General features: G+C 38.5%; 4 protein-coding genes, 1 long non-coding RNA gene and 1 pseudogene across 5 annotated transcripts; 3 read left to right on the top strand and 3 right to left on the bottom strand.

The window, feature by feature from the left end:
• Positions 1-2,786: 2,786 nt before the first annotated feature.
• On the top strand, positions 2,787-8,978 carry LOC137749517 (ubiquitin carboxyl-terminal hydrolase 6). The gene is made up of 18 exons (XM_068489620.2): positions 2,787-2,945; positions 4,018-4,163; positions 4,272-4,307; positions 4,467-4,574; positions 5,196-5,296; positions 5,389-5,515; positions 5,726-5,785; positions 5,882-5,949; positions 6,131-6,181; positions 6,503-6,611; positions 6,727-6,815; positions 7,411-7,480; positions 7,696-7,776; positions 7,886-7,981; positions 8,077-8,125; positions 8,224-8,322; positions 8,408-8,482; positions 8,725-8,978. The coding sequence occupies exons 1-18, from the start codon at positions 2,936-2,938 to the stop codon at positions 8,778-8,780; spliced, it is 1,431 nt and encodes a 476-aa protein (XP_068345721.2). The 5' UTR covers positions 2,787-2,935; the 3' UTR covers positions 8,781-8,978.
• Positions 8,979-21,004: 12,026 nt separating this feature from the next.
• On the bottom strand, positions 21,005-27,387 carry LOC148689557 (uncharacterized). Its single transcript, XM_088688849.1, has 2 exons — positions 26,675-27,387; positions 21,005-21,105 (listed from the first exon to the last, which is right to left on the bottom strand). The coding sequence occupies exons 1-2, from the start codon at positions 27,385-27,387 to the stop codon at positions 21,024-21,026; spliced, it is 795 nt and encodes a 264-aa protein (XP_088544975.1). The 3' UTR covers positions 21,005-21,023.
• A 3,716-nt stretch (positions 27,388-31,103) lies between these two features.
• On the bottom strand, positions 31,104-46,857 carry LOC148689556 (uncharacterized). The gene is made up of 3 exons (XR_015958233.1): positions 46,709-46,857; positions 31,641-31,729; positions 31,104-31,511 (listed from the first exon to the last, which is right to left on the bottom strand). It is a non-coding gene; the product is annotated as an uncharacterized LOC148689556 (long non-coding RNA).
• A 5,842-nt stretch (positions 46,858-52,699) lies between these two features.
• Positions 52,700-55,169, bottom strand: LOC137708998 ((-)-alpha-pinene synthase-like; annotated as a pseudogene).
• Positions 55,170-57,765: 2,596 nt separating this feature from the next.
• LOC137708999 (uncharacterized) lies at positions 57,766-58,326 on the top strand. Its single transcript, XM_068448146.2, has one exon. It carries the CDS (start codon positions 57,766-57,768, stop codon positions 58,324-58,326), a length of 561 nt encoding a protein of 186 aa, XP_068304247.2.
• LOC148689555 (uncharacterized) lies at positions 58,323-59,475 on the top strand. The gene is made up of 3 exons (XM_088688498.1): positions 58,323-58,655; positions 58,707-59,039; positions 59,209-59,475. The coding sequence occupies exons 1-3, from the start codon at positions 58,323-58,325 to the stop codon at positions 59,473-59,475; spliced, it is 933 nt and encodes a 310-aa protein (XP_088544624.1).
• The last annotated feature ends 12,614 nt before the right edge of the window (positions 59,476-72,089 follow it).

The raw sequence follows: 72,089 nt of genomic DNA, 5'->3' as shown, positions 1-72,089 counted from the left end.
CAATGCTCATTTAATGAATTTTTCAAATGGTAAGTGTACCTCCACATGTTTTACAAAATTACAATTTTTGCCTCTATATTATTGTCTTTAACAAATATTATATCACATTAAATACTATATTTTTTTAGTCATTTAACATATTCAAAGCAATTTATATAGAAGTTTACCAAACTAGCCCTAACTAGTCATTTAAAATGTTATATCACATTAAATACTATATTCTTTTAGACATTGGTTTTTTTTTTTTTTTTTAAAAATTTATTAAAAGCACTTTTACAAAGAAACAGATTTATCAAACACTTAACAACTTTAATTTATAGTTGTTTATTCTCCAAGCACAACAGAAGTTGTTTTTTATTTATTTTTTATTTTTTTTAAAGCACAGCAATACCAAACTAGCCCTAACTCGTCGTGCTTTTTCTTTGAAGGTTGAACATGTAACCTCTTTTTTTATTATTATTTTTTTTACCTTTTTAATTGATTTTTCACTACAGAAACATAATGTATCTACTTCTTAGTTAGATTTTTTTTAAAATTTTTTAATACAATTTTTTGTAGTATGATTTTTTACCAATTTGTCCTCATTTTTTTATTTTTTTGAATTTTAATTGTGAAGGAAATTAAGGGGTTTTCTTGACATTTTGAAATGCTTCACCTATATAGCCTTCTGGCTTTATATACACTAGCCTTCATGCATGCACTCACGCTTGTGCAGAAGACATTTTTTGAATCACGGCGTGCTACTCGTGACTTACACGTTTTAATATATTTATATGCATGAATTGACAAAGGGAAAGTCAAATATTTGAAGTACATGAATAATCTTAGATCATGCTAGAAAAAAGCCCTTACAAATCAACCAAAGCAACTGAATTCACATAATAAAATTGGTTTTTCAATTTCCATCTACAATCTATTGAATTTACATTAAGAATAGAGAAAATAATATTTAATATGTAACATCTCACATCGACCAACAGAGAGGGGGTGATGTGCCTTATATGTACATGCTCACCTCCTATAACACGAGGCCTTTTGGGAGCTTACTGGCTTTGAGTTCCATCGAAACTCCGAAGTTAAGCGAGTTCGAACTAGAGCATTCCCAAAATGGGTGACCCACTAGGAAGTTCTCGTATGAGTTCATAGAAACAAAACTATGAGGGCGTGATCAGAGCCCAAAGGGGACAATATCATGCTTCGGCGAAGTGACATAATAAACAACTGATTGAATTATATTATTACTAGCTCATTGTGAGGCTAAGCCCACCTCCTTCCTCTTAGTGTAGATAATCGTTTGTTCAAAAAACAAAAAATCATTTGACAACTAATTTAATCACATTATTATACGCGTGCAAAAAAACCTTTTTTTTTATTTTTTTTATTTTTTTTATTTTTTTATTTTTATAACCGGCATTACAAGTCTCTTAAGATGTTTTGAACGTGTTTAAAAATAGAAAAAATAATATTTAATGAACAACTGATTGAATCATATTATTACTAGCCTATTATGGGATACTAATTAAAAAAAAACTGTATAAAAAGAATTAATTATTAAAAAACACTCTTAAAATGATGAAAATACCCTACGTTATTTGGTGCATTATTTTGGATTGCTTTTGAATTTTTTTTGTTTTGGGGGCATTTTTGTCCAAAAGTTTTTGGTGAAACTTGTGACTCCAAAATAGGTTGTTGGCTTTATATATTATGATGATTGAAGATATAATTCTAAGTTAGATTGAAACTCCAACTGATATGCCAATTCTATGTGGATTGACATATCTATTGTGTGATGCCAATTTCGACATATGAAAAAATTCTGACGTCAAATTATTTTTATATATTTTGTTGTATGAATCTTAATGCACCAATCACAGATCATAAGAATTAATCTTTATTTATTTATTTTAAACAGTGGGCTTCATAAATATTTATTAAATAAAAAAACATATGAGTTTGAGCAGAAGGAAAATTCGAGATTACCACATAAGCTTTTAAATTTACATTTACCTATTTTTATGACATCTCCAATGATCTTTGTTGTTTTTATGGATACGAACACGAAGGGGGTGTATTCAATTGAGAATTTGAGAGACTTTAATGAATTTATAAATTCATGGATTTTTATGGAGTTTAATTGATTTGTAAAGATTTTATATTAAATTTTGATTCAATTCCCTCAAAATCTCATGGGAAGATGTGAGATTTGTGGATGCTTAAAATACAATACGAAATGTGACATCCCACATCACCCAGGGGAGTGATCCTTATATGTATATTCTCATCCCTACCTAGCATGAGGCCTTTTGGGAGCTCACTGGCTTCGGGTTCCATGAGAATTCCGAAGTTAAGCGAGAAGGGGGCTAGAGCACTCCCAGGATGGGTGACCCACTAGGAAGTTGCTCGTGAGTTCCCAAAAACAAAACCGTGAGGGCGTGGTCGGGGCCCAAAGCGGACAATATCGTGCTACGGTGGTGGAGTAGGCCCGGGAAGTGATCCGCCCCGGGCTGGGATGTGACACGAAATCTCTCCAATTCCCTCTAATTCCTCAATTTTCTCAAATTCTTTAAAATCAATTTCTAATTGAATACACTTGGAATGTTATAAACTTCTTTAATATCCTAATTGAATACACTTGGATTTTTAGGATTTTAATAATTTTTTTTTAAATTCTAATTGAATACACTTTAAATTTTAAAGAATCACTGAAAATCCCGATTGAATATCCTTAAATTCATTAAAATAATTAAATTTTCTCAAAATTCCAATTAAATACACCACGCGAAAACTCGGGTCCGGACTCGCTCTCTATAAAACGAAAGCCAGAAAGCGTAGAACATTGAAGCACATTTGTCTTTGCCTGTTGTACAAGCTAGACTCTGATAAAACCCCAGCCTCCGTCGCTCACCGATCTTCGAAGCTCCAAACCATTTCCGCGATGCTTAACGGTAAGAGCGCCTCTCGAGTTTAATTTCTCATCCAAGTTATACTGTTTATTGATTTTATTTGTATTCCAAATTGTTGTTCGTACTAAATTCTTTCTAATTTCGAGCATTTCTGGCGCTTAATATTTCACTTGGCGCATTTAGGGGTTTTCTTTCAGTTTTTCAATCTGGGTTACCGGAGTTTGTGGTATTTGACGCGACTAAGCAGTTTGTTCGTCCGTTTTTTTTTTTTTTTTTTAGAGTAATTTGAGCTGGATTTGTGGGTTGTAATTCGAAATTAGGATCTGGGTCTTTGCAATTTCGGGATTTCTGATGTGGGTTTTCGTATTTAAGCGGAGTGGTTCGGTTACATATCATTTTGGTTTCTTTTTGCTGTATTCATCTTATGCAACAATGTTGCATAGCAAACTAACGAAGAATCTAAGGTGTTACTGAAATCTCAGTTTTACAGGACTTCAGACTTTTATTAGAAATGAATTAACTAAGTTTACTTTTAGAGGAATTTCGGATTTTTGATGTGGGTTTTTCGTATTAAGTTGCACATGTAATTTCTCAGTCAATTTAGTTTATTTTTGCTGTATTCATCTTGTGCAACAATTTTGCATAGTGTAATATCGAATAATCTAAGGTGTTGCTGAAATCTCAGTTTTACAAGACTCCAGACTCTTATTAAATGAATGAACTAGTTTTACTTTTAGCCGAATTTGGGATTTCTAATGTGGGTTTTCATATTTAAAGTGGAGCGGTTCTGTTGCACGTATAAAGTTCTTAGTCAATTTAGGTTTCTTTTTGCTGTATTCATCTTATGCAACAATGTTTCATAGCATACTATCGAACAATCTAAGGTGTTGCTGAAAACTCAGTTTTACAAGACTCCAGACACTTGTTGGATTCGATTGCATTAGTTTTAGCTCGGTAACAAATTTTCTCTCTTTCCAGATGCTATTATTACCTTAATCTGAGGACAGTATAAATGGGTTCTTCATAAGTTCATATGTTGTTCTGTAGATTTGTAACTTTTAACTTGGTTTGTAGATTACATTATTGACAATAGTGATTTATTACTCATTTGTAGTGAGTGTAAAATGGCAAAAGGAGCTGTTGAAAGCTGTGGAAATTGATACTACTCAGCCACCTTATGTATTCAAATGCCAACTGTACGACTTAACAGGGGTACCTCCTGAAAGACAGAAGATAATGGTTAAAGGTGGTTTATTGAAGGTAAATAGATTGCTCAGGCTTAGTGAAAGTGTTCATATATACATTATATATGTCTTGTTTAATTGTCAAGTAAATCCTTCTTTTATGTTTGTATGTTTTTAAATGTAGGATGATGCAGACTGGTCGACTCTAGGAGTAAAAGAGGTGGGTTTTTTTTTTTTTTTTTTTTTTTTTTTTTTTTCTTTGAAGTGAATCACAATTAGTATTATATTTATCTGCTTCTTATTTATTGTTGCTTTAATCACAAATCTATAACCTTTCCTACAAGAAAACGAAATGATCGATAATATATACGTTTTGTAGGGTCAAAAATTGATGATGATGGGGACAGCAGATGAGGTTGTCAAGGCTCCAGAGAAGGCTATTGTATTTGCAGAAGATCTCCCAGAAGAAGAACAAGCGCTTAACTTGGTAAGTACTTTGTACTTGTGTTCTGCAGATTTAAATAGCTGAACAAGCTCTTAACGTGTTAAGTACTAAGTACTTGTTATGCAGATTTTAAAAGCTGTTATTTCTTCTTAGTGGACCTTGGGCTGTTATTATGACGCACTTGTGATATTTATCCGCAAACTTCTCCCATCTCTTTCATTTAGAGTTTTGCAAACTTCTCTTATATAAATTCGACCTCGTGATGTTATTATGATGATATGCTAGTGGCTCTGTAACATTTTGAGTTTTTCTTACTTTTTCTGTAAATATGATATTAGTTAGGATTTTGTGCTGTACTGTTCTGGCACGTTCCTTGTTGACTAGTAGTACCGATACATTATTTTATTCTCATTTGCATGTGAATCATTATCAGAAATAATGGCTTCAGAGCATTCTCAATTATGCCACCTTTACATATTTGAAGGTTCAGTCATAAAATGAACTTTTGCGTCTTTTTCTTTTTTTTTTTTTGGGAGTAATTTTAACTTGTTAGACTTTTATGCGTTTCTGAATTCCATGATTTTGTTTTGGGTTTCAATATTTTTTCCTTTTCTTTTTGCGTTGTGTATAAATTATTTCAACCTATGTTACTTTTATTTACAGGGTTATGGTGCTGGTCTATTTAACCTGGGAAACACCTGTTATATGAACTCCACCATACAGTGTCTGCATTCTGTTCCAGAGTTGAAATCAGCTTTGATCAAGTAAGTTAGCTTCTTCAGTTGAAGAATGTATTTCAATTTACTTAAAAATTTGTTCCTATCAGACTAGTGCTGACAGTATATTATTTCTTCAGGTATTCACATTCTGGAAGAAGCAATGATGTGGATCAGACTTCTCATATGTTGACTATTGCAACTCGTGATTTATTTAGTGAATTGGATAAAAGTGTCAAGGCTGTGGCACCCATGCAATTTTGGATGGTTTGTTCTTTATTCACTGTTTTAATTAATTTCTTGAACACATTTCATCTTTCAATGAAGCTTACGAAACTTGTACAGTATATTCTTAATTCTTGTATTCTACTTTTGCATAGAAGCTTTGTCATGGAGCCTGATATCATTAGTGTATAGGTAGTTTCTTACTAGTACAGGCGGAAAGATAAACAAGTTGGTTTGTTGTTATATCTGCAGGTATTACGCAAAAAGTATCCTCAATTTGGTCAGCAGCATAATAGTACTTTCATGCAGCAGGTTTTCAATTTGGTTTTTATCCTATTGTAATGCTGCATTTTTTCAGTCTAGTTACTTTGGTAGTTTGTTGAATTTTTTGTTCTTAATGTGTGACAGGATGCTGAAGAATGTTGGTCACAGCTTTTATACACCCTTTCTCAATCTCTAAGATTGACAGGTTCTAGGTGGGTTATTTTATTTTTTCTGGGTTTAGATGTGTGTAGGAACTGAAAGTGGTTTAATGACCTTAAACTAATGATCTATGGAAACTTTCTTTTAGGTTCAGTAGCAATTTTTGTGTTCTGGTTTCCAGTCTGCTTTCTGCCATATATATTGGAAATTATACTGAATAATGTCCTCTTGCAGTGAAAGTCCAGACTCTGTTAAAGCCCTTTTCGGCATTGAACTTGTTAGCAGGTTAGACATCTGCAACTTATCAACTTACCGTATACTAATTAGATATTGACTAACACTCAATAGCAGTCTGAGATTACGTAACAGTTTTCTTTGTTGTGATTATGAAATTGACATATATACTTTAGTTTTCTGGATGATTGGTTTAAAGAAAATTTAACAGCTGACGTTTGAATAATTTGTTCAGTTTCCTCTTGCTGGCACGATATATGACTGGCTTGTTGAAGTTCATATTTCATGTATGAGTTATAAGTTAAAGAGTTATTAAATGACGCTGCAATGTTTCTACCATTTCTTGTATTTATTGATGTGGTGGAATGCTAGGGTGCACTGCGTAGAAAGTGGGGAAGAAAGCTCAGAAACAGAGTCAGTTTATTCTCTGAAGTGCCACATATCACATGAGGTGAACCATTTGCATGAAGGGTTAAAACATGTAAGTATAATCTTCTTCATTTCATTTTGTGTGTGCGTGCTAGAATATGTGGTGATATAATCAAGATACTCGATAGTAATTACAGGGTCCTCATATATTACACTGCTTCACGCAGGGTTTAAAATCAGAATTGGAAAAAAACTCACCTTCCTTAGGGCGTAGTGCAATCTACGTCAAGGAGTCTCTTATCAATGGCCTTCCGAGGTACAAAATGACTATATGTATACTATTCTTAATGCATTATTCTTGATTGTAACCTTTTAGTCACCAACATGTAATAAGTTACACTATCACGTAGTCAGTTTAGTATCTTGTGCCCTTATTTAAGGGTCTCATTAATAAATCATTTTCTTTTTAATTTTGAGTTTTCATTTATTTTTTGTGCTACGGAGAGAGGAAAAGTATGTAGGAGAAAGGTGGAATAGAGAGAGGTAAAGGAAGGATGGTGGAAGAAATGCAAAAGGAATGTGTATGGAGTGACAGACAAAATGAAAACTAAAAAACAAAACTGGAAACAATATTGTTTTCACTTTCATATTTTTGTTTGCATATAATTTTCTTCATTTCTCTATCCTCCTTCCCACCACCTCCGTTCATCCCTCTCCGTTCCTCACTTCTCCCATATACTTTCCCTCTATTCTAGCACAAAAATTTAAAACATAAACTAAAACTGAAATGGTTATCAAACGGCCCCAAGTTTGTGGATGGGTGGCTAAATTGTGTGTGGTCTGCCCTTTTGACTTTAACCCAAAAAAATATTACAAAAGTGAAATCTTAACAGAAATTTTTTTCCCTCAAGGTACTTGACCATTCAGTTTGTACGCTTTTTCTGGAAAAGGGAATCAAATCAGAAGGCCAAGATTTTGCGGGTAATGCCTATTTTCTTCTTCTGATATACAAATTATCATTTGTCTCTTTCCATATCGTTTTAGGTGGAAAAAGAAAGTATTCCTAAGAAAATTTCTGTGTATGTGTTGAGTATGCTTGACAGTTTTTTTTGCAACTTTAGTGCACTGATATCTTATTGTGAAAATGTTGATAGAAACACTGCCTATTAAATTTAAACTGTTTTCACTTATCTCAGAAAGTCGATTACCCTTTGCAATTGGATATTTTTGATCTGTGTTCAGATGATCTTCGCAAAACGTTGGAAGCTCCTCGTCAGGTATATACTTCTATTTGATTTTGACGAACTTATGTTAACATTTGGTAAAGAATATTGACTTTTTTTTTTTTTTGTACTGGTCCAATTTATTTCCAACCTCAACTTTCAGAGACTGAGGGATGAGGAAGGTAAAAAACTTGGTTTGAAACCCAGTGAAAAGAGCTCTGATTCAAAAGACAAAGATATCAAGATGTCTGATGCGGAGGTGATTATACAACCTAGATATACACTTTCACACAGAAACCTCATGAACTGCCTATTTGATTACTTATAAAGCATCACCCTCTTTTCTGCGTGCAGGGATCTTCAAATGGAAGTGGAGAATCATCTAATCCTACACCAGATGAAGGTTAAAGTCAATCAACCTTGTGATTTTTCTTCTTCTGTGTTTCACTCTGGTTCTTCGAGTCCTTAGTTTGCACTTATTTCGCTGTCCCATTGCTGCAGGTGCTATGACTGGAATTTATGATTTGGTTGCTGTGCTGACACACAAGGGTCGTAGTGCAGACTCTGGCCATTATGTTGCCTGGGTCAAGCAAGAAAGTGGTCAGTTTTCTGGAATAACTGCTAGTTTGGTTGCATGTGATTAATACAAACCTTTCAACTCATGGAATTCTTTTGTTGGTTCAAGGGAAATGGATCCAATATGACGATGACAATCCCTACCCACAGGAGGAGGAAGGCATCACCAAACTCTCCGGAGGAGGTAAGATTGCTGGAATTTCTTTTCTTGGTAACCTCCTGTATGGTAGCATGAATTTCACTAAGGACTGCTCTATGGTTCTCTGGCGCATATATAACAGCAGAGCGGCGCACTCGTTAACTTGTCAATTAACAATGCCTAAACCTACTTACCCATGTTTTGGGCAGCGCTCGTGTCCCGCTTTGGCATTTATCTTGGTCACCTTAAAATTGTCCGTCACTCAAATAGTTTTTGCTTGTTTGCAGGTGATTGGCATATGGCCTATATCTGCATGTACAAGGCCCGTACCATCCGCATGTGATATTTCCTTTACCTCAATTGAAATTGAAATATCCTTCCAGTTTATATTTCTCAGGATTAGATTCTACACCAACTGTATCGTGTGCAATTGAAATTTGTCCCAAATGTGCGTTAGAACCAAAAATTCTGATATTTTAGATGCGTTTTAATTATGTAAGCAAATTTTTTGGTTTACATTGAAGTTTGTCCTAATTGTGTGATAGAACGAAGACTCTGTTGCCATTTAGATGTGTCTTTAATTTGCAGAGTATTACATATTCGCCGTAATGCTTGATTTCCGCTAACAGTTAGCGCGCTGATGACAGTCGAGTCGAGGACTTGAGTGAAGTTGAAGGGGAAAATCTCCACTATAAACTTGGTGTAACTTTCCACATCCTTGACACCAGGAGGAAGAATTCTAACAACCTTGCACGTATACTGAGCATTAAGCTGCACGACATGTTTTCTTTCCTTATCGCAGACGAATCCAAAGCTTATCAGAGCGCGTATGATTGGACACTTAGATAAGGATCCGAGATGAGAGTATGCCACTGCGTGCACACACTTGCATTGAAAAACGAATCTACTGCTCGGAAGCCGAGAAAGTATTTCTGCCAACAAATCGTTTGGGATTGAATGCTTGTTGGCACTTGCATCTGTTAACTAAAGAGAGATTTTTTTCGCACGCTATTTTTATCCTTGTTCGTAACAAACAACCAGTGTCTTCTGTGTTGTCTTCTACGACTTACTATTAGCTTTAACCTACACAATTTACTATTAGCTTTGTACAACGAACATTGAGCTGAGATCATGAACTTTGTTCTATTACCCTTCATGATATCCAGACGACAAAGGAGGAAGATTCTCTCTCCTTTTAATCTCTCTTCCCTTCTTTTCCCTCCTATGTGAACGGTTACAGTTAAGCCACGTCAACATCTTATATTAATTTTTTTTATAGAGACAGTAAGACAAAAAACAATATGAGAAAACTCTACTCCGACGACAAAGGTTCAAAACAATTTCTTCTCGTCTTCTTCTTCGAGCCTTCTGTTTCTTTTCTTTTTGTTTGTTTTCAACATGACAATAAGTGCCATGGTTCCTTCCTTCTTGATGACAAGGGCAACAAAACGATAAGGCGAATGAATCCCTCATACGTTGAATGGATACAAACTAATCAGATGGTTCTCTCCAGGATCACTAGTTCGCTACCCCTAAAGTTCTTTCTACCATCGTCAACAAAACGGATCCTGCTTCTACATGGTCTTGTTTAAAAGAACGATATGCCTCTACCTCTCAAAATCGAATTATCTAGATGCATACTGAATTAATGAATACTGCTCGTGGTGACCTTTCTATTGCTGATTACCTAGACAAAATCAACGTTCTTGATGACAACCTTGCTCCTTCTGGAGCTCCCGTCTCTGAATCTGATTAGTCGCGGTTGTTATGAGCGAAGTCGGTCCTCAATATGAGAACGATGTTGCTTCTGCCGAAGCACGTGACACCCTAATGACCTACAACGCCTTGGAAGTGCTATTGTTGAGTGCTGAGCAGCGTCATAATGCATTCTCTCTTCCTTCTGATGTCGACACATTTGCTTTTGGTGGTTCCATAGGTCGTCATGGTGGTTCCTCACGTGGCTCCAATTTCTCAGATTCTGCTTCTGGAGGGGTTGCTACCTTTCCTTCCTCAGGAAGCTCGCGTGGTAATTCTTCAGCTAATTTCACAGGCTTACTCGGCCCTGCTCCTGGCCCAACTCAAGGCTTTTCTAATGGTTTTCTTCTTCTGGGCGTTTTGAATGCCAAGTTTGTCAACGGTTTGGTCACTCGGGTATTGTTTCAATCATCTCGACGTGTTATATGTATTGCCGTGAGTCTTTGGAAAATAGGAATGTAAATATTGTGTAAATATTAGAATTATTTATTAGGAAGGATATCTCTTTGTGTCCTTTTTTGTTTCCTTGGAGAACAAGAATTGTATATACTTACCAAATTATGCAATACATGAAAATTAAGCCGTAAAATTCTATTTGGCATCAGAGCCTGGTGTATTCTGCTGCCAAGAAAAAGAATGAAAAAGAAAAAGAAAAATCTGCAGATAAAAGTGCATCATGTGAGTTAAAAGATAAAAAGATAAATTCAAAAATTATTTTAATTTTAAAAAATAGAGTTGACTATTGGTCAAAGCACTTTAATCAAATTTTAAAAAGGCACAGATGTTTAATCTAAATGATATAGAAAAACTGTAGGGGATTCTAATTTTCCCATATTTTTAACGAAGGATCTTGGGCCATTAAATTATTTGTACTGCCATCGGCCTTCATTTTACTCAGATAAAGTACATTATGGATCTTCTAAAGCGCACAACCATGTTGGAATCTAAACCTATTTCTACGACTGCCATTAGTGGTCGTTGTCTCACTCTGCATGATGGTGAACATGACATAGCGAAAGTTATAACAAAAAGAGATCACGAACTGTCACCTTTGGATGGAAGTCTGGAATACCAAAGGTTGTGAGAGAAACTCTCATTTTCAAAAATTTTATTGAATGAAAGATGCTCAATACAAGGCCTATGAACATATTATAAAGGATTGCTCAAGAGAACTAAAAGATAAGCAATAAAACCCTTGAAACCTCAAAAGACAAATAATAAAGAACATAAAACCCTTGAAACCCCAAAAGACAAACACTAAAGAACCCCATTATTAGTAGGCTGCAGTTTTGATGGATTTTTGCAAAAGATGGCTCAAGCCACTTTTGTGGGAGAAAGGAACACCTTTTTTACAACTTGAAAAGTACAAAACATCCACTTTCGAGATATGGCAGCAACAAATAATATTTTAACCACTCCAATCACTTTTCTTAGTTAAATGATGCTTTCTTCTTTTATTTCTCCTGCGTCTAAAATAACACCAACTCCATCCTCGACTTTGAGTTCTCTTCGAATAGAAGTTCATCTTGAAGAAACATTTTATCTTGTGTGCTATGGGCATAAACTTTACCATAGCTAGAAAGAAAATAACTTGACCTTGAATTCTCTGTGAACAAAAATTGATCACCCATGAAAATCAAATCTTGTACCTTTGTGTCATGGAACCAATTATACTTGCATTTTGGCGGTATGATCTTGAATGCAACTCCATAAATAAGTTTGACATTAGCATCTCGGTACCCATTTTCTAACTTGGTTGAAATTTCATGGCTTTGGAACTTGCTTTCTTGAGCTACCATATGATATTGGTCCATTTGATCTGAAATTGGCTCCATAAAATTTATTTTGTCCCTCACAATGATGTCAACTTCTTCTGTTTGAGCAGACATATTTTGACCTTTGAAGAGGACTACTTGTAAGTCATCAACCTTCTCGTCAACAAGAAGACCAACAAGCTACTCGTCCTCCATATTAGATTTTAATAACAATTCTTCTCCCTCAATACCTTTAGGGTGCACTATGACATCTACAAGCCGTTGAGGTTCTTCAACTAGAGCTCGCACTTCAGATTCTTTTAAATTTGTGTTTGGAGCTTGACGTGGTAAAAACTAACACACAAATTAAACCCTATAAATTATGCAATCGTAGTACAAGTAAGTAGGGATCGTTCTATTCCGGGGATCAGAAGGGATGCTAATCAACACAAATTAAACTTATAAACCTGAAAACTAAGTTAAACTAAAAACAAAACAATGACTGGGGGGATTTTGGATGAATTTGATTAAAACAAAAGTAAAGTGCAGCAAGTAAATTATGTTGTGAATGAAATATGGATGAAAGGATAGCTAAAGGATTCTTCTCCACACATGGAACATATGCATACAAATTGATTTCTAGTTATTCTTCCTATAAACCATGAATGACAATGCCCCAAATTAATTGTAAACAAGAGTAATTAACTCTCAGATTTTCCTAAGTTCATTGAATTAAATTCATTCATGCAACCAAATTATTCTTCTCAAGTTCCCTAACTATGAAAAGCATGATAGAAATACATCTCAAAGCATTAAGTTTTGTGAAAATCATAATCATTGACAAAGCATTCGTAACTATGAAAAGCATGATACTCCTACCAAGAATTTACTTAACTCAATCATGACTAGTGACTTTTACTACTTGCAAATATAAGTTCATAACGATTAGGTGAAATTCCCTTATATTCTAGCATCAAATCCCTACATGCAAACTAAGTATGCATCCTTAATAAACATACAAGAATAAGTTTTCTATAAAGCAGATAAGTAAATTGCATTCATGTTTTATGAAACAATAACTGAATGTAATCAATTTAAATAAAACATATGATCATGGCTTCGAATTCACCTTTAGCTAAAAAGAAACTTAGTTACAGATGTTCATCATAACTAAAAAACAATCTAAAATAAACATTGAAACTTAAAACAAAGATAGAAGGAACTCTGAAAATTCCAGCAACTTCAATGGAAGATAGAAAGAAGCCTTAATCCCAATCAAAGAAGGTGCTGCACCAAATCTGCAAGGGAGCACATTCCTTTTCCTATTTTCCTTGCCGCAAAGCACATTCCCTTTTGTCCCCTTTCTGCTGCATATCCCTTTCCCTTTTCCCCTTTGATTCTGACTTTAATTCTCCTTTTTCCTTGTAGATTTGGGGATAAAAACTTGTTTACCAAAATTAATTAGGGCTGTTTTTTTTCCTTTCCCTTTAAATATAACCCTTTGATGCACATGCCAGGGGGATCACCCATTCAGCCATCATTCTTCCCTTCCACATCCACACCACCTACCATACATCCACCACAACCCAATTTCACACCCATTCACCCTTGTGCCGTAGCAAAGAAGAAGGAGAGAAGACCCCTTGGAGCCGTGCTTGCCATTCAAGATTGTTGGATTGTTGGAGTGTTTCTAGGTGTATTGAATCTTTGTTTTCAATGTTTAATTTATATTTTCTTTGTTTTGTTGTGAACATGAAAGGCTAAACTCGTTTTAGCTAGAGGATACTTTGAAACCATGATTATATTTGCAATATGAATTGATTAACTCCAGTTGTGATTTCATAAATCGTGAATGCAATTTGCTTAACTGTTGGATTAAGAACTTATTCTTGTATGTTGATTAAGGGTGCACACTTAGTTTGCATGCATGAATTTGATGCTAGAATATAAGGGAGTTTCACATAATCGTTATGAACTTATATTCACAAGTAGTGAAGGTCACGATCGTGTTAAGTTGAATTTCTGGCATGAGTATCATGATGTCATAGTTACGAATGCCTTGTCATTGCTTATGATTTTCACAAAGCTTAATGATCTTTGATTGTATCTCTATTATGCTGTTCATGTAGGGAACTATTGAAGAATAATTTGGTTGCCAATGTGTATTCCATCCAATTCAATGACATAAGGAAAATTTGAGGGTTAATTAGTGATGTCACGGTTAATCTGGGCTATTGAGGTTCATGGTTTATTGAAAAAGCAACTGGAAATCAATTTGTATGCAGGTATGTCATGTGTGGAGAATGACCCTCTAGCTAGCTAATCACCCATCAATTCACCCAAATTCGTATTCCTTTACTTAGTTTCTGCAATTTACTTGTTTTTACTTCAAATTCGTCAAAAACCCAATCCCCTTTACTTTGTTGTGTCAAACTGGTTAGAATCTATCCTAATTTGTGTTTTTAAGTGTTTTGAGTCAAAACCAATTCAATTTTCGTCCAAAGTAAGTCCTAGAGTCTGTTTGAGTCTATTTGATTGTTTTGTGTTGTTTTGAGTCTTTTTAGTTTGTTTTGAGTTCTTTGAGTCTAGTTAAGTGTTTTTAAGCCTAGTTTTGTGTTTTTATGTTAGTTTAGAATAGATTAGCAGTCCCTCCTAATCCCCATCCTAGAACGATCCCTACTTACATCTTTACTACAATTATCAATAAGAGGGTTTAATTTGAGTGCTATTATATATCACATCAATAAGCACCTATACTTGCTGATCTAGAAGATTGTTCGTCCTCTTCTTCACGGTTAATTTGAGCACTAGTTGATAGAAAGTTCTCAAAAGTATTGCTCTTTATACGTTCAAGTGTTTGGCCTATATCAACAAGTTTGTCGGACATATACTACCTGAGAAATAGAAAGAACATAAATGAAATTTAGAAATCTAAACTGAAAATGAAAATAAATAGGGTTTGAAGAACAAGCAATTATAGGGGGCTGAAATCAATCCCCAGCAACGGCGCCATAATTTTGTTGTGTTCCTTCCGAGTGCAATATATGGTTAGTATAATGGCACAAGTAAGGGTGTTGAACCACAGGGACTGATTAAACCTCTACAAATTACTAGCCTTGAAAGAACCCTAACTAAACAATGAAAATAACAAATTAAATGTAGATTGTGTGCTGTTAATGAGAATAACTAAAAATGCAAGAAAAATGTAACAACGAATGATATGTTGATTAAGAAACGATGAGGATGGGTCCAGGGATTTCGAGTTCACCATTACAAAACCAATTCCATGTTTATGAAGTTAAACCGTATTCAATTACCAACCTGTTTCCAAAGTCTGTTTTACATATATATGATCAGCCATATGATGTGTGGCTTTGATCAAATTCTCCTAATCTATAACCTAATTGGGATGTTCAACTTCGGTTCCAAATTAAGAGTCTTTAGCATGCAAGAAAACATTAAAGAACCAAAGAAAATACATGGCAGGATGTTTGCATAGCATTATTTTCATTCATTCACATGTCTACCAAGATTAACCATGATGTTTACTATAATCTTGATCAAATGATCTGTAAGAAATCCTAATGGTGATCAATCATTAAAATTAACAAACAAATTTAACAAAAGATTCAGTGAATGAAACAAGAGAAAGATTGATGAATTGAATATTTTAACATAAAAACATGGATCAATTGTGCAAGACTACATCGAAATCCCTAGCTATGAATTTAGTTACACATCATGTTCACAGAGATGAAATTGGAAATACACAACATGAGTGAAAATAAATCAAAGAGAGAGGAAACCCTTGAAGCAATTCTGATGTTGAACTTCTCCAAGAACAGGCTGTCGGGATGAGTCTTCGATGATGTTGGAGAGTATAGAACGAGTGGAGATTTGAGTGTGGATGAAAAGAGAGAAAAATAGTGTCTGGAGTTGTGAAATTCGCTTAGAATGAAAGGTGTATGTAAAAGTGGCTAAAAGGCTAGGTTTTATGGTGTTAAAGAGCTGTTATAGATTGCCAATACATTCCAGTAATTGGGCATTTAATTCCCACATTTTTTTGTTGTTATTGATCTTATAAAGAATCATATTCATCACCATATTCAGTTTCCACTTTTAATTCTTTGTCTACATCAACATCCTTATTTAATTCTCCACTTTTAGCACCATTTTGCCTTCTTTGTCCTCAACTGAGCTCCAAAATTCGATTAGTTGCACACTAACACAAAAGAGGGTAAAATGTAACTAGTTTAACTCAAAAATATCACAAAGGGACTAGGAATGGATGGTATAAATGTATGAAATATATGAGTTATCACTTGACTAATCAGTGAACGCGATGTCTTGAACTGCTTAGCTGTTTGTGTAAACCAAGATAATAGTAATCACACAATACCCTTCCAAACACCCTGTGGTTGCTTGGTTATATTTATTTTGGCCCTGAACAATTCTTGGTTTCTCATGAGTGCTTTTAGAGAACTAAGCCCTTCAAAAAATTCTCACAAGAACAGCCCCATTCTTCACTCAAGATAGGTGACTTCCCATTAAGAGTATCTTGCAATACCCCACTTGGTATTTCCAAGTATAGGAATCATTAAAAGCAGAGTTTACCTAAATACGCTGCAAATAACACTGTTTCATCATAGGACATGGGTAGGAGATTATCTCCACAGTGCTTCTATTGAATCATCCACAATTCAGCTGTCACTTTGAACCTAGATCTTGAGATCTCCAATCAGCTAGGTTAGGTTGCCATTATGGCGATTCTTAAAGATGTAGGCTTTTAACCCATTCCCCTCAATGACACAACTTATTCTCTGGTCAAACCTTTAATTAATTGGATCCACTAGGTTGATGACTATCACTTATGGTGCGCACTTCCATTTATGAAATTATATTTCATTCGAGAGTAGTTGTTTCCCAATGTAATTCCTCCAAATATGTGTTCAGATTTGATAAGTAATTTACTAACACTTGGGTAAATTCCCCCACATTTAAGGTATTTGCTAGAAGATCTCCAACCTTTCAATACCTTAAAACTTCAGTTATAAGAGATAATCGTTATCTCTTTCTAGAAACAAATTACTTTTACATTCTTTTTAAGTTTATTCCATTTCTCAAAAATAGCTAAGCTAGCCCCACAATTCCCTCACATTGTGGTTGCTTTTTACTGCTATCAATTACTCATTCATCATACTTAAGAAGTAGGTGCCAATGAAGGTACTGTTTCGTTATCTATCTTTACTATTAGGCTTTCAAGCCTCACAAGTCCTTTCTAAGGAGATGCACTTGTCTCCTCAATTAGGCTTCTAATTATCAAACCCAACATGATTTGAAGTTTCTTCCCTTTGTGGGAATACTTCTTTTGCCTTCACATATATTTGCAACGTTAATATACTCATCAAGCAAATATACATATCAAGGCACCTTTCACCAATAGATGCTAAACAGAGTGTTTCCATTCTCCAACCAAACCTACCATGACTCTGCCATTTGCTTTCATAAAATGAAAGCATCTGTATTTGCATGCAGAAGACTAATCATTGTGTAGGGCTTGGTTTTTCCAGGCAGGGAATGTTACTTTCCTAATAGAAAGATTTGCTTCGTCTTAGTTTTGTTATCAGGCGATAATCGTTACTTTTCAAAATTGAAACCGTTTCTTCTTGTTTGCGCCATATCACCTTTTCATGAAGGGTCGCAACTCTTCATGGAGGTTTGCAGAAAATTTAACAACTTTCTTAGACAAACTACAAATTCTTTATAACAAAAAGAAAATCACATCTCATATGCATTCACGAGAATTATTATACTTTTGAACCAATATAAGTAGAGAAGATGTCTTATTACAATAATGGTTGCACCAAATAACTTTTCCTTTTGAGTACTCTTAAGGAAATAACCGTTTTTCAACTAGCACAAGATTATATACATCATTGTCACTTGTATACAAGACAAAAGAAGTGTCATGCATGCTCCACTATTTCTTATTTTGAATCCAATCAAATCTTAATTAAATTCACTAACAGTATATGAAATCATGAATCACTTCATATATATGACATTAAGCATATGTAAAACCACAAAATTAACACACACACACACACACACACACACACATATATATATATATATATATATATATAGTTGGTATCTTCTTGGAAACAATACATGTATGAATAGAGAACATGTTGTCAACAACCACTTATGTAATTAATGCCAATTCGGAAGTGATGACAAAATTATAGCAACCAAACCAAAACTTTTCAATCAAAACGTAAACCCTTTCTTGCTATATTAAATCACATGAAAAATCAAGAAATAATTGATGCACTTATATGTCAAAGTAATGCATGCACATGAGTAACTAATGTTAAATGAACATGATATAATGGATTTGAAAAATCTAGAAAATACGGTCGAGGTAAGTGTTGGACACTTTGTCCTTAAGACAAGTTTACGCCCCACTACAGTGTTCATGGTTGATCGGTGCATGTATCCCAAGATACAACGATCATGTCCTTATAATAGTAGCACTCCAAATCACAAGGCTACATGAACCACGATTGTGTTGAAAACTTTCTCATATGAACTCAATGAGACTCTCTAATATTTAATGCATTATTTATGACGAAAAGTTATTTTGTGATTATAGGGGGCTTCTCTATTTATAGAATGTGAGATACCTCTTTGGAAAGTATGTGACTATTAATGAAGAGTAAAAAGTTGCAACACTTCATTTAAGTAGACATATCTTTCTACCAAAAGACTCCACTTCTAATTTTCATTGAATTAATAATTTAATGTATTAAATTTTCCAACAACAACTGCCTGAAACATGAAGAAAGCCAGAAACTCATAATAGCCATAGCAGACAAACCCAGAAAAAGACAAACAAATAAAATCATTCAGATTTTGGAAAACATACGAATATGTGCCCACCCATTATCATATCCGACATTGCAGTTGATTAATCTCACATAAAATCGCATTAAAAGAACCCATAAATTTGACTAACAATTCTCCACAACCCACAATATAAATGAAAAAACCCACACAAATTTAAACGAAAAATTCTTTAAAATCATCAAAAATTCAATAAAACCCAATTACATTAATCACAAATTTGATCATACAAATCTTCACATACAATAAGTTTAGAATGTACCTAGCTTCCTTGCAAAAATCGTATCTTTATAGGCTTTAATGTGAAAATTAACTTGACACACAAATTAAACCCTATTTGTGACGGTTGTAGTAATGAAGTAAGTAGGGATCGTTCTAACCGGGGATTAACTAGGGGTGCTAATCTAATTTGAAATGACTTAAAAACACAAAAACTAAACTTAAAGACTCTTAACAAGACTACTATGACTCAAAACAGATTTGAATGACTAAGACTCAACAAAGTATGGGGGGGATTGTGGTTGGACGAATTTAAACTAAATGGGCAGATTGTAAAGAAAACAGATTGTAAGACAAAATTGTGATGAATCAATGGATGATGGAATAGCTAAGGGATTCTTCTCCACACATGAAATATATGCAACGTAAATCAATTTCCAATTATCAATCCAATAAGTTATGAACCTCGACACTCCAAGTTAATTAGGTCCGCTTAAATTAACCTTCAGATTTCCCTAGAATCATTGAATTGGATGAATATGCATCGCAAACAAATTATTCCTAACAAATTCTCTATATGAACAGCATGATAAAGACATAAGTTAGAATCATTACGTTCTTTGGAAATCATAAGCATCGACAAGGCATTTGTAACTATGAAAAGCATGATACGCTTGCCAGGAATCTACTTAACATGATCGTGACTAGCAACCTTCACTACTTGTGAATATAAATTCATAACGATTAGGTGAAACAAACCTATATCCTAGCACCAAATTCAAGCATGCAAATTAAGCGTGCACTCTCAATCAACATACAAGAATAAGTTCTAAATCAAACGGTTAAGCAAATTGTATTCAAGACTTATGCAACGATAACTGGAAGTAATCAACTTATTTCACATATATAATCATGGTTTCGAATCACCCCCTAGCTAACTAGGGGGTTTACCCTCTCATGTTCACAGAAAGAGAAACAAAATTGAAATTAAACATAAAGAACAAAATATTGATTACACCTAAAACGCCCAACAAATCCACTTGAATTTCTGCGCGTCTAAGCTCCTCTTTCTTCTTCTCCTTGCTGCGGCAGAGATGGTGTGGGTGGTTTTTGGATGATTTTCTGGTTTGGGAATGGGTTTAGGGAAGTGTGGTGGTGCGGCAAGGTGGTAGGAAGGTGTATGGAGGTGTGGAAGGTGGCTGGAAGGGTTGGTAGTGCTGCGGCAATGGTGGGGAGTGGCTGGAATGGAAGGGGAATGCACGGATTGAATGGAAAGGATCAATGGGTGGCTGCAGCTGTTAGGTTTTGTGGTTGATGGGAGTGACGGCTTAGGGAGAGAATTCAGTGAATGGTTGCGGCTTAGGGAGGATATGTGAATGATGATGGCTGAATGAATATTGAATGAAAAGAGGATCAATGAAAAAGGCTCTAGGGTTCAATAATAGGTGTGGCTGAGATGGAATGATGAATGATGATGAATGGCTGAAAAGAAAATCCACGAAAACTCCCCCTAGGGTGGGGCTAAATGGTGGAGACCCTAGGGTTTTCAGAAATTACCACCCTAATTTATTTTGGTTAATTAAAATTAAGTTAAAAGCTTCTAGAATTAGGAAATAAAATCAGAAATTAAAAGGGATGGCTGCAAGGTGCGACTAGGGTTAGGTTAGGAGAGGGAAATAGGGTTTAAGTGAATAAAATGGGCCAAAAATGCCCTCCCTTGCATGGCAAGGGAAGGGGAAAAGGGAAAAACCACGGCAAGGTTATGTAATTGGGCTAGGGCCTCGTTTTTGTGTCCTAAAGCGCATACAAGGCCTTCAAAGTGGCTAGAAAATATGGACGTTTAGATTAGGAAAGGTTACCAAAACGGGAAACCTAGGGTTAACTTTCCTATTTCAAGTAGGAATCCTCGTTTTGGTAGGAATTCATCGTTGGAGTAGGAATTCATCGTTTCTTCAAGTCTTCAACTCATTCATTCCTCTTTTGCTCCAAAAAGCTCCAATTTGCATCTTCTTGCACACTTTGGCCTTATAATCTGAAAATACACAAAAGTGGCTTTAAACACTAAAATAACTAAGGAAACACAACACAAATGCACGAGAACAAGCTAATTAAGTCGCATGAATATGCTCTTATCAAATTCCCCCACACTTAGCTTTTGCTAGTCCTCGAGCAAAACAAAACAACTAAAATAAACAAGACGAAACAAACCAAACAAAACATAACCTAAACCTTCCAACGTTTGCCTCAGGGATTTCCAATGAAACATGACATGTCAAAGATCATTACTCACATAGCTTTTAGTCTTCCTTCCCCTCGAGCACATACTTAATCATAGTCACCATTCACTAGTTCGCATTTTAATCAATTAAAACACATTTTGAATGTAGTAACATGCCTTAGAGAATTCCCTCAATTCCTCACTAGTTACGCACTCAATTTTCATTCAGATTTTCTGACTACACACCCTACACTAGTTATATGTGAGAAGATTGATGTAAACATGAAAGACTAGTACTCATATATGTTATAACAAAGAACGCAATTTCTAGAGTAATTAAACATGTTTAGATATGATCTCATGAATGGAATGCTACTACTTAGATGCGAGAACCAGTGACACCATATGCTCATACCAAATTCAAACTCCACAAACTGAAATGCACAACACTCAAGATAGAAGTCAAGGGTTGTAACGGGGCTTGGGGGATTGGCTAACAAGGAAAGATAGGGATAAACAAAAGTTCTTTAAGCAATAGTGAGCAAAGTAATGAAATTGAGATTTAGAATTCACTTGGAATGCAGAAATCAACTTTTAGACATAAAGGGAAGATTCAAACAACTCTTAGGGCCTAATTCATTGTTTTGGACCCTTACTTCAACCAACAATACTTTGGAACTCTTTTTTTACCTCTTTTCAACTCTTTTTCACTTCTTTTATTTTATTTTTTTTTATTTTTTATTTTTTCTAAATCTAGCCGTGCCTATGGCACATAACTCACATCAATAATCCTTCCCCCACACTTATTTTCTGCAACACATTAATCAAAAGGACTTCATTCATACTTACTATGCTTCAAGAACAAGGGTACGGATGGTCCTAATCTAGGCTAGGTGGGGATGATATGAGTTAACAAAAAACATGGCTAACACGGCTCAATGGGGTTAAACTTAAAGACAAAATGAGTTAAGGGCACACGGCTATTTGGCTTTGGTGGTGGTCACTACACAACTTCTTCTTGAATATGTGTTATGCAAATCAATAACATGCTTCGAATGAAATGGGCATGAGTTCTAGCATTTGGAACTATATGATGAAACGCCTTCTAAGTAGTAACCAAGCAAAGAATAATGAGATCATGCAACGACTTTAGAAAACAATAATGCACAGATTTTAACTCTCCAAATAACGTTTAGGCTTAAGTCACACAGGGATGTAGCGTTTGTTTAAGTTCCTTCCTTCAAGCATGTTACAAAAACTAATTTTTTTCTTTGTGATTACATGTGACTTCGTAAACTATAACTACAAACAAGCATAAACCAAAGAGTATATCAAACGTCCATCCATGTTTGTAACTTCCTTTAACCATCATGCAATTAAAAACCAAATCCTCATCATTGCGTTGGAAGGTAACCTATGACACAACAAACACACAAAAAAAAAAACAACTCTTTTTGGGTTTTTCAAAACAATTTTTTTTTTCAAATTTTTATGGGATTTTTGATTTTCGGATTTTTCAAAATAACACATAAAAAGACTTCAAAACATGTTAGGTGGTAATACCCTAAGAATTTCATGCAAAAATATCTCAAAACAGAATGTTACCCCCCCACACTTAAACTAAACATTGTCCTCAATGTTTTAGACACAATTGAACACATTACACATAACATAAAGTAAGCAACAAAGGAAAGGGTTTAGGGACGCAAATCTGAGTGTGGAGCGATTCCCAAGTTCTTCCTTTGTTGATTGCATGGGTTGCCTCCCAAGTAGCGCTTTCTTTTATGTCTTGCAGCCGGACGATGCCACATTGATCAACCTTCATGGGAACCCACGGCATAGTGGGTTGTCTCCTCCACATCATGTTCTACAAAGCTCTCGTAGTAAGGCTTCAAGCGATGCCCATTCACCTTGAACTCTTGACCTGTTTTGAAACTACGAACTTGGACTGCACCATGAGGAAAAACATTAGTAATAACAAAGGGTCCAATCCAACGTGAACGTAACTTACCCGGAAATAGACGAAGACGAGAATTAAACAACAACACTTTTTGTCCAACAGAGAAGGACTTGGTGCGAATCATCTTGTCATGAAAGGCCTTTGTCTTTTCCTTGTAAAGTCGAGCATTCTCGTAAGCTTCATTCCGTATTTCCTCAAGTTCATTCAATTAAAGCTTACGATGAATTCCCGCCTCATCTACATCCATGTTGAACTTCCTCATGGCCCAATGAGCCTTGTGCTCCAATTCCACAGGTAAGTGACATGGTTTGCCATACACAAGCCGAAATGGGGACATTCCTATGGGTGTTTTGTAGGCGGTCCTATAAGCCCACAATGCATCCTTTAACCTCAAGCTCCAATCTTTTCTTGTTGGGCCAACCGTCTTCTCAAGAATCTGTTTTATCTCGCGATTCGACACCTCAGCTTGCCCGCTTGTTTGAGGATGATAGGGTGTCGAAACCCTATGTGTAACTTTGTACTTCTTGAGCAGTGCCTCGATTGTGCGATTACGAAAATGTGAACCTCCATCACTTATAAGGACTCGAGGCATTCCAAACCTAGCAAAAATGTTAGACTTCACAAAATCTGCAACCACTTTGGAATCGTTAGTACGGGTGGCTTTTGCTTCCACCCATTTGGAAACATAATCCACCGCCAACAAGATATAGAGAAAACCATGTGAGGAAGGAAAAGGACCCATAAAATCAATGCTCCACACATCAAATATTTCAACAGAAAGTATAGGGTTTTGTGGCATTTGATCCTTAACACTTATATTACCCATTCGTTGACAACGATCACATGTAAGGCAAAATGTCCTAGCATCCCTGAAAATGGTTGGCCAATAAAACCCACATTCTAAGACTTTAAGGGCAGTGCGTTGGGTGCCAAAATGTCCCCCACATGCATATGAATGACAAAATGTTAAAATAGATTGAAACTCAGATTCATTCACACAACGTCGTACAATTTGATCAGGACAAAATTTCCAAAGGTATGGGTCATCCCAAACATAAAACCTAGCATCATTTTTAAGCTTATCACGTTGATTCCTATTAAGTGTGCTAGGGGTATGTTTAGACACCAAAAAGTTCACCAAATTTGCATACCAAGGCTCACTTACCTGGATAGACATTAATTGCTCATCGGGAAAGGTTTCAGAAATTGGCGATGCTTCCTCAGGTACCATTCGACTTAGGTGGTCAGCCACCACATTCTCCACGCCTTTCTTATCCCGAATCTCAATGTCAAACTCTTGTAAAAGCAATAGCCATCGAATTAGTCTAGGCTTGGCCTCCTTTTTCGTGAGCAAATACTTGAGAGCTGCATGATCAGTAAAAATAATAACTTTAGTACCAAGTAAGTATGACCGAAACTTATCTAATGCAAATACCACAGCAAGTAATTCTTTTTCAGTGGTTGAGTAATTTAATTGAGCATCATTTAGTGTCCTAGATGCATAATAAATAACATGAGGTTGTTTGTTTTTTCGCTGCCCCAAAACAGCACCAATCGCATAGTCCGAAGCATCGCACATCAACTCGAATGGAAGGCTCCAATCTGGAGGTGTGATAATGGGAGCCGAAGTGAGAGCCTCTTTTAAGTGCTTGAATGCCGTGGAGCATGCATCATCAAACTCGAAAACCACCTCTTTTTGAAGCAATCGGCATAGTGGCTGTGCAATCTTGGAGAAATCCTTTATGAAACGCCTATAAAAACCTGCATGACCAAGAAACGAATGAACCTCTCTAACCGAAGTTGGAGAGGGTAAGTGACGAACAAGGTCTACCTTAGATTTATCCACTTCAATGCCTTTTTCAGAAATAATATGTCCTAGAACAATACCTTGCTTAACCATGAAGTGACATTTTTCCCAATTAAGCACAAGATTCGTTTCAACACAACGTTTCAAAATTAACGTTAGATTATTCAAGTAATGATCGAATGAATTACCAAACACGCTAAAATCATCCATGAATATCTCAATAATCTTCTCCACATAATCAGAAAATATACTCACCATGCATCGTTGAAATGTCGCAGGGGCATTGCACAAACCAAATGGCATACGCCTATATGCAAAGGTGCCAAAGGGGCATTGGTCCTCCGGAGCTATCACAATTTGGTTATATCCGGAATATCCATCAAGAAAGCAATAAAATTTATAACCGGCTAACCTTTCTAACATTTGGTCCAGGAATGGCAATGGAAAGTGATCCTTCCTTGTCATGGCATTTAACTTCCTGTAATCAATACAAACACGCCAACCTGTCACAACACGAGTGGGTACAAGCTCTTGTTCTTCATTCTTCACCACCGTGACTCCGGACTTCTTTGGAACAACCTGCACGGGTGACACCCAACGACTATCAGAAATAGGATATATAACACCACAATCAAGCAATTTTATAACCTCTTTTTTTACTATTTCCAACATGGGTGGATTAAGGCGACGATGAGCTTCACGAGATGGCTTCGCTCCCTCCTCCAAAAGGATGCGATGCATGCACGTGGTGGGACTAATGCCTTTGATATCCGCCAAGGTCCATCCAATGGCAGATTTGTGCTCCTTTAACACCCTTATCAACTTGTCTTCTTCTTGGGCCGTGAGTGAGCTAGATATGATGACAGGTAGTGTCTGATCTTCTCCCAAGAAAACATACTTCAAGTGACTAGGTAATGGCTTTAACTCAAGTGTAGGTGGCTGCACAATTGATGGAAGTAACTTGTTAGTCAAAACCAAATCTAAAATTGAGAGTGGAGACTTACCAGAGTGTGAGGGCAATGACTCAAGGGCCGCGACCATTTCAAACACTTCACTACAAGGGGGCACGACAATATGGTCAGATTCCATGCCGTGGCTTGCAAGGATTCCCCCACCCTCATTTCTTGCTCCTATGCCGTGCACTAAGGCTACTTCAAGTGCATCTTCGTTCCTTCGATTCAAATGTACCTGTGCCAAAGAATCAACAATGTCAATAGCAAAACAAGAATGGTCCTCAATTGGATATTTAATGGTTTCAAAAAGATTAAAACGAATAATGTCGCCATCAAATTCCATGGTTAATGTTCCCGTATACACATCTATCTTTGTTCTCGCTGTTTTCATGAATGGACGGCCTAGCAAGATTGGCAATGATGGAGCATGGCTCGAATCCTCCATTTCTAAGACATAAAAATCTGCAGGAAAGATAAGATGATTGACCTGCACTAAAACATCCTCAAGGACTCCCTTGGGATAAGCGTTAGAACGATCAGCCAATTGAATTATAACGCCATCTTGTTTTAACTCACCAAGGTTCATAGATGCATAAATGGAATATAGCATAACATTAATAGAAGCACCTAAATCTAACATGCATTGCTCAAATCTAGTGTTTCCAATTATGCATGGGATAGTAAAGCTCCCTGGATCCTTACACTTTGGTGGTAACTTTCGTTGCAAAACCGCGGATACATTTTCACTTACTTTCAAAACTTCCTTGTTTGAAATTCTTTTCCTAGTTGTGCATAACTCTTTTAAAAACTTTGCATACCTGGGCACTTGCTTAATAGCATCAAGTAAAGGAATGTTTACTTGGACTTTTCGAAAGGTATCCAAAATATCCTTTTCGCTTTCTTCCTTCTTCGATTGTGCAAATCTGCGAGGGAAAGGAACATTGGGCAGATTAGTGTTCGAAATCACAACATTTGGGACAACCTTACCTGAGGTGGATGGATGGGAGGTCTTAAATGGCTGCGGCATGGGTGGTGCCACCCTTGCCGTAGGGTAATTTTGCTCCTCTTCTTCGTTTTGTATCTTCTCATCTTCCTTGTTTCCCACTTCTTTTCCACTTCTTAGTGTGATAGCTTTTGCAGATTCGAAACCACCTTTGGGATTGACCACCGTAGTGCTTGGTAACTTACCATTTTCACGGAATTGTCCCAAAAATTCGGCCATTTGGCCCATTTGCTTCTTTAGCTCATTAACCTCCTTTGCTTGGTTCTGTATTCTCTGCGCCATTGTGGTTAGTAACTGATATGTTTTATCGTCATTCATAGACGTACCTGAGTTGGTTTGGGATGATTGTGCTTGAGGAGGTGGTTGTGGTGCCATTGGCCTTGGAAAGAAACCCGAGGGTTGTCGGAATCCACTTTGTTGGGCATATTGTGGTGCTTCTCTCCATCTGAAATTGGGGTGGTCACGCCATCCCTGATTGTATGTACTGGAGAAAGGATCACCCCTTGGTTGGTTTTGATTCCCATAGCCCACGACATTGGCAGATTCCCACCCTCCATTCTCAATTAATTGAGGGCATTGATCAGATTGGTGTCCTTGAATGGAGCATACACCACAGATTGTAGTTCCTTGTGTTTTAGGGCCTTCAACAAACTGCGATAACATAAACGTAAGGTTAGCCATTTGGGATTGTAACTCAGAAATAGAACTTACCTCATTTACATGCTGTGGCCGTGGGGTGTCTCTCTGCCCAACACCTTCATATTGTTGTGCATTGAGTGCTCGATTAGCAATGAGAGTTTTGGCATCCCTAGGTGTCTTGTCCACTAGAGCTCCTCCCGCGGATGCATCCAACATTTGCCGTTCAAGTGGTAAAAGACCTTCGTAAAAATATTGAAGAAGTAGCTCCTCCTTCATTTGGTGTTGTGGACATGAAGCAACAAGAGTTTTAAAACGTTCATAATAAGTTGGCAAAAGTTTCACCTTGGCTTTGCTGAATTCCACTAATCTTCTTGCGAAGAAGAATGACTCGTGATGTCGGAAAGAACTTCTCTAAGAAGGCTCGCTTCATACTCTCCCATGATGTGACAGTTCTGGGAGCCAACTCATACAACCAATCCTTGGCCTTCTCCAACAAAGAAAAAGGAAAAGCCTTCATCCTCAATATGTTGCTGTCCACGTTCACCGATGTCATACTTGAGCATACGACTTCGAACTCCTTTAAATGCTTATTGGGGTCCTCCATTGATAACCCATGGAACTTGGGTATATGATGTAGCAAACTGGACTTCAACTCAAATTCATCGGTCTTCTCAGGGGCTGCCCTAGGGTATTGGATGCAAAGAGGGGCTGCATTGGCCAAACCCGAGGCAGAAAGCTCCTTGATGGTTCGATTGTCCACTGCCATGGTTGGTACTTCCTCTTCAAACCTTGCAGTGGCCTCCTCTTCAACCTCAACTTCTTGCTCTTCTAATTCAGGTTCGGGACTAGGAGGATTAGACGCTTACGATTTCTTTTTCCTTCTCAAAGTCCTCTCGAAATCACCGTCAAAGTCGGAGATATGCTCACGAACAGGTTGTGAGCCACTGGTCATAAACTAGTACCTGCACACAAGAGCAAACAAGGTTAGCAATCAATCTAATAGACTCGGCACAAGTAAGGAAATAAGGTGCCACACACGGCACAAAAACAAAACACACACACACGGTGCAAAAATTAAAACAAAACAGAAACTAAACAATTTAAACAAGACTCAAGATAGGCAACAGCGCCAAAATTTAATGTGAAAATTAACTTGACACACAAATTAAACCCTATTGTGACAGTTGTAGTAATGAAGTAAGTAGGGATCGTTCTAACCGGGGATTAACTAGGGGTGCTAATCTAATTTGAAATGACTTAAAAACACGAAAACTAAACTTAAAGACTCTTAACAAGACTACTATCACTCAAAACAGATTTGAATGACTAAGACTCAATAAAGTATGGGGGGATTGTGGTTGGACGAATTTAAACTAAATGGGCAGATTGTAAAGAAAACAGATTGTAAGACAAAATTGTGATGAATCAATGGATGATGGAATAGCTAAGGGATTCTTCTCCACACATGAAATATATGCAACGTAAATCAATTTCCAATTATCAATCCAATAAGTTATGAACCTCGACACTCCAAGTTAATTAGGTCCGCTTAAATTAACCTTCAGATTTCCCTAGAATCATTGAATTGGATGAATATGCATCGCAAACAAATTATTCCTAACAAATTCTCTATATGAACAGCATGATAAAGACATAAGTTAGAATCATTACGTTCTTTGGAAATCATAAGCATCGACAAGGCATTTGTAACTATGAAAAGCATGATACGCTTGCCAGGAATCTACTTAACATGATCGTGACTAGCAACCTTCACTACTTGTGAATATAAATTCATAACGATTAGGTGAAACAAACGTATATCCTAGCACCAAATTCAAGCATGCATATTAAGCGTGCACTCTCAATCAACATACAAGAATAAGTTCTAAATCAAACGGTTAAGCAAATTGTATTCAAGACTTATGCAACGATAACTGGAAGTAATCAACTTATTTCACATATATAATCATGGTTTCGAATCACCCCCTAGCTAACTAGGGGGTTTAGCCTCTCATGTTCACAGAAAGAGAAACAAAATTGAAATTAAACATAAAGAACAAAAGATTGATTACACCTAAAACGCCCAACAAATCCACTTGAATTTCTGCGCGTCTAAGCTCCTCTTTCTTCTTCTCCTTGCTGCGGCAGAGATGGTGTGGGTGGTTTTTGGATGATTTTCTGGTTTGGGAATGGGTTTAGGGAAGTGTGGTGGTGCGGCAAGGTGGTAGGAAGGTGTATGGAGGTGTGGAAGGTGGCTGGAAGGGTTGGTAGTGCTGCGGCAATGGTGGGGAGTGGCTGGAATGGAAGGGGAATGCATGGATTGAAAGGAGAGGATCAATGGGTGGCTGCGGCTATTAGGTTTTGTGGTTGATGGGAGTGACGTCTTAGGGAGAGAATTCAGTGAATGGTTGCGGCTTAGGGAGGATATGTGAATGATGATGGCTGAATGAATATTGAATGAAAAGAGGATCAATGAAAAAGGCTCTAGGGTTCAATAATAGGTGCAGCTAAGACGGAATGATGAATGATGATGAATGGCTGAAAAGAAAATCCACGAAAACCCACCCTAGGGTGCGGCTAAATGGTGGAAACCCTAGGGTTTTCAGAAATTACCACCCTAATTTATTTTGGTTAATTAAAATTAAGTTAAAAGTTTCTAGAATTAGGAAATAAAATCAGAAATTAAAAGGGATGGCTGCAAGGTGCGGCTAGGGTTAGGTTAGGAGAGGGAAATAGGGTTTAAGTGAATAAAATGGGCCAAAAATGCCCTCCCTTGCACGGCAAGGGAAGGGGAAAAGGGAAAAACCACGGCAAGGTTATGTAATTGGGCTAGGGCCTCGTTTTTGTGTCCTAAAGCGCATACAAGGCCTTCAAAGTGGCTAGAAAATACGGACGTTTAGATTAGGAAAGGTTACCAAAACGGGAAACCTAGGGTTAACTTTCCTATTTCAAGTAGGAATCCTCGTTTTGGTAGGAATTCATCGTTGGAGTAGGAATTCATCGTTTCTTCAAGTCTTCAACTCATTCATTCCTCTTTTGCTCCAAAAAGCTCCAATTTGCATCTTCTTGCACACTTTGGCCTTATAATCTGAAAATACACAAAAGTGGCTTTAAACACTAAAATAACTAAGGAAACACAACATAAATGCACGAGAACAAGCTGATTAAGTCGCATGAATATGCTCCTATCAGCCAAGGCTCAAATTTCCTTGATGTTGCCTTCATTCCTTAAGTCCTGATTCAAGCAGTCACATACATCACACACACACACACACACATATATATATATATAAATAGGATCAAGGGACAAATACTTTTACACTCTTTTTAAGCCTTTTGATTGCATGACATTCAATGGTTCTTATTTATTCATTAAATGACATGGATGTTTATGTGGATTTTAACTAACATATTAAAGATAAAATAAAACTGAAAAAACTTAAAATCTGGAAAATTAAAAATATAATTAAAAGGGGAAGAAACCCTAGATTGATACGAAATTCCAATGGTTGCTGATCAGAGGACGACACTAGCAAAAACAACGGTGCAGGTGCAATTTAGACAATGGAGGATATATGTTATTTGCAACCATTTTTGTTGTAATGAACTTGGGCACTCTAGGAAAATCGAAAGTAGCAATGTCATTCCCAAATTCCAATTGTTGATGGTGTGAATATTGAAGGGAAGAATTCAATACATATTTATCTGAACACTTATGCACTGAGTTCAAGTAACCTCAATCAATTTGTTGCAACAGGACGTGGAAGTCAGATCTTTGGTGGATGATGGCCCATGGATCCATTTCAGATAGGCTGATATCAATGAAGGATGTGCACATTTTTTCCATCAAAAAGGGTATGCTGCAAATCAATTATGCCAGCCATTTTTAGTACGTAACTCGGGTCTGGTAGTGTTGGAGATTGTATGTAAGTAGATGTTGAATTCCATATGTCAAATCTTTAAGACGTTAATGACTAATATTATATTACCTGGAATCAACGTCAAGCACGAAGGAATTATTGGGCATGTTCATATTGATTGAATCATCCGCCATCAGAACTCTCATTTGTCCAATAACCTGATGCAACAAAACAAATCCCCAGATGAAGAAAAAAATAAGATACAGTTTACACATCTATATAACTCTGCTTTAGCTCTAGCATATATGCGCTCTCATGACAACTCAAGTTAGCAAACAATGATTCATAATTAGTTACACTCACGTCTGCAGATAATCCCTCGGCTCTATATTTGTCGTCCCAGAACATTGTTCCAATGCAATATATTTGAGGAATGTTGAGTATCTAGTAATGAAGTGAATATCTCAACATTAGTATGTCCTTAATCGATTGCTATTGGTATTAATTCATATCATAACTTATTTCTATTTGCAAAAGTTCATTTCGTATCAATCTAAGGTTTCTTCCCCTTTTAATTATATGTTTAATTTTTTCAGATTTTATGTTTTTTTTTGTAGTTATATTTTATCTTTAATATTAGTTAAAATCCACATAAGCATCCATGTCATTTAATAAATAAATAAGAACCATTGGATGTCATGTAATCAAAAGGCTTAAAAAGAGTGTAAAAATATTTGTCCCTTGATCCTATTCCATATATATCTACGAATTAATGAAACATTTTTTTGTTAATTAAAAGAGGGTGAAAAGATTACATAATCTTCTATCACACAAAAAAAAAAAAAAAATATATGGGCAATAATGTAATTTCACAAGCCCAAATTTTACTGTTTTTTATTGAAGCCTTATTTACCAAGTGATGTTAAAATACTTCTAATATTAAAAATAAAAAAAAATATGATAGGAGCATATTCATGCGACTTAAATGGCTTGTTCTCGTGCATTTACGTTATGTTTCTCTCGTTATTTTAGTCCTTTATGCTTCTTTTGTGTGTTTTTAGGTTCTAAGGGCCTAGGGAGCAAGAAAGTGCATTTTGAGGCCATTTGAAGCATTTTTGGGCATGGATTGGATAGCTTATCCATGGAGCCAAGAGGATGGACGAATTTGAGCTTATCCATGGAGCCAAGAGGATGGACGAATTTGAAGGCCTTGTATGCACTTGAAGACACAAAACAATGGCCCTAACCCAATTACATTCACCTTGCCTTGGGCTTAACACAAACACCATTCCTTGCCATGCAAGGGGGAGCAATTTGGGTCCATTTCATGTACTTAAACTCTAGCCCAATCCACAATCACTTCAAAGCCATGCAAAACCTTTCAACACCCTTTAATCATCCCCCTTTAAGTTATGATTTTATTTCCTAACCCTACATACATTATTTATTAGTATCTTTACAAGACATTATCATTGCATAACATTCCATTTCCACCTCTTTCCAACCTAATTCACATGCATATCAACCCTACAAGCATTCCCATCATAATTCCACCACCAATTCAGCCACAAAACATTATCATTGCACCACATTCAACCACTCCACATCCCTCACCAAGAAATCATTCAACACATGCATCCATAATCAGTTTTTCCAACCTTTGCCGTGCATAACCATTGATAATTCCAGCATTTCCACATGCATAATCAACCTAGTGTCACTCCCATTCATTCCCTTTAATCATTCAGCCACCATCATACATTTATTCTCTTCCCAAACACATACACAACCTGCCATCATTCCACAAACAACACCCTTTGCCGTGGCCTACATTCATATGCATTTCCAGCATTCCTTTCACATGCATTTCCACCCTTACAAGATTCTAATCATTCATCCACCTCACAACCACCAAAAAAACCTCTCAAAACCGTGCATTATCCCTTTCATTTCTGTCAAAGCATATGCATTCACCACCCTTTAAGCACATGCATAAAACAGCCACATGCATCTCTCATCACCATTTCAGATTTCCACCAAGTTCCTAGTTGTCATGTTCCCTCCTCTTCACCTATAAATAAGCATCCACACCTCAATTCATACACTTACTCTTCCATACACATTTTCAGTTACAAACACCAAGCAACAAACCCATTCCATTGCCGTGAGTCCCACTTCATTTTCTGAGTATCTAGTAATGAAGTGAATATCTCAACATTAGTATGTCCTTAATCGATTGCTATTGGTATTAATTCATATCATAACTTATTTCTATTTGCAAAAGTTCATTTCGTATCAATCTAAGGTTTCTTCCCCTTTTAATTATATGTTTAATTTTTTCAGATTTTATGTTTTTTTTTGTAGTTATATTTTATCTTTAATATTAGTTAAAATCCACATAAGCATCCATGTCATTTAATAAATAAATAAGAACCATTGGATGTCATGTAATCAAAAGGCTTAAAAAGAGTGTAAAAATATTTGTCCCTTGATCCTATTCCATATATATCTACGAATTAATGAAACATTTTTTTGTTAATTAAAAGAGGGTGAAAAGATTACATAATCTTCTATCACACAAAAAAAAAAAAAAAAAATATGGGCAATAATGTAATTTCACAAGCCCAAATTTTACTGTTTTTTATTGAAGCCTTATTTACCAAGTGATGTTAAAATACTTCTAATATTAAAAATAAAAAAAAATATGATAGGAGCATATTCATGCGACTTAAATGGCTTGTTCTCGTGCATTTACGTTATGTTTCTCTCGTTATTTTAGTCCTTTATGCTTCTTTTGTGTGTTTTTAGGTTCTAAGGGCCTAGGGAGCAAGAAAGTGCATTTTGAGGCCATTTGAAGCATTTTTGGGCATGGATTGGATAGCTTATCCATGGAGCCAAGAGGATGGACGAATTTGAAGGCCTTGTATGCACTTGAAGACACAAAACAATGGCCCTAACCCAATTACATTCACCTTGCCTTGGGCTTAACACAAACACCATTCCTTGCCATGCAAGGGGGAGCAATTTGGGTCCATTTCATGTACTTAAACTCTAGCCCAATCCACAATCACTTCAAAGCCATGCAAAACCTTTCAACACCCTTTAATCATCCCCCTTTAAGTTATGATTTTATTTCCTAACCCTACATACATTATTTATTAGTATCTTTACAAGACATTATCATTGCATAACATTCCATTTCCACCTCTTTCCAACCTAATTCACATGCATATCAACCCTACAAGCATTCCCATCATAATTCCACCACCAATTCAGCCACAAAACATTATCATTGCACCACATTCAACCACTCCACATCCCTCACCAAGAAATCATTCAACACATGCATCCATAATCAGTTTTTCCAACCTTTGCCGTGCATAACCATTGATAATTCCAGCATTTCCACATGCATAATCAACCTAGTGTCACTCCCATTCATTCCCTTTAATCATTCAGCCACCATCATACATTTATTCTCTTCCCAAACACATACACAACCTGCCATCATTCCACAAACAACACCCTTTGCCGTGGCCTACATTCATATGCATTTCCAGCATTCCTTTCACATGCATTTCCACCCTTACAAGATTCTAATCATTCATCCACCTCACAACCACCAAAAAAACCTCTCAAAACCGTGCATTATCCCTTTCATTTCTGTCAAAGCATATGCATTCACCACCCTTTAAGCACATGCATAAAACAGCCACATGCATCTCTCATCACCATTTCAGATTTCCACCAAGTTCCTAGTTGTCATGTTCCCTCCTCTTCACCTATAAATAAGCATCCACACCTCAATTCATACACTTACTCTTCCATACACATTTTCAGTTACAAACACCAAGCAACAAACCCATTCCATTGCCGTGAGTCCCACTTCATTTTCTGCATATTTTCTCTTCACTCTTCCATCTCCAACCACTCCCTACTCCATTCCACATACACCTAAAGCCCTTAACATCTCCTTAGACCTTGTGACACAACGAAGAGGAAGAGAAGAGTGCCTAAACGTTCATACAATTCAAGTTTGAGTTGTTGGAATGTTTGGGTGTTTCTTTGATTTCAAAGTTATAATTTAATTCTCTTTGTTTTGTACGTATGACGAATGGAAGATAAGAGTGCCTAAACGTTCATACAATTCAAGTCTGAGTTGTTGGAATGTTTAGGTGTTTCTTTGATTTCAAAGTTATGAGGAACTAAACCCCCTTTAGCTAGGGGGTGATTCGAATCTATGTTTATATTTGCAATTTGAATTGATTACGTTTGGTTGGAATTTCATAAGTTGTGGATTCAATTCGTTTAACTGTTTGATTGATAACTTATTTATGTATGTTCATTGAGATTGCAAGCTTAATTTTCGTGCATAAATATGACGCTAGAATATAAGTGAATTTCACCTAATCGTTATGAACTTATATTCACAAGTAGTGGAGGTTGCTTATAAACAATCGCGTTAAACGAATTCTTGGCATAAGTTTCATGCGTATTCCATAGTAACGAATGCCTCGTCGATGTTTATGATTTCCGTTGAACTTAATGATCTTTGTTGAATGTCTCTATCATGCGTATTCCATAGTTAGGGACTTTGATTAAGAATAATTTGGTTGTAATGCGTATTCCATTCAATCCAACGAATTTAGGGAAATCTGAAAGTTAATCTAAGCGGATCTAATTAACTTGGAGCATTGAGTTTCACAACTTATCGAAAGACCAACTGAGAATCAATTTTGTTTGCAAGTGTAACATGTGTGGAGAAGAACCCCTTGGCTATTCCATCATCCATATTTTTATCACATTCATATTTACATTTTGCCTTTAATTATATTCTGTCTTTTTAATTTAATATCGTCCAACCACAATTCCCCCCCCCCTATTTTGTTAAGTCTTAATCATTCGTATTTGTTTTATTTTTGTATCTTTAAGCTTTTGGAGTCATAAACAATTGCAAATTCGTCTAAATCAAGTTCTAGCTTCTATTTGAGTCAATTTGATTGTTTTAGACAATTTGAGTTTTTCAAAGCCATTCTGAGTCATAGTAGTCTTGTTAAGAGTATTTTAATTTAGTTTTTATGTTTTTAAGTCAATTTAGAAGGTTTTTTTTTTTTTTTTTTTTTTTTCTTTTCTTTTGAATCTCAAAACATAAACACTTAAACATTCTCTCCCCCACACTTATTTTCTTTCATAATGTAACTCAAAAGGAATTCAATTAAGTCATGCTCACTATCTTTTAAGAATAAGGGTGGGGATTGTCCTAAACTAGGCTAGGTGAGGAAAAAGTGGGTTAACAAAGAACATGGGCTAACACGGCTCAACGGGGGTACAACTTACAACATATACGAAATATGGGAAGTGAGGCTATTTGGCTATGGTGGCAACTACACAACTTCATCTTGAATATGTGTTATGCAAATCAATAACATGCTTTGAATGAAATGGGCATGAGTTCTAGCATTTGGAACTATATGATGAAACGCCTTCTAAGTAGTAACCAAGCAAAGAATAATGAGATCATGCAACGACTTTAGAAAACAAGAAATCACAGATTATACTCTCCAAAGAACGTTATAGGCTCAAGTCTCTCAGGGTTGTAGCATTTGTTTGAGTTCCTTCCTTCAGGCATGTTACAAAAACTAAATTTTCTTTTATGATTGCATGTGAAGTCATACATTATAACCATAACCAAGCATATACCAAGAGTAAATCAAACTTTTCTCTATGTTTATAACTCTTTTTAACAGTCATGCAATTACAAACCAAATCCTTATCATTGTGTTGGAAGGTATCCTAAGACACAAACACACACACAAAAACAACTTTAAAACAACTCTTTTTGGGTTTTTCAAAACAATTTTTTCAAATTTTTATGGGATTTTCGAATTTTTAAGACAAAACACACTAAAACAGTTTTAAAACAGTGAGAAACAACATGTGAAGTGATAGGTGATAAAATCCAACGAATTTGCATCAAATATACTTAGTTACCCCCCCCCCCCCCACACTTAAATCAAACATTGTCCTCAATGTTTTAAGCATAGATTCACACAAAGCATAAGTAAATACACAAAAAGCACTTAAACATACTAAACATGGCATAATGTAATTAACAAAGAGAAGAGTTTAGAGACGCAAATCTGGTTATAGAGTGTAAATTCCATCTTCTCCTTGGTAATTGCATTGAGGCTTTGATCTTTGTGATTCCACAGGCTTACTCTTGAACTGGTTTTTGCCCATCGTTGATTTTCCTTTGTGCTACTTCTTGAACTGGGCAGCAGGAATCTTTTGGTCTCCTCCACTTGTTGATTTTCCTTTGTGCTACTGGGCTGGAGGATTCTTTTGGTCTTCCCCGAAGGTCTGAGCTTACCCCTTTGGTCTGTTTCTTTGTTCAATCTTTCCAATTCGTATTGAAAAGGGTTGGAGGATAACTTAGCCTATGTTTGTCTCCACATGCTTCAATGTATCATTTTCACTTGCCTTACTCGCTCCCCTTTGCAGAAGTGGTCCCTTCTCCGGAAGTGTATCAACCGTTGAAGATGACTACTCGAGAGCAACGCTAGGTAAGCAATCAGGAATAGATTCCAGGCAGTTGGCTCCAGAACGGAAGACTGACTCCAAGTGCCGGCTGATTGCTTGTTTTACTTTGCCATGCGAGTAAGAACAAGGACAAAGAAAAAGACAGGGAAAGAGCATGATATGAGATACATTTGCTTTTGACCTTGATGATATGAGATACCTTTGCTTTTGAAGAAGCGATGAATGAATCAGCACATGTATTTGTTGTGCTGTTTCCTCCTGGGTCATATGTACTCCAGGCATCTGGTATCATCTTTGGGGAAGAAGAAAGAATTGAGTATTTCGAAAGGCTTGGCTGGGAGTGCACCCTCAGAGGTGAGGGAGAGTTGGGCATTTTCTTCAGCTTTGCCCTGCCATAAAAGACGAAGGTCGACATATATAGAGATAATAGCAAGTGATGGTACTTTTTACCTTTGTCGACAAACATTTTGATCCCGCAACTCTGGCTTTTTGAAATAGTGGCGCCTCTTCGATTTCTGAATACGCCTCTTCGATTTCTGAGCAGGCGCCCCTTCGATTTCTGAGCGACACGTGGTAGTGCAGATGCGACTCCTTTTGACAAAGCTGCACGCGTCTTCTGAAAAGCAGAGAAAGCGTCGCCGAACTTTGCGCTTGTCGGCTAAAGATGTGTAGTTGTGATGATGGTCTCCACGTGTTGTCTGAAAAGAAGAAATCTTTAGACAAAGTTGAACGCGCCTTCTGAAAAGCCGAGAAAGCGTCGCCTAAATTACGCCGGAAATTCCGGCTTTTTGAATTGGTGGACGCGTCGCCTTGGCTTTTTTATTGAGCTATCGATCACCACAACAAACACACTCTGAAGACTTCCCATTCTTGAAAATCGACTCCGGCCCTTTGAAATTTAACTCCATCCCTTCTCTTTGAACACTTTTGAAAAATGGCAAACTCATCGAACCTTAGCTTGGAATTGAGCCTTAGCAGTGATACGGGCGCGCCGCGTCAAGGTAACGTATGACGCCCTTCTTTCTTTTCTTCTAACGGTCCTCTCACAGGTGAAGACTCCGTGATGCAGGACGCCACAATAGCTACAATAGTAGCTAGGAACCTCCTCACTCCGAAAGATAGTAGGCTGCTGTCAGGACGGTCCGATGAGTTGGCCGTTCAAGAGTCCCTCGCACTTAGTGTTCAGTGTGCGAGTTCTGTGTCCAACATGGGCCAACGCCTGCTTGCCCGCTCCCGTCAGGTGGAATCATTGATGGCAGAGGTGGAAAGTCTCAAGCAGGAGATCCAGCAGCTGAAGTATGAGAATAGAAGTTTGCACGTGCTTGCAAACAACTATTCGACGGGCATGAAGATGAAGCTTGATGAGCTGCAAGAGTCTGAAGGTCGGATTCACAGTGACCGTCAAAGGTTCTCGTCTTTCCTCCAGAGGCACCTTTTTCCTGGCTCATCCAGCGCTTGGCCAAGTATTGAGGCCTGGAAAGCTCTATCTTCGATGCCTCCCGCTCCGATGCCTTCTGTTCCTACGCCTTCCGCTCCGATGCCTTCTGTTCCTACGCCTTCCGCTCCGATGCCTTCTGTTCCTACGCCTTCCGCTTCAAGAGTAAAGCCACGTAGTGGGGCCTCAAGCAAACAACCTTTGTGAAGCACCATCTTTCTTTCTTTAGCAGTGCCTATCAATAAATCAAACATTTTCTCAATGTTACAATCATAGACTCACACAATTAATAAACAAACAAACAATAACAACTAAACAACCTAACAAGGCAGAAACGAAATAGCAACAAAGAGAAGAGTTTTTTTTTTAGAAATCTGGATCTGGAGTGCTTTCTAAGTCTTCCTTTGTTGAATGCATGGGTTGCCTCCCAAGTAGCGCTAAGACACAAACAAACACCAAAATGACTCAAATGACTCTAAAAACACATATTTTTGGGTTTTTCAAAAGAATTTTTTTTTATTTTTTTTTTATTTTTATCAAATTTTCGGAGTTTTATACCAAGACATTATAAAACACACTAAAACACTCTAAAAACGCTTAAAACAGCAAGAAACAACATTCTAAGTGAAAGGCGAATAAATCCCACGAAATTCATGCAAATACAAATTGTTTACCCCCCCACACTTAAATCAAACTTTGTCCTCAATGTTTTAAGCAGAAAGTCACAACAGAGCAAGCAAATAAACAAATACGAGAAAGAAAGCAAAGTAAAGGCAGTAAAGAAAAAGAAAGGAATAAAAATAAGTCTCTTAAAGGGGTTTCCAAGTTCTTCTCTATTCGGATGCATGGGTTGCCTCCCACGAAGCGCTTTCTTTTACGTCTTACAGCCGGACGGTACCTCCGTTTAAGCTTGACTAGGTTCCACGGCATGGAGGGGTACCTCCTCCACGACATGCTCCTCAAACATCTCGTAATAGGGCTTCAATCGATGCCCATTCACTTTGAATTCTTGCTGCGTCGTTGAACTTTTGATTTGCACTGCACCATGAGGGAAAACATTAGTAACAACAAACGGGCCAATCCATTTAGAACGCAACTTACCAGGAAACAAACGTAGGCGAGAGTTGAAAAGTAACACTTTCTGTCCAACTGTGAAGGTCTTCGTTCGAATCATTTTATCATGGAATGCTTTGGTCTTGGCTTTGTACATCCGGGCATTCTCATAGGCTTCATTCCGAATCTCCTCAAGTTCATTCAATTGGAGCTTCCTATGAACTCCCGCTGCATCTATGTCCATGTTGAAAGTCTTCACGGCCCAATGTGCCTTGTGCTCTAACTCTACGGGCAAATGACATGGCTTACCATAGACGAGCCGAAAAGGTGACATCCCAATGGGTGTTTTGTATGCCGTACGATATGCCCACAGTGCATCATCTAAGCGTAAGCTCCAATCCCTCCTTGTTGGTCCAACGGTCTTCTCCAAAATTTGTTTGATTTCTCGGTTAGACACCTCGGCTTGGCCATTTGTTTGAGGATGGTAAGGTGTGGAGACCTTATGGTTGACATGGTACTTTCTTAGCAACGCCTCAATGGTCCGATTGCAAAAGTGAGACCCTCCATCACTTATGATTACTCTCGGCATTCCAAACCTAGCAAAAATGTTAGTTTTCACGAAATCTGCAACCACCTTAGAATCGTTAGTACGGGTGGCTTTTGCTTCCACCCATTTAGAAACATAATCAACGGCTAGCAAGATATAAGTGAAACCATAAGATGGAGGGAAAGGGCCCATGAAATCAATGCCCCAAACATCAAAAATTTCAACATTAAAGATAGGGGTTTGCGGCATTTGGTCCTTGGTACCTATGTTACCCATTCGTTGGCAACGATCACAAGACATACAAAAGGTTCTAGCATCCCTAAATATAGTCGGCCAATAAAAACCACACTCTAAAACCTTGAGGGCGGTGCGTTGTGTGCCAAAATGACCACCACATGCATATGTGTGACAAAAGCTTAGAATTGAGTGAAATTCAGAATCATGCACACATCTACGTACAATTTGATCTCAGCAATACTTCCACAAATAAGGGTCATCCCAAACATAGAAACGTGCATCATTTTTAAGCTTATCACGTTGGTGCTTGTTTAGTTCATTTGGAATTTGTTTAGCCACCAAGTAATTTACTAAATCTGCATACCATGGTTCACTTACCTCAATGGATAGCAGCTGCTCATCGGGAAAAGTTTCAGGGATAGGCACGGCATGTTCATGCTCCTCGTGGATCATTCGGCTTAAATGGTCAGCCACTACATTCTCGCTTCCTTTCTTATCCCGGATTTCAATATCAAATTCTTGAAGAAGAAGAATCCAACGGATAAGCCTCGGCTTTGCTTCCTTTTTCGTGAGCAAGTACCTCAAAGCTGCATGATCAGAATAAACGATTACTTTAGTACCAATTAAATATGAACGGAATTTATCTAAAGCAAAAACCACAGCTAGAAGTTCTTTTTCCGTCGTGGAGTAGTTCAATTGGGCATCATTGAGAGTCCGAGAGGCATAGTATATGACATGCGGCCGTTTGTCTCTTCTTTGTCCTAGAACAGCTCCTAATGCATAGTCGGATGCATCGCACATGAGCTCGAACGGGAGGCTCCAATCTGGAGGTACAATAATGGGGGCCGAGACTAGCTTCTCCTTGAGTTGGTTAAATGCCGAATTACACTCTTCATCAAACTTGAATGGCACATCTTTTTGAAGCAATCGGCAAAGAGGGTTGGACATCTTGGAGAAGTCCTTGATAAAACGCCTATAGAACCCTGCATGGCCAAGAAACGAACGTACCTCTCTGACCGAAGTAGGAGAGGGTAAGTGACGTACAAGGTCTATTTTCGATTTATCTACTGCAATTCCTTTTTCTGAAATAATATGTCCTAAAACTATACCTTGTTTCACCATAAAGTGACATTTCTCCCAATTCAAGACAAGGTTAGTTTCAACACATCGTTTTAAAATTAAGGTCAGATTATCCAAGCAATTATCAAATGAACTCCCAAATACACTGAAATCATCCATGAAAACCTCAATGATCTTTTCAACAAAATCGGAAAATATACTTACCATACACCTTTGGAAAGTGGCCGGTGCGTTGCATAAGCCAAATGGCATGCGACGATAAGCAAATGTTCCAAAGGGACATGTGAATGTGGTCTTCTCTTGATCATCCGGGGCTATCACAATTTGGTTATATCCAGAGTATCCATCAAGAAAACAGTAAAAAGCATGACCGGCTAACCTTTCGAGCATCTGGTCGATGAATGGCAAAGGAAAGTGATCTTTCCTAGTCATGGCATTTAGCTTCCGGTAATCGATACATACGCGCCATCCAGTCTGAATGCGTGTAGGCACGAGCTCATTCTCATCATTCTTGATAACAGTTACTCCGGACTTCTTGGGAACGACTTGAACTGGAGAGACCCAACGGCTATCGGAGATAGGGTAGATCACTCCGCAATCCAAAAGCTTGATTATTTCCTTCTTCACCACTTCCATCATCGGAGGGTTGAGACGGCGTTGAGCCTCTCGAGTTGGTTTAGCCCCCTCCTCAAGAAGTATACGGTGCATGCATGTGGTAGGGCTTATTCCTTTAATGTCGGCCAAAGTCCACCCTATGGCCGTTTTGTGTTCTCGCAGCACCCTCACAAGCTTCTCCTCCTCCATTGCCGTGAGACTTGATGAAATGATGACGGGCAATGTTTCGCCTTTTCCTAAAAACACATACTTCAAATGGTCTGGCAACGGCTTAAGTTCAAGCGATGGTGCCTGAACAACAGAAGGTAGCATCTTAGTGGAAACTAAATTTGAAAGTGAGAGTGGAACCTTACCATATTGTTGTGGCAATGACTCAAGGGCTGCCACAACCTCAATTATTTCTTCACTAGAACCCATTGCAAAGAATTCCTCCTCCTTGCCGTGGCCTTGCATTGGCCCAAATCCTTCATTTTTGCGCTCTATGGCCTTAGTGATGGTTGTTTCCAGGGCGTCCTCGTTCAATTCTTCAAGGTATACCTGCGCCAAAGAATCGATAACATCAATGGAAAAACAAGAATGGTCATCAACGGGATATCTCATAGTTTCAGAAATATTAAAATCAATCACTTCCCCATCGAATTCCATTGTCAAGGTGCCTTTGTATACATCAATCTTCGTTCGGGCCGTCTTCATGAATGGCCTACCAAGGAGAATCGGCAAAGATGTAGAATGGGCTGAATCCTCCATGTCTAGGACGTAGAAATCAGCCGGAAAAATTAAATGGTTCACCTGCACAAGCACATCTTCCAAAACTCCTTTTGGATACGCGTTAGAACGATCGGCCAATTGTATAATTACACCATCTTGTTTTAATTCACCCAAATTCATAGATGCATAAATAGAATAAGGCATGACATTTATGGATGCACCTAAATCAAGCATGGCATGTTCAAAACGATTATGTCCAATCACACAAGGAATCGTGAAACTACCGGGGTCTTTGCACTTGGTAGGCAGTTTACGTTGCAAAACAGCGGACACATTCTCGCTTACCTTCACTACCTCTTTGTTTGCCCTTCTTCTCTTTGTATTGCATAGGTCCTTGAGGAATTTAGCATACTTTGGAACCTGTTTGATTGCATCGAGAAGCGGTATGTTCACTTGCACCTTTCGGAACGTTTCAAGAATGTCCTTCTCGCTTTCTTCCTTTTTTTCTTGCATGAACCTGCGAGGAAAAGGTACATTGGGCAGATTAGGACATGAAGTACATGAATTTGAACTTAAATTACCTGATTTGGCCGAGTTAGGGTGATCTGCCTCAGGTTGTGTCGTCTCTTCATCTACTTTCTGGGCAGATTTGGGATTGTTTGGCTCGGTCCCAACTTCTTTTCCACCCCTTAGGGTGATGGCCTTGGCAGATTCGAATCCTCCCTTTGGATTGACTGTGGTTGAGCTAGGAAGCTTTCCTTGCTCTCTAATCTGTCCAAGGAACTCAAAAATCTGCCCTATTTGTTTCTTCATATCTATCATCTCCTTCTCGTTATTTTCTATCCGGTTGTTTTGATTTTGCAACCCCTGCGAAATAGAGGTTAGTAATTGCATAGCTTGATTACTTTCCAAAGACGTACCTGAATGAGATGATGCCGAAGGTTGTTGGGATTGTTGGGGTGCATACGGCTTGGAATAAAAACCAGGGGGGTTTGGCCTAAATCCTCCTTGTTGGGCAGCTTGTTGTGGCTCCCTCCATTTGAAGTTTGGATGGTCCCTCCATCCGGCATTGTAAGTGTTCGAGTATGGGTTGTTTTGATTTTGTCCTTGGAAACCAATTGCATTGGCAGATTCCCACCCACCATTCTCGATTAGTTGAGGGCACTTGTCGGATGGATGCCCTTGAATTGAGCACACGCCACAGACTTGGTGTTCTTGTGCTTTTGGACCAATCACAACCTGAGAAACAAGAGAAGTAATATTAGCAAGTTGTGATTGAATTTCAGAAATAGCACTCACCTCATTTACACTTTGTTGCCGTGGGGCTTCCCTTTGGCCCACTCCTTCATATTGTTGAGCGTTGAGCGCTCGGTTGGCTATGAGAACCTTGGCATCCCTTGGTGTTTTGTCCACCAATGCTCCTCCCGCTGATGCATCAAGCATTTGACGTTCGATAGGAAGGAGGCCCTCATAGAAATATTGAAGGAGAAGTTCCTCCTTCATTTGATGTTGGGGACATGAAGCTACAAGGCCCTTGAAGCGCTCATAATAAGCCGGGAATGTCTCGCCATGATTCTGTTGAATACCACTAATTTTCTTCCGTAGGAGAATCACTCTCGAAGTAGGGAAGAATTTCTCCAAGAAAGCACGCTTCATACTCTCCCACGAAGTCACAGTTCCCGGGGCTAGTTCGTAGAGCCAATCTTTGGCCTTGTCCATAAGTGAAAATGGAAAGGCCTTCATCTTCAATATACTCCCATCCACATTGACGGGGGTCATGCTCGAACAAACCACCTCGAACTCCTTCAAGTGTTTGTTGGGGTCTTCCATAGACAAGCCATGGAACTTCGGAATATGGTGTAACAAACTGGATTTGAGTTCAAATTCCTCAGTCTTCCCCTCTGCAGCCGTGGGGTATTGGATACAAAGAGGCAATGCATTATCCAAACCCGAGGCCGAAAGCTCCTTGATGGTTCTATTATCTGCTGCCATGGCTTGTTCTTCTTCAAAAATCTGATCCGTGGGCTTTTCTTCTACACCTACTTCGTCTTCTTCAGGCCCAGGTTGTGGTGGAGGTTGTGGTGGCTCTTGTTGACTCCTCGTTCTCCTCAAAGTGCGTTCAAAATCACCGTCAAAGTCGGAGATGTTCTCTATAATAGGCCGAGAGCGACGAGTCATACACAGTACCTAAAAAAAAACAAGGAAACAAACAAACTAAGAATCTGAAATAAGAATGCACAAAAAACAAAAAAAAAAAAAAAAAAAAAAAAATATAAAAATAAAGACAAAGGATTAGCAAAGTTGCTAATCCCCGGCAACGGCGCCAAAATTTGATGTGAGATTTACTTGACACTCAAATTAAACCCTCGTTTGACAATTGTAGTAGAATGGATAAGTGAGGGATCGTTCTAGACCGGGGATTAGAAGGTTTTAGCAAGCCCTCCTAATCCCCGGTCTAGAACGATCCCTCACTTATCCATTCTACTACAATTGTCAAACGAGGGTTTAATTTGAGTGTCAAGTAAATCTCACATCAAAATACCAAAAACAAAAACCTCCCACTCCTCCACGTTCTCCCTCTCTCCCTCTATCCTTCTCATTTTCTAAAAAAATATGTTCATACACACAAAGTGTGTAGGCAAATGCTAATGTATATATAGAATAAGTTGATGCATTTAATGGGCATGAACTTATCAGAAATTATGAAACCGATTGAACACGTTTAGTGTAATGTCCGCAATTAAATAATGAACATGAAAATGACTAACAGGGGTAACACAAACTGCTCAACTTATGAATTAAAGCATCCAATATTTAGAAAATAATTGACAATTTTCATGGTCAAATTAATAAGGAAAATCATAATTAAATAAGGAGTCGACGGTTCAATATAAACACTACAAACGCCATCCGATGAAACCTAAACCCAAAGGGTTCAAATTTTAGAGAGAAAGTAAGGACATAGATAGAAATGGGGAGGACCTTGAGCGAGGAGGCGATTGACGGCTTCGTTGGGGAGGACTTCAGAAGAGGGACAACGCTGTCGAAATCTTACGCGAACAATCCTAGGTGGAGCAATTTCATCATCACCATTGAACCCTGTCTCTTTTTCTCTCTAGAATACCTACCCCTACTTCGTGCTGGTTTGGTATTGTTGTGCTTTGAAAAAAAGCTGATTCTGTTGTGCTGTAAGAATAAACGGCTGTGAAATAAAGCAGCAGAGTGTTTGGTAAACTTTTTTGTAAAAATGTTTTTGAAAAAAAAAAACAGTATTATAGTGTTTGGTAAACTTTTATGTAAAACAGATGTGAAAAAAAAGCCGATTTTTCAAAGCTGGGTTTTGCAGCTTCTTGTTTTTGTCTTTTTTTCACCCAAAACTGTGAAAAAAAGCTGAAGCTGAATGTTTACCAAACACAAAAACAGCTCCTAGCTTTTTTTTATACTAGTTTTTTTCAGAATCACCTCAGTACCAAACCAGATCTTCCTCCCTCTAATTGCAACACGTCCCATCAACCTCGATGTCAAAACACCAATCACATCCCTTTAGATGCACAATTACAAAATTACCCCCAAGTTTTATAGCCCGGTCTGTTCGATCTCTATTGAAAACAAGCAAAAGAGTAATTTTAATGATCCCATCCCCAACCCACGTGACAGCCCACATCGGGCCCAAAAGGCAGCAAACCGAAGCCACCCCTGCTCAACTTCAGAATAGATAATGTTCAATGTGGGAGGGGACAGACAAATTTCTTTAATTAAACATTTGGCACGTTGTCTCAATTCGAGTTTGATGTTTCTAACGTTGGCCAATACTATGGAGAATTATCACCATGGATCTGAAGAATTAACAATATAATTGTCTTCTTTATGCTCACAAGAGTGGATAAACTTCAATTTAGGTTTTCCCATGATCCAATATACATAAAAACATTAAGAGTCTTCACGATTTTATGAATTTCTTCTATTATATTGTCAATTATTTTTAGGTGTGAATGGAAGAGCCTTCCCAATTTGAAGCTACAAAACAAACAAAATTGTTAAAGTTAATGGAGTTTTTTACAATTTGTACTACAAAACAAAGTGTCATTGGAGGGGGTTAATGCTTTAAAAATAAATAAATAAAAAAAAAAAGGCATCTTGTCGTCGCAAATACTTATTTTCGAAAGAAAATGCCCTCGCTGGGCGTCGTCGTTAATAGTTATGTTTTTCGAAAAATACCTTTGTTCCAACCAGCCATCGTCGTTAATAGTTATATTTATGTCGGAAATAAATTTTCAAAATGGCAAACTTGTTTTATTTTCGACATAGCAATGTGGTTGCAAATACTTATATAGTTGTCAAAATTACTTTCCAAACAACGATATGTGTTTTTTTGCGATGACTTTTTTCCGACCAAACAATTGTGTCACAAAATCTTTTTCCAACAAAAGAATTTTTATATACGAGAGTGTAGTCATCGAAAATAAATAACATCTTGATAGAAATAGGCACAAAAATATATTTGCGATGAGCAAGCATCGTAAAAATTATGTACTTCTGATGGTGAAGTTTTGTCAATAATACATATTTGCAATGGCAAGCTTCGTCGCGAATATATATATTTTCGACAATGAAGCATTGTCAAGAATATATATTTACAATGGTGAAGCTTCGTTAAGAATATATATTTGCAACGTTGAAGTTTCAATGGTAATATATATTTCTGATGGTGAAGCTTCATTGCAAATATATATTATTGACCATGTTCAGTCGTCGCTAATTTTGTCGTAATTGAAAATGGGTATTTCCGATGGGAATGTCTTTGTTAGAAATGTGCACATAAGGACTTGAAAATAGAGGTCCACATGATAATAATGAAAGTTCGTGAGTCATGTAGCTTTATGCCTTGATTTTTTAGGTACGAAATGCAAATCCTTCATGTTAGGAACGATAATGTCATGCTCCTCATGAAAATTTTGTACATCATGAAACAAGTCCCCAAAGTTATCATCTCTCAACTATTGTAATCTTTGCTTGCATACTTCCACTAACGCTATCGCATTCACAATATCTTGATATTTCTTTTGTAATGGCTTTCTGCAAGGGATGGCTTAAGCGACTTTTGTGGGAGAAAGAAACACTGCTTCTACGACCGCATCAAAAGTTTAAGTAGCGTTCATCCGAATAGTCTGAAAAGTCTAAACATCCACTTTCGAGATATGGCAGCAGCAAATAATCTTTTAATCACCGCATTACCAATTCTCCAATCACTTTTCTTAATTAAATGGTGCTTCCTTCTTTTAATTCTCCCACGTCTAAAATAACACTAATTCAATATCCTAAGGTTTGTGATAGGAGCATATTCATGCGACTTAATTAGGTTGTTCTCGTGCATTTATGTTGTGTTTATTTAGTTATTTTAGTGTTTAAGGCCACTTTTGTGTATTTTCAGATTATAAGGCCAAAGTGTGCAAGAAGATGCAAATTGGAGTATTTTGGAGCAGAAGAGGAATGAATGAGTTGAAGACTTGAAGAAACGACGAATTCCTACTCCAACGATGAATTCTTACCAAAACAAGGTTTCCTACTTGAAGTAGGAAAGTTAACCCTAAGTTTCCCGTTTTGGTAACCTTTCCTAAACTTAAACGTCCGTATTTTCTAGCCACTTTGACGGCCTTGTAGGCACTTTAGGACACAAAACCAAGGCCCTAGCCCAATTACACAACCTTGCCGTGCCTTAACCCTAATTCCCTTCCCTTGCCGTGCAAGGGGGGGGGCATTTTTGTCCAATGCTGTGCAATTAAACCCTATTTCCCTCTCCTAACCTAACCCTAGCCGCACCTTGCAGCCATCCCTTTAATTTCTGATTTAAATCCCTTATTCTAGCAGCCTTTAATTTAATTTTAGTTAATAAAAATAAGCTAGGGTTTGAATTTCTTAAACCCTACACATTTTTACAATTTAGCCGCACCCTAGGGGGGGGGTTTTAGTGGATTCCTTTCAGCCACAAAAACAGGCAGCCACCATCCCATTTATTTTCTTCCTTGGGCGGTGCATTCCATGATTTTTTTCACCCTAATTGACTTTGCCGCAGCCACCATATCCCAATATATTATTCAGCCATTAACCCTTTTTTTTAAACCTAGCCGCAAATCCCATTCACCTTTTTCTCCATTCCATCCGCAAATCCCATTTCTTTGTCCTTTAGCCGCAGCCACCCTTCCATATTTCTCCAATTCCCATTATTGCCGTGCCTTCTTCCACACCTCCCCCACCATTGCCGCACCACTAAACCTCCATAAACCCAATCCCAAAACCAGAAAAACATCCAAAACTCACCTAGACTTTCACTGCCGCAGCAAGGAGAAGAAGAAGGAGGGCTTAGACGCGCAGAAATTCAAGTGGATTCATTGGGCGTTCTAGGTGTAATCCATCCTTTGTTCTTTATGTTTAAATTCAATTTTATTTTTCTTGTTGTGAACATGAGAGGCTAAACCCCTATTTAGCTAGGGGGTGATTCGAAACCATGTTTATGCTTGCAATATGATTTGATTACTTTTGGTTGGAATTTCATGAATGGTGAATTCAATTTGTTTAACTGTTTGATCGATAACTTATTTATGTTTGTTTATTGAGAGTGCACACTTAATTTTCATGCATGAATATGACGCTAGAATATAAGTGAATTTCACCTAATAGTTATGAACTTATATTTAGAAGAAGTGGAGGTTGCTTATAAACAATCGCGTTAAATAAATTCTTGGCATAAGTTTCATGCAATCATAGTAACGAATGCCTCGTCAACACTTATAGTTTTCATGATGCTTAATGATTCTTGCTTGTATCTCTATTATGCAATTCATGTAGGGAACTTGTGGGGAATGCTTTGGGTTGTCGCATGCAATCATCCAATTCATTAACTTAAGGAAAACTTGACGGTTAATTTAAGCGGACCTAATTAACCCGGGGTGTTGAGTTTCATAATTCATCGAAAGACCAACTGAAAATCAAATTGTATGCAAGTGTGACATGTGTGGAGAAGAACCTTCTTGCTAGCATTCATCCATATTTTCATCACATTCATATTTACATTCTGCCTTTAAATTACAATTTGTGTATTTAGTTTAATTGCGTCAAAACCTCAATCCCCTTTACTTTAGTGTCTAATTTAGTTAGGAAGTGTCTTAGTTTGTGTTTATAATTGTTTTGTATTCTTTGAGTCTTTTGATTTGTTTTAGTGTTTATTTGTTTAGTTTTGCATTCTTTGAGTCTAGTTTAGGGTTTTTAACGTTTGTTTTACGTTTTTGAGTCAGTTTCCAAGTGATTTAGTAATCCCTCCTAATCCTCGGTCTAGAACGATCCCTACTTGCATCTTTACTACAATTGTCAAAAGAGGGTTTTAATTTGTGTGCTTAATTAGTTCGCATCAAATTTTTGGCGCCCGAAACTGAGGTTTGTCAGCTAGATTAACATTGCCCGATGGCCCAAGTCTCTTTCTCTCTCACTCATTCTCTCTCCTCCATCTCTCTTTTCTCCCAATTAATTTAAGCTTAGTTTGTTTTTACTTGCTGAATAAATTTTTATTTGAATGTGTGATTAATTATTTTTTATTGTTGTAGGCTTGTGATTGGATTGGAAGTAAATTAAAGGAAGGTATGTACTTGTCTCATAATTATAAATTAATAAGGTGAATTCGTTGGGTTAAGGGTTTAATTTTTTTTAATTTAGTTTTGTTAATAAAACACTCCCTACGAATTGGTCGGTAGAAAAAATTAAGGTTTGTTGTTTTAAAAAAATTAAAATTTTGGCCGAGGAAAATATTTTGTCAAGCAACCATTTTCTATCAAGTCTCTTTGGTCAACACGGGCTTGCTCAACGAACATTCATCGGGAAAGCTGTTGTTGCACGATGAAAATTAATTTTCGTCGAATAAAATGTCCAGCAATAGGTTTTACGCGACAATCTTAGTCCAACGGATGTCCATCGCCGAAAATCTTAGACGACGAACTCCTGCTTTAAGAGATGAATGTTTTTCTATAGTTCTAAATGTTTTTTTATAAGTATATATAAAAAGGAGAAGAAATTTAAATATTTAATATTAAGAATATATAAGTAATCTTTAAAAGCTCAGTATTTTTTTTTCCTCAGGAATTGCTATTGGAAATATAATATATAACAAATTAAATTAAAATAAAAAATACGCTTAGGATCTCGCCTAAGCCCCTAAACGCTAGTCCTCCCACTCCCTTGGGTCTTTTCCTCCCAACCACTGTAAAAGCTTCCAGCAATCCAATAACCTCACCCTTTTCTCCACATTCTCATTCTTGAAGCCTTAATCACTACCACCAAATGTGCCTTCAAACATTTCTTGTACAACGAAATCATTCACTCTCATTTGCTAAAATTGCGGGTCGTTAACTCCCTACACCTCAAGTTCTCATTGACACGCCCCGATCTCAATGTCTGGAGGACAGCGGGATGGTCAAGTGCTGGCCGACACCTGAGGGCGACGTAAGCCATTTAATGAATGCATATAAATTTCGCTCGAACTACTCATAATGTAATATGCATGTTTCACATGTTATCAGCATATGCATTCATTAAATGGCTTGTGTCACCCTCAGGTATCGGCCAGCACGTGGCCATCCCGCTATCCTCCAGACATCAGGATCGGGACGTGTCACTCATGCCAAGCCTAATTATTCTAATATTGAGTAATTATTTTCATATAGCTAACTTCTATCAGCCTCCCCTTCTTTTGGTCACCATTTAGAGTGCTAAAAGCTTTTGTCTGTTTCTAGTTAGACTTTCATGCTTCCTAACTTGTATTGGCATCACTGTCCATTGTAGTTTATGCTTTTTGTTCGGGCTTTTATTGGCCTTCCTTGTTCTTGTTGTGCCTGTTTTAGGTTTTATGAATTGATCTTTTGTCCAAAATAAAAAAGAAATACAATGGTCATTTTATTCAACGAGACATTATAAAAGATCGATATTCTAACAACAACGAAATAGTGGCACTGGATCGATATAGATTGAAGCAACGCTATCTCTCGTCACCTTTCCCACACGTGTGAATCCATCTTCCCCTTTGTAAAGAAGATCAACTACTCTTGTTAAATTGAGAACGCACATAAGAACAGGCATTGGCACAAAAGTTGATCTAAGGAACTCCTCGTCTATATCCTTCCACAATTCCATAACTTGCTTCTGAAAAGCATCAACTGTCTCTTGCTTTGACAGCCCGTATTTCTTCATGTAGCAATCAACGCTAGAAGCAGCATGCCCTCTCTCTTCCTCAAACTGCAAAAATTAAATTCAAAATTAATGTCTTAGGATCTTATTGCATTGAAATAATCACACAAGTTAATAAAATTATACGTACGTCTGTGGAAACAATGTCATCAATGAGCCTAAAATTGGTATTTGCAGCTCTAACAATTTTGGGGTCAGTGAACAACCACTCAAATTAATAAAATTATACGTACGTCTGTGGAAACAATGTCATCCATGAGCCTAAAAATGGTATTTGCAGCTCTAACAATTTTGGGGTCAGTGAACAACCACTCAAATTAATAAAATTATACGTACGTCTGTGGAAACAATGTCATCCATGAGCCTAAAAATGGTATTTGCAGCTCTAACAATTTTGGGGTCAGTGAACAACCGCTCAAATGCTTCCTTTGTCACAACATGTCCCATACCAAGTAAAGATATGGTTGTAAGAAAGGTGTAACTAATTGAAACTGTTGCAACACGCACGTAATCCTCCATGCTTGGAACTTTTCCCTCATGCAAGCATCGGGCCTCATTAAAATAGGATCGAGCTTGATCTTTCATCTGACAAGCCAAGGGTACGTTAATTTACCAGGAATAAAAAAGGTTTAAAAGAAAAGTTCTGCACATGTTTATGTACTACATACAGCTTGTATTGCATACAGAACTCGGTATGATATTCCTTCCTTCACCATCTCTTCCTCAATTTCATTGTAGAGATTTAAAAGTGCATGATAAAATGTTTGCATATATTCTGGGAGTTCATCAACACAATTGACATCCCACCTGAAGCGCTAGCATAATCATCATCGTAATCATTGGAATAAAGTAGCAGCTTAATTATTTTCAACAAATAGTTATTATTTAAATACATCTCACACTTATCAATTGCTTTAGTAAAGACTACGAGCTCTTCAAATGTACCAAATGCATCGTAGATATCATCCATTATTGTCAGCAAGACACTCACTTTTGTCATAATTTTTCTCCCAACGGAGTACAGGGGTTCAAAATACACTCCAACAATCCAAAAGTACAACTCTACCATCCTACTTATTGCAAATGGCAGCTTCCCTTCAAAGTCTAGTGCTCTCGACCATTACTTAAATATTAATTACTTTGAATTCGAAAAATGTGTATACATTTGGTCATCTTGCAAAGTAATAAGATCAGCTTAATTACCTAGTAATCTCTTGGAACTCCTTTTTGTGCAAAGGCTGAACAAGATTGAAGTATAACTTTGCAAGTTTCAGTAAAGCTTCATTATGTGAAACTTCATCTTGGTAGATTGAAATGTAACGCCGCGCAAATAATCTTTCTAAACTTTTTCGCAGAGGTCTCTAGAGGGCTTGAGTTATTTGTGTAGCCAGTGGACTGCTTACATGGATAGCTGTGGACTCAAGGTGAGTGGTGGTGAATACAAGAGCCTCTTCCAATGTGTCTTCTCCATACACCTTCAGATGTGTTGCTTCATAAAAGCTTAGCATACCAGACGTGTCATCAATCAAGCTTTCCTTAAAGCTACTACTTTCATCTTTGAAATTGTTGAATATGGCTACATGGTTTTCAGAAAATAGGGACAAAAGAATTAAGAAAGTTGTAATAGTAACTCAAATTAATTAATTTGTTTACACCTACCACATGACACATTATATCCATGTTGTCTTAGCAGCCGGAAACCAAGAGCAACGGTGTATAGATCAACATCTTCATTGCCATGGTCATCATCAAACGTAGCATGCATACATTCAAGTGCTTCTTCGATTTCTCTTTCAAAATGGTATGCCACGCCAAGGCACTGAATTGCATCAATCAACTTTAGTTGAAGTGAAAAATCAGTTTCCCTGGTTGTGAATACGTCCCTCACAATTTCTTTGAGTTCATCAACTTGTCGTTGGCTGTGAGCTTGAGTAGTCTGCAAATGGTAAAATCCGCATCTATTAGAGAGTGTCAATTTTATGTATTCAGAAATAGCCATACACTATGTTATAACTCATAATATTTAAAAACTGCTGTGTTATTGTTGAAGATATGTGCAAGCATGCATGATATGTATTACAATGTCTTGGGAATCATCATAATTTATGAACTGATCTCCCTAAACGCTCGGGTGAAAATTTGCCGTCCACCGAAAAACTTCAGGCTTAGCATTTTGTGATTGAGCTTCTGCTGAACCTTGGAATAACAACATGTCTTCCATGCTATCCTGTTAGAAAATTTTAGTCGGTCTGAAGAACAATGCGTGGATGATGATGTATATATTGTGGAGCCAAAAATAATCACAAGGCAACACGTGGATTTCTGGACAGGAGAGGACAAAAATACCCTTGAGGTACAACGGGTTTCCTACGCGCGAGCAGCGAGCAATCATCATTCAACTAAGTCAAAAATGCCCAAGAAAGGTAACGATTCAAAATCCATCTCATCAAATCCCTCTTACAAGGTAGTTCCCAAAACCTACCTCATTCCATATATTTTTCACCTCTTTTTCCCTTTTTTAGCTAAGCTATCATTCCATAACTTACAAAATATTCCACATAAATTACATAACCTTCCCAAAAACATTCCTTTTATTATGTTAATTAGCCAATTAATATATTTATTCCTAATCAATATATTAATTGCTAATTAAATCACCAAATAACACACAAAATACACATAAAGGCCCGGCCACTCTTTCTCCAAAGAGGACCGGCCATGCCGTATAAATATTACCCACTTTTCCCTAAAAACCTAGGTTCATACTCTTGCAAAATTCCAAAAACTCTCTAAACACTTTTCTCTCTAAATTCTAACTAATTCATCGTGGGCGCATGAGGCTCTTGGCCTTGACCCTAAGACCATTTCCAATGGTTGGGCTAAAAGCCAAATATTTTAGCCCGGAAAATTTAGCTTTTAGCCCAGAAACAGCTTTTCTGCTCCAACCGTTCTAGCCTAAAATTTTAGCCTGGGATTATTAAAAAATAAACTTAGGGCTTTTTTTTTTTTTTTTTTAAATTAAATTTTTTTTTAAATAAGTATGTAGACTATCATAAATTAATTTTATGAACATTTTAATCTAAAAAAATTTAAATTCCGATAAATATTGGGTGGAGCCCACTCTGATTTTTGGGCTAAATTTTGGGGGGAATTTGGCTTTGGTTTAGCGTATAGCATTTAGCCCAAATTTTCCCCTTGGGTTGGATTGGGTGAGTTGGTCTAAGGTGTTAATTGTTTTGTAGGTGCAATTTTGTCCAAGAAGAAGGAGGAAGAAATTTGCATCCACAAATTGGTGCTTTCATTGAGAGAAGAAATCCATACTCGTAGAAGACTCTCGCATGAAAAAGGTTTTTCTCTATTTTCTAGTCCACTTGTATTTTTTTGTACGTTCTTATTATTAGAATTTTTTTATTTGCGGAGATTCTTTGATAAAACGTAAAAGAATAATACAATGGCTAGAAATTTAGAAAATTCCACTAGTGAAAATTCCAATATCCAAGGAATGGGACCACGACGATCCACGAGGCTAAATGTGACAATAAGTGGAGCAGCACCACCACCACGAGTTTCCACCACGGGAACCACCACAGTAGCTACCTCGGTAGCCACCCGTGGCGAGGTCCATGGTGCCTTCACCACGGCTCGAGCCATGCCATCCAAGGTGGTTTACGGCACTAAGGCCACAGCCTAAGCCTTACCCTCGCATGCATCACGTACTGAGCAGCCCATTCTCGTGGCCCAGCCTACTCCTGCAGCCCAGCCTGCTCCTGTCAAGCAGCCTGCTCCCATGGTCTCCCAAGCAGTCCAAGTCAACCCGAGACCATCTCGACCAATCATCGAGCCAGGGGCATTTTCACCACATTTCTCCACGGATTTGACATTTCCCAACTCAAATCTCGTGCCCGGGGCCTACCATCCTTGCATTGCACAAGGAGGCACATTCCATCCAAGCTCTTCCGATCCGAATGGTGAACAAAACTTGTCCTGACAAGTCATAGAATCGACAAACGCCCTTGCACAACAGACGGCCTTGGTAAATCAACTTTTGCAACATACCGAGATCTAACGTGCCTCATACGAAGCTTCCCAAAGTAGGACAAGGGCAGACAAGGAACCTCTCAAGCAGTGTCCTGGCAAGCAGCCACTTAACCAACCACAGATTGAGCATTCAGGTAATGTACACTCCTGATTAGGCCCTCGAGATACCGTACACTCTCGTCTTAGCGGACGGAGGAGTGTGCACTTTCGACTAGGCCTATGGATAAGTATACATTCACGGTTGAGGCCACACTTCAATAATCAACATGAGCAGCCTTCTAGGCAAAGCATTCATTCGCGGTTAGGTCCTCAAGGAGCATTATCCACATCACATCGGAACAGGTAGCATGACAAACGAAGAGAAACAATTACTCGATCTGGTTCAAGTTCAACCAGCAGTTTGCGAAGAAACCCTTCGCCTGCTAGGAATCTATCTCATATACCGCAACTACGACATAAAAGAGTCGAGTGTGTAGAAGAGCAGCCTGGACTAGTAGGTCAAGACCAAGGGCAGCCGAGAGCTCCGCTACTCCCAACAAAGGTAAATCCAAGAAGAGGTAGAAAGACTTTTCAATGAACGGTTACGTGATTTCTGATGCAACGAAATGGTTGATGAAACACTAAGGCGGGATATGACCAACATAAGTAGGTCACCTTTCACGGACGAGATTGAGCAGGTAAAGCGTCCACACAAGTTTAACATGTCGCACTTCACATCTTTTAAATGAGATGGAGATCTAGAAAGGTACTTGAAGTACTACCGAAACGCGATGGTCCTTTATCGGAACAATGACGCCCTTATGTGCAAAATATTCGCCACAACTCTACAAGGCGAGGGACAAGATTGGTTTCACACCTTGCCGCCACTATCCATCCAGAATTTTGATGATCTTTCCTTGGTTTTCACCAAAGAATACTCATCTTACCGCTCGATCAAGAAAAAGTCTGATCACTTGTTCAACATAAAGAAAAACCCAAAGGAGTCACTTCACAACTACGTGAAGAGGTTCAAAGCAGAGAAGGCGAAGATCGTCAGATGCGATGACTTGATAACAAGTGTAGCCTTCCAAAAAAGGCTCCTAGCAAACTACCCATTGTTCGGAGAAATAATCATGAAAGAATACCTAACTCTAGCAGATTCCTTTGCGCTGGCAGAGAAGCATGCACTTTGGGACGATGCTCAACGAGTAGAAAAGGCGCCCAAGAAACCTCAAAAAGAATCAATAGTTGCTCAAAGGAAGGAAGACGGGAAGCCGCCTAAAGAAGGCACGATAACCAAAAACTATTCTAAATTCTCAATTCTGATCTATCAAATCCTTTGTGAATCATGAACGAGCCGTGGTTCAAGTTGCCGAAACAATCAAAAGGAGATACTTCCAAGTTAGACCATACCAAGTATTGCGCATTCCACCAAGGTCTTGGTCACACAACCGACGATTGCTACACTTGGAAGAACTACCTAGAAAAGCTCGTGAAAGAAAGCAAAGTCAATAGATACTTGGACAAGCCAGCTACGCAGCCAAAAAGGAATGCAAATGATGACCAGGAGCCACCAACCAAGATGATTCGAATCAATGGCATTTTCGTCAAATCCGAGCACTTGGGGGCCACTAATAACTCCAAAAAGAGGAAGATCCAGCAGGCTTTACTAATCTCACAAGTCTAAGCAGTCGATACCCAACCTGTACCCATTATTGGCTTCATTGAACAGGATGCAGAAGGCGTCAATTTCCCACACGACGATGCACTAATAGTATCTGTCCAACTAGCCCATGCTATAGTTGACAGGATGATGGTTGACAATGAAAGTGCAGTCAACCTACTTGAACTCTCAGTAATTCAAAAGATGGGCCTGGAAAGCACAATCATACGCCGAGCAGAGGTATTTACCGGATTCAACAGACACACCTCAACTGCCATCGGCCATATCACACTTGACTTGAAAACACTGCTAGTCGTCTCAAAACAAACATTCGCGATCGTAAGCGATCCAGCTCCCTACATTGAGATTCTTAGGAGACCTTGGTTGATCAAGCTGGATGCCGTCAGTTCCGTCAAGTATCAAAAAATTCGATTCTGCATCCTGAGAGGAAGAGTCGGAGATATCAAGTCTGACCAGGCCTTATCCCGATGATACACTGTGCAAATGTTGAAAGAATCAAAGAAGATGACCTTTACCCCCCATAAAGGCTACCAAATAACAATTACAACAGGTGGATCGAGAAGATGACACCCAAGCAAACGAGATAGGATGGAAACCTGAAGAGGACGCCGAAGACATCATTCTTGATCCCCAGCAGCCGGAAAAGACGGCTAGAATTGGCTCATGTCTAAGCCCAGCCGAGAATGAAGAACTCACTACTTTCCTTAAAGAAAACCTAGACGTCTTTGTATGGTCACCATCTGACATGCCCGGCATTGACCTTGAGGTGGCCTGCCACAAGCTACACATTGACCCCGTTGCCAAACCGGTGATCTAAAAGAGAAGACATTTCATGCCTGAGCAAGTAGCGATCATCGAGGCAGAAATTAACAAGCTATTGGATGCCAGATTCATAAAAGAGGTAGCACACTCAACATGGCTTGCTAATGTTGTACTAGTCACAAAAAAAGAGAAAGGCAAATGGAGGGTTTGCGTAGACTACACCGACCTCAACAAAGCATGCCCAAAAGACCCTTATCTTATCCCCAGGATCAATCTATTAGTAGATTCAACTTCTGGGAACCAGCTGCTCAGATTTTTAGACGCATAATTCGGCTACAACCAAATAGCCATGTACGAGCCCGACAAGGAGAAAACCGCGTTCGTGATAGAGTGGGGCACCTATTGCTACAAGGTCATGCCCTTTGGCCTTAAGAATGCGAGAGCCACTTACCAAAGGCTAGTAAATATGATGTTCAAGAAGCAAATTGGGGTAACCATGGAGGTTTATGTCGACGATATCATGGTAAAGGGCAAGCAGCGATCAGACCACATTTACAACTTGGCAAAAACTTTCAACATCCTCAGACAGTACAAGATGAAGCTTAACCCTACCAAATGCACGTTTGGAGTATCTTCAGGCCAATTCCTAGGGTACTTAGTAACTCAATGAAGAATTGAAGCATATCCCAAGAAAATCCAAGCAATCCTAGAGATGAAGTCTCCAACTACCTTGAAGGAGATCCAAAGCTTAACCGGACAAACAGTTGCCCTCAACCACTTTTTTCACGATACCCCGATCGCTGCAAGCCTTTTTTCAAAGCTATCAAAAAGGCACAATGAGACAGATGGGATGAAGAGTGCGAAAAAGCTTTCCAAGACTTGAAGAAGTATCTCACATCACCTCCCTTACTATCCAAGCCAGAAGCAGCAGAGGATTTATACATTTACCTGGTAGTCTCCGAAGTAGCTGTGAGCTTTGCCTTCATACGAGAAGAGCTGGGGGCCCAACTGCCGGTATTCTAGACTTCTAATACTCTTCTCGATGCAGAAACAAAATAACCGAAGATCGAAAAATTAATTTTGGCATTAGTTGTTGCGGCTTGGAAGCTCAGACCATACTTTCAAGCTCATACAGTCATTATCATGACTCAGTATCCTCTACAATCAATCTTACATTGTCCGGACACTTCTCAACGAGTGATGAAATAGGCATTGGAACTTGGCTAATATGGTTTAGTTTTCCGACCTCACACAACGATAAAGGCCCAAGCCTTAACGGACTTCATAGCATAATTCGCACCTAGCTTAGGCGATGCAATAAAGCAGCCTAGCAATACTTCAGAAACAGCTAAACACACCTTACCTTAGCCATGCTTGCACCCCCAAACGAAGATTTTTGGCATTTGCATGTTGACGATGCATTCAACTACAAAGGCTCGAGGGCAGGCGTGGTCCTTTTTACCCAAGACAGCTCAATACTCAAGCAGGCGATCACTCTAGACTTCAAAGCATCCAATAACGAAGCAGAGTACGATGCCCTACTAGCAGGCCTCCGAATGGTAAAAAACTTAGCGGTGAAAAAGCTCGCAATTCATTCTAATTCCCAACCAATCACCAGCCAGGCTACTGAGGAGTACACGGCAAAACATCCAAGGATGGCGCAATACCTAGAGAAAGTACGCCAATAGCTTGAGGCATTTTAGACTTACAATCTTACTTAAGCTCTGTTAGCAAACAACACCCATGTAGATACACTAGCCGGTTTAGGCTCCGCTCTCAACCACCAATTTAAACACTTCATTCCGGTGGAATATCCAGACAAGCCAAGCATAGAGATGGAGCCGACAGCCGAAGTGTCACAGGTTAATGTAACTCCCAACTGGCAAAGTTCTATTATAGACTACTTGGTTAACGGCACACTACCCACCAAAATATTAGAGTCAAGGAAGCTCCAAATTAAGGTACACTACTATATGTGGAACGACATTCTCGTCTGAAGATCTTACACCAGACCTCATCTCCGCTACCTAGCACCTCCCGATGACTTGAAGGTTCTAAGCTCAATCCACGAAGGCGTTTGTGGGAATCACACTGAAGGCTGATCCCTAGCACAGAAGGCTCTTAACGCAGGTTACTATTGGCCTACCATGCACCAAGATGTTAAGAAGTTAATAAAAAAGTACAACTATTGCCAAATCTACAAATCGGGACCAGCACTACCTGCCAACGAACTACACCCGTAGATGAGTCCTTGGCCATTCATGCAGTGGGCAATTGACCTGGTAGGGCCTATACCACCTGCTACTGGGGGCAGATGCATGATGATCGTGGCAACCGACTACTTCACCAAATGGGTAGAAGCAAAGCCCATGACGACCACGACTCAGACGGATATAGAGTGCTTCATATGGAAGAACATCATTTGCCAATTTGGCATCCCTCAGTCCATCGTCATCGACAATGGCCCGCAATTTGTGGGAAAAGATTTGGCGAAGTTTTTCCAAAAGTATGGCATTAAGCAACACATGTCCACACCAAGATATCCTCAAGGCAATGGGCAGGCCGAAGCATCCAACAAGACGATCCTAGATTGCCTCAAGAAATCCCTCACCGACAAAAAGGGAAAATGGCCAGATGAACTCCCTGGATGTTTATGGGCATATCGCACCGCTAAAAGACGAGTAACCGGTGAGACTCTTTTCTCTTTGGCATTTGGTTCGGAAGCAATCATTCATCCCAACATCATCGTGCCAAGCATCATCATTCTACTGCCAACGATTGAACAGAACAGTAAAGAGATGACCATAAACTTAGATCTGGCAAAAGAGATGCGCGAGCAAACCATCACCCGTATCAAAGCCTACTAGCAGCAGCTCCTCTCCAGCTACAATAAAAGGGCCAAGATCCGGTAATTCCAACCCAGAGATCTAGTCCTAATCAAAACCTTCATCACTGCCCGCAGAAAAGGCTCGAGAAAGATGGATCTCATCTGAGAAGGTCCATACAAGATCAGCAGAGTAAGCGGTAAGGGTAACTATACCTTCGCCACCATGAATGACAAAGAGATCGAGAAGCAATGGAACGCCTACAATTTGAGGAAATACCATGTGTGACTTTTTACTATGTCAAGACCCAAAGACTCAATAAGCTCAACGGACACCACCTCGTAAGCCGAGGACTATCCAGTTGTCATGCAGCCTTTTACAGCTAAGTTATTCGTTCATTTCATTCATTTTTCAATGAAGAATTCAAAAGTAATTCGCAACTTGGCTCGACTACATGTCTACAACAAATTATCTCTCATGCACTTCAAAAGAAGATCGCACCTTTTTTTGGGACTCACCGCAGGAATTGCACCCCCTTGAAGCACTAACCATGCTCTCCAAAATTGGAGGATAAACTTAACACTCCGAATATCCAGACGTGGATGAGTTTAGCTGCCCTAGTATAACTAGATGTACGATGGCTTGTGCCAGGATTCCTAGAAGTAGCCACAATGGTCTTTTCCAAGGCTTAGCTAACTGAAGGATTTTTGGTCTCTTGGCTTAATCTGCGGGGAACTGGGCCCTAGATACGGAGGGAGCACATTACGCAGTACACCCTAAGGGCCGTTGCCCTGGAAACCTAAAGCTGCTACCGAGTGCACTAAGGTAGCCTACAGATTTTCGGAAGACTGCCTATGGCTTGCCCTTCAAGCAGTGAAGCCACGTTAGACTTATACAACTACGCATCCTTATGAAAGGTTAAATAGGTAGCGTGCATATACGAAGTTTTGTCCACTGCCGACATGCTACGTAGTCGATAAACTTCACCTCTGCCAAGCGCGGAACAATCGGCACCAAGTCCTAAAGTCTTGTGATACTTGTTACGCAACCTACGGAATTAGAGGAAGCCAAGGTTAACAACTTAATGGTTATATGGACTTGTCTACTTTTGTAAGTAAAACATCCGGCTACCAACCCTATGGCTAACAACTTTGCAAAAAGTTTTACACCAACAACTACGGCTGCGTAGGCTACGCGGGCCTATCTGCTTATAAAAAAGTAGCGCGCTTGCCACTGGTCTATAAAGTCTAGAGGTTATGGCATGAACCAAAGAAGGGAAGATGGAGAAGAGCGAAGGAAACAAGTTTATTAAATTTTCTAGCAAAATTGATAAACAACTAGTAAAGACCAAAGGAGTTCAAGAAAAAGCAACAAAGGAAAACAAAGAAAATCCTAAAGGCTACCTAGAAGACTACTCTTCAATAGCTTGGACATCTCACGACTACTCGATCGGCACACCCTGAGTAACCTTGATGTTCTCAGCACCGGCATCATCCGGCGTTTTACCCTCGGCTACCCCAGCCTGGGCACTAACTTCTCCAACTACTTCACCGATAGAAGACTCAAAAGTAAAGGGGAGCAAGTCTTCTGGAGAAATAGAGAAGGTCTCGAAGTCTTTACCAGAAAACTCAAAGTCAGACGATCGCCTATAGAGATGATCTACATAACCCAGCTTGTAGAAATCGGCTTGACTCTGAGTAAGCGAAGTCTCGAACCCAGCCTCGAATCCTTCAACTGCTCATTTTCCTCAAGCAGGCAAGCACGAACCCGCTGCAACTCCTTAACTTCCTTCTTCAGATTGTCGTTGATCTTCAAAGCATTTTGAAGCTCCAACACTTAAGACTCAAGCCTATCAACAACCTTTTTGAAGTAGATCACTTGGTTGTAAGCAGCGATCAGTTCTTCATCCTTTGCGTAAGCAGCGAAATGGAATTCAAAGATGGAACCCTCAAGATCTTGAATTTGAGGTATGTAATACTCGATTTCCTTCTCTGCACTTTCATACTTTACTTGGATTGCAGTAAGCCTTGTCTTCAAATCCATGATCTCTTAGAGAGCGGTCTCAAGCTGCAGAGAAGTGGGGGCAGAAACGTTAGATCCCTTTAAAGCAGCAAGCTCAGATTCCAATTTCTTGATTTTTTTGACGGAGGAGTAAGCTTTGGCAGCCATGGTTCTTGCCATCTCTTTAGCAGCCTTGGTATCCTCTTGGTCAAGAAACATAGACTCGGCTGCCAGAATCGTTGTTTTCTGCATCATGGCTAGCATATTAGTTTTCTATACTTGGATGTGTGCTTCGCGAAAAGACTCAGACCAACAATCTCCTTGACGCCATCAACAAACTTGGCACATATATCTATGTCTTTAAGTAGATATGGCTTCAAAAGCGTGGAGATCTTAGCAGCTTCCCCAGAAACAGTCTCGGTGGATTTTTCAAGCTTGCCTGCATGAGCAGTTTCCTTCTTCTCAGCAGACGAGTTGGTCGCAACATCGAAGGAAGAAGGTTTTGGCTCCACTTTAGCAGGTAAGGGCACCTTGTCACTCTTCATAGTAACAAGCCTCTCCAAAGGTGAGCCAGACTTAGCTCCAAACAAACGCTTTGGCACAAACCTCGACACCGGAAGCATGAAGGAACTTCTGCGCTGGGCAATCCTTTTAACAATCGAGTTAGCAGCCTTCGGAGCAATAAGCGTTATCGGTACAAATCTAGCAGTTCTTTCTTTCTCGCCCTTAGAGGAAGTCAAGTTAATCACAAGCTTAAGAGCAGTCAGTAGACCTTCACGAGCAGTGGAAGAGGTCTTTATTTTCTTCTCAGCAGGCGTCTCCTAAGCAGGTGGGGAAGGTCTTTTTTTTCCACTTTGATAGGAGCATATTCATGCGACTTAATTAGCTTGTTCTCGTGCATTTATGTTGTGTTTATTTAGTTATTTTAGTGTTTAAGGCCACTTTTGTGTATTTTCAGATTATAAGGCCAAAGTGTGCAAGAAGATGCAAATTGGAGTCTTTTGGAGCGAAAGAGGAATGAATGAGTTGAAGACTTAAAGAAACGACGAATTCCTACTCCAATGATGAATTCTTACCAAAACGAGGAATCCTACTCAAACAAGGTTTCCTATTTTAGGAAAGTTAATCCTAAGTTTCCCGTTTTGGTAACATTTCCTAATCTTAAACGTCCGTATTTTCTAGCCACTTTGAAGTCTTTGTAGGCGCTTTAGGACACAAAATGAAGGCCCTAGCCCAATTACACAACCTTGCCGTGCCTTAACCCTAATTCCCTTCCCTTGCCGTGCAAGGGGGGGCACTTTTGTCCAATGTTGTGCAATTAAACCCTATTTCCCTCTCCTAACCTAACCCTAGCCGCACCCTTTAAATATTCCCTCTTTAATTTCTGATTTAATTCCCTAATTCTAGCAGCCTTTGAATTAACTTTAATTTAATTTTAATAAGCTAGGGTTTATTTTCTAAAACCCTACACATTTTTACAACCTAGCCGCACATTATTCTATATTTTCCCATTCATTCTATTCGGCCTTGACACATTAATCCCAACAGCCGCATCACCATATTGAATTGATTCATATTTTAAATCAGCCACTAACTCCTAGACCTTGGCCGTGCATTCAATATATTTTACCCTAATAAACCAAAAACCCAGAGCCGTCAACACCATTCCAGCTTTTTCCCATCTTCACGCAGCCACCAACACATCTCCATTCTCTAAAAAACTGCCGCAGCCACCATATCCCAGATTCTTCCAGCCGTGCCTTTTCTCCCTCCACTCCAGCCAATTCCCAGTCTTGCCGCAACCATCCCCACCATTCCAGCCACCTTCCACACCTTCACACACCATCTATCAACCTTGCCGCACCACCCAACCTCCCTAAATCCATCCCTAACCCAGAAAACCATCCAGAAATTCCCTAAACACTCTCTGCCGCAGCAAGGAGAAGAGGAAAGAGGAGCTTCGACGCACAGAAATTCAAGTGGATTCGTTGTGCGTTCTAGGTGTAATCAATCCTTTGTGCTTTATGTTTAAATTCAATTGTATTTCTCTTTCTGTGAACATGAGAGGCTAAACCCCCTAGTTAGCTAGGGGGTGATTCGAAACCATGATTATATATGTGAAATAAGTTGATTACTTCCAATTATCGTTGCATAAGTTTTGAATACAATTTGCTTAACCGGTTGATTTAGAACTTATTCTTGTATGTTGATTGAGAGTGCACGCTTAATTTGCATGCTTGAATTTGATGCTAGGATATAAGTTTGTTTCACCTAATCGTTATGAATTTATATTCACAAGTAGTGAAGGTTGCTAGTCACGATCATGTTAAGTAGATTCCTGGCAAGCGTATCATGATTTTCATAGTTACAAATGCCTTGTCGATGCTTATGATTTCCAAAGAACGTAATGATTCTAACTTATATCTTTATCATGTTGTTCATATAGAGAATTTGTTAGGAATAATTTGTTTGCGATGCATATTCATCCAATTCAATGATTCTAGGGAAATCTGAAGGTTAATTTAAGCGGACCTAATTAACTTGGAGTATCGAGGTTCATAACTTATTGGATTGATAATTGGAAATTGATTTACGTTGCATATATTTCATGTGTGGAGAAGAACCCCTTAGCTATCCCATCATCCATTGATTCATCCAAATTTTGTCTTAAAATCTATTTTCTTTACAATCTGCCCATTTAGTTTAAATTCATCCAACCACAATCCCCCCATATTTTGTTGAGTCGTAGTCATTCGTATTTGTTTTATTTTGTGGTTTTAAGCATTTGGAGTCATAAACACTTTCAAATTCGACCAAATTAAATTTTAGTTTTTGTGTTTTTGAGTCAATTCAAATTAGATTAGCACCCCTAGTTAATCCCCGGTTAGAACGATCCCTACTTACTTCATTACTACAATTGTCACAAATAGGGTTTAATTTGTGTGCTTAATTAGTTAGCATCAAATTTTGGCGCCGTTGCCGGGGATTAGCAAAGTTGCTAATCCGTTGTCTTGAGTCTTGTTTAAATTGTTTAGTTTCTGTTTTGTTTTAATTTTTTGCACCGTGTGTGTGTGTTTTGTTTTTGTGCCGTGTGTGGCACCTTATTTCCTTACTTGTGCCGAGTCTATTAGGTTGATTGCTAACCTTGTTTGCACCACAACCACCTCCTCAAGCACAATCATCCCAAACCAACTCAGGTACATCTATGAATGACGATAAAACATATCAGTTACTAACCACAATGGCGCAGGGAATGCAGAACCAAGCAAAGGAGGTTAATGAGCTGAAGAAGCAAATGGGCCAAATGGCCGAATTTTTGGGACAAATTCGTGAAAGTGGTAAGTTACCAAGCACTACGGTAGTCAATCCCAAGGGTGGTTTCGAATCTGCGAAAGCTATCACACTAAGAAGTGGAAAAGAAGTGGAAAACAAGGAAGATGAGAAGTTACGAATCGAAGAAGAGGAGAAAAATGACCCCACGGCAAGGGTGGTACCACCCATGCCACAGCCATCTACGACCCCCCATCCATCCACCTTAGGTAAGGTTGTCCCAAATGTTGTGATTTCGAACACTAATCTGCCCGATGTTCCTTTCCCTCGCAGATTTGCGCAATCGAAGAAGGAAGAAAGCGAAAAGGACATTTTGGATACCTTTCGAAAAGTCCAAGTAAACATTCCTTTACTTGATGCTATTAAGCAAGTACCTAGGTATGCAAAATTTTTAAAAGAATTATGCACAACTAGGAAAATAATTTCAAACAAGGAAGTTGTAAAAGTAAATGAGAATGTATCAGCGGTTTTGCAACGAAAGATGCCTCCAAAATGTAAGGACCCAGGGAGCTTTACTATCCCATGCACAATTGGAAACACTAGATTTGAGCAATGCATGTTAGATTTAGGTGCTTCTATTAATGTTATGCCATATTCCATTTATGCATCTATGAACCTGGGTGAGTTAAAACAAGATGGCGTTATAATTCAATTGGCTGATCGTTCTAACGCTTATCCCAAGGGAGTCCTTGAGGATGTTTTAGTGCAGGTCAATCATCTTATCTTTCCTGCAGATTTTTATGTCTTAGAAATGGAGGATTCGAGCCATGCTCCATCATTGCCAATCTTGCTAGGCCGTCCATTCATGAAAACAGCGAGAACAAAGATAGATGTGTATACGGGAACATTAACCATGGAATTTGACGGGGACATTATTCGTTTTAATCTTTCTGAAACTATTAAATATCCAATTGAGGACCATTCTTGTTTTGCTATTGACATTGTTGATTCTTTGGCACAGGTACATTTGAATCGAAGGAACGAAGATGCACTTGAAGTAGCCTTAGTGCACGGCATAGGAGCAAGAAATGAGGGTGGGGGAAGCCTGGCAAGCCACGGCATGGAATCTGACCATATTGCCGTGCCCCCTTGTAGTGAAGTGCTTGAAATGGTCGCGGCCCTTGAGTCATTGCCCTCACACTCTGGTAAGTCTCCACTCTCAATTTTAGATTTGGTTTTGACTAACAAGTTACTTCCATCAATTGTGCAGCCACCTACACTTGAGTTAAAGCCATTACCTAGTCACTTGAAGTATGTTTTCTTGGGAGAAGATCAGACACTACCTGTCATCATATCTAGCTCACTCACGGCCCAAGAAGAAGACAAGTTGATAAGGGTGTTAAAGGAGCACAAACCTGCCATTGGATGGACCTTGGCGGATATCAAAGGCATTAGTCCCACCACATGCATGCATCGCATCCTTTTGGAGGAGGGAGCCAAGCCATCTCGTGAAGCTCAACGTCGCCTTAATCCACCCATGTTGGAAGTAGTAAAAAAGGAGATTATAAAATTGCTTGATTGTGGTGTTATATATCCTATTTCTGATAGTCGTTGGGTGTCACCCGTGCAGGTTGTTCCAAAGAAGTCCGGAGTCACGGTGGTGAAGAATGAAGAACAAGAGCTTGTACCCACTCGTGTTGTGACAGGTTGGCGTGTTTGCATTGATTACAGGAAGTTAAATGCCATGACAAGGAAGGATCACTTTCCATTGCCATTCCTGGACCAAATGCTAGAAAGGTTAGCCGGTTATAAATTTTATTGCTTTCTTGATGGATATTCCGGATATAACCAAATTGTGATAGCTCCGGAGGACCAGGAAAAGACAACTTTCACATGCCCCTTTGGCACCTTTGCATATCGACGTATGCCATTTGGGTTGTGCAATGCCCCTGCGACATTTCAACGATGCATGGTGAGTATATTCTCTGATTATGTGGAAAAGATTATTGAGATATTCATGGATGATTTTAGCGTGTTTGGTAATTCATTCGATCATTGCTTGAATAATCTGACCTTAATTTTGAAACGTTATGTTGAAACGAATCTTGTGCTTAATTGGGAAAAATGTCATTTCATGGTTAAGCAAGGTATTGTTCTAGGACATATTATTTCTGAAAAAGGCATTGAAGTGGATAAATCTAAGGTAGACCTTGTTCGTCACTTACCCTCTCCAACTTCGGTTAGAGAGGTTCGTTCGTTTCTTGGTCATGCAGGTTTTTATAGGCGTTTCATAAAGGATTTCTCCAAGATTGCGCAGCCACTATGCCGATTGCTTCAAAAGGAGGTGGTTTTCGAGTTCAACGAGGCGTGCGAGAAAGCATTCAACCACCTCAAGGAGGCTCTCACTTCGGCTCCCATTATCACACCTCCAGATTGGAGCCTTCCATTCGAGTTGATGTGCGATGCTTCGGACTATGCGATTGGTGCTGTTTTGGGGCAGCGAAAGAACAAACAACCTCATGTTATTTATTATGCATCTAGGACACTAAATGATGCTCAATTAAATTACTCAACCACTGAAAAAGAATTACTTGCTGTGGTATTTGCATTAGATAAGTTTCGGTCATACTTACTTGGTACTAAAGTTATTATTTTCACTGATCATGCATTTGCTCACGAAGAAGGAGGCCAAGCCTAGACTAATTCGATGGCTGTTGCTTTTACAAGAGTTTGACATTGAGATTCGGGATAAGAAGGGCGTGGAGAATGTGGTGGCTGACCACCTAAGTCGAATGGTACATGAGGAAGCATCGCCAATTCCTGAAACCTTTCCCGATGAGCAATTAATGTCTATCCAGGTAAGTGAGCCTTGGTATGCAGATTTGGTGAACTTTTTGGTGTCTAAACATACTCCTAGCACACTTAGTAGGAATCAACGTGATAAGCTGATAAAGGATGCTAGGTTTTATGTCTGGGATGACCCATACCTTTAGAAATTTTGTCCTGATCAAATTGTACGACGTTGTGTGAATGAATCTGAGTTTCAATCTATTTTAACATTCTGTCATTCATATGCATGTGGGGGACATTTTGGCACCCAACGCACTGCACTTAAAGTCTTAGAATGTGGGTTTTATTGGCCAACCACTTTTAGGGATGCTAGGACATTTTGCCTTACATGTGATCGTTGTCAACGAATGGGTAATATAAGTGTTAAGGATCAAATGCCACAAAACCCTATACTTTCTGTTGAAATATTTGATGTGTGGGGAATTGATTTTATGGGTCCTTTTCCTTCCTCCCATGGTTTTCTCTATATCTTGTTGGCGGTGGATTATGTTTCCAAATGGGTGGAAGCAAAAGCCACCCGTACTAACGATTCCAAAGTGGTTGCAGATTTTGTGAAGTCTAACATTTTTGCTAGGTTTGGAATGCCTCGAGTTCTTATAAGTGATGGAGGTTCACATTTTTGTAATCGCACAATCGAGGCACTGCTCAAGAAGTACAAAGTTACACATAGGGTTTCGACACCCTATCATCCTCAAACAAGCGGGCAGGCCGAGATGTCGAATCGCGAGATAAAACAGATTCTTGAGAAGACGGTTGGCCCAACAAGAAAAGATTGGAGCTTGAGGTTAGAGGATGCATTGTGGGCTTATAGGACCGCCTACAAAACACCCATAGGAATGTCCCCCTTTCGGCTTGTGTATGGCAAACCATGTCACTTACCTGTGGAGTTGGAGCACAAGGCTCATTGGGCCGTGAGGAAATTGAACATGGATGTAGATGAGGCGGGAATTCATCGTAAGCTTCAATTGAATGAACTTGAGGAGATACGGAATGAAGCTTACGAGAATGCCCGCATTTACAAGGAAAAGACAAAGGCCTTTCATGACAAGATGATTCGCACCAAGTCCTTCTCTGTTGGACAGAAAGTGTTGTTATTTAATTCTCGTCTTCGTCTAATTCCGGGTAAGTTACGTTCACGTTGGATTGGACCCTTTGTTATTACTAATGTTTTTCCTCATGGTGCAGTCCAAGTTCGTAGTTTCAAAACAGGGCAAGAGTTCAAGGTGAATGGGCATCGCTTGAAGCCTTACTACGAGAGCTTTGTAGAACATGATGTGGAGGAGACAACCCACTATGCCGTGGGTTCCCATGAAGGTTGATCAATGTGGCATCGTCCGGCTGGAAGACGTTAAAGAAAGCGCTACTTGGGAGGCAACCCATGCAATCAACAAAGGAAGAACTTGGGAATCGCTCCACACTCAGATTTGCGTCCCTAAACCCTTTTCCTTTGTTGCTTACTTTTTGTTATGTGTAATGTGTTCAATTGTGTCTAAAACATTGAGGACAATGTTTAGTTTAAGTGTGGGGGGGTAACATTCTGTTTTGAGATATTTTTGCATGAAATTCGTAGGGTTTTACCACCTAACATGTCTAAACTTGTTTCCCACTGTTTTTAAGTGTTTTTAAGCTATTTTAGAGTGTTTTAGAGTATGTTGACTTAAAAATCCGAAAATCCCATAAAAATTTGAATAATTGTTTTGAAAAACCCAAAAAGAGTTGTTTT

The sequence above is a fragment of the Pyrus communis genome, chromosome 17 (genome assembly GCF_041283825.1).
Source record: "Pyrus communis isolate YQ-2024b chromosome 17, ASM4128382v1, whole genome shotgun sequence".
NCBI classification, from domain to species: domain Eukaryota; kingdom Viridiplantae; phylum Streptophyta; class Magnoliopsida; order Rosales; family Rosaceae; genus Pyrus; species Pyrus communis.
This window is presented reverse-complemented; position numbering and strand designations above follow the sequence as displayed.

Bases quoted from the DNA above. Each gene is read 5' to 3' on its own strand.
- LOC137749517 (XM_068489620.2), top strand. The intron at 6,182-6,502 runs GTTAGACATCTG...GTGGAATGCTAG, and splicing joins GGCATTGAACTTGTTAGCAG to GGTGCACTGCGTAGAAAGTG. The intron at 6,816-7,410 runs GTACAAAATGAC...TTTTCCCTCAAG, and splicing joins CTTATCAATGGCCTTCCGAG to GTACTTGACCATTCAGTTTG.
- LOC148689557 (XM_088688849.1), bottom strand. From the start codon at position 27,387: ATGGCACCACAACCACCTCCTCAAGCACAATCATCCCAAACCAACTCA. The intron at 21,106-26,674 runs TGGAAACACTAG...TTGTGTATTTTC, and splicing joins TTTACTATCCCATGCATAAT to AGATTATAAGGCCAAAGTGT.
- LOC137708999 (XM_068448146.2), top strand. From the start codon at position 57,766: ATGGTCCTTTATCGGAACAATGACGCCCTTATGTGCAAAATATTCGCC.
- LOC148689555 (XM_088688498.1), top strand. From the start codon at position 58,323: ATGAACGAGCCGTGGTTCAAGTTGCCGAAACAATCAAAAGGAGATACT. The intron at 58,656-58,706 runs GTCTAAGCAGTC...TTCATTGAACAG, and splicing joins AGGCTTTACTAATCTCACAA to GATGCAGAAGGCGTCAATTT. The intron at 59,040-59,208 runs GTCAGTTCCGTC...CAATTACAACAG, and splicing joins GGTTGATCAAGCTGGATGCC to GTGGATCGAGAAGATGACAC.